Source organism: Malus sylvestris, chromosome 6, assembly GCF_916048215.2.
Source record: "Malus sylvestris chromosome 6, drMalSylv7.2, whole genome shotgun sequence".
Lineage (NCBI taxonomy): Eukaryota > Viridiplantae > Streptophyta > Magnoliopsida > Rosales > Rosaceae > Malus > Malus sylvestris.
The window spans coordinates 2,224,243-2,292,662 of record NC_062265.1 but is presented as its reverse complement, the minus strand read 5'-3'; the positions used below and the strand labels follow the sequence as shown (position 1 = coordinate 2,292,662).

The 68,420-nt window shown below is 38.6% G+C and overlaps 1 protein-coding gene and 1 pseudogene across 1 annotated transcript; one reads left to right on the top strand and one right to left on the bottom strand.

Moving 5' to 3' along the window:
• Positions 1 to 23,805: 23,805 nt before the first annotated feature.
• LOC126627103 (alcohol acyl transferase 1 allele RGa-like) lies at positions 23,806 to 27,468 on the bottom strand. The gene is made up of 2 exons (XM_050296534.1): positions 27,022 to 27,468; positions 23,806 to 25,217 (listed from the first exon to the last, which is right to left on the bottom strand). The coding sequence occupies exons 1-2, from the start codon at positions 27,466 to 27,468 to the stop codon at positions 24,279 to 24,281; spliced, it is 1,386 nt and encodes a 461-aa protein (XP_050152491.1). The 3' UTR covers positions 23,806 to 24,278.
• A 10,343-nt stretch (positions 27,469 to 37,811) lies between these two features.
• Positions 37,812 to 65,895, top strand: LOC126626784 (pectinesterase 2-like; annotated as a pseudogene).
• The last annotated feature ends 2,525 nt before the right edge of the window (positions 65,896 to 68,420 follow it).

Sequence of the window (68,420 nt, the reverse complement as noted above, 5' to 3'; positions counted from 1 at the left end):
TTTCCTTTTAGGGCATTGCAAAATTTCATGGGTATTTGAACAGCAAATAGCACAAATTGTTGCTTTAAATCCATAGTGTTTGTACCATACTTGACTAATCCCGAAACTACTGAGCACCGATCAACGTTATACAGTCAAGGACCCAAAAGAGTTTCCATCCAACCAGGAGGCCAATCATAGCGTGACACGTGTCGATATCAGAAGCCAATCATAGTACGACACATGTCAACATCAGAAGTCAATCACAACACGATACGTGTCAATGTCAAAACAAACCTAGAAACTCTCTTCTATAAAAGGAAATCATTCTCCCACAATATTTACTAATGTCATTTGTACTAAATTATTCACTTGTACTCACTAAAGGAGAACTTGAACCTATGTACTTGTGTAAACCCTTCACAATTATTGAGAACTTCTCTACTTCGTGGACGTAGCCAATCTGGGTGAACCACGTACATCTTGTGTTTGCTTCCCTGTCTCTATCCATTTACATACTTATCCACACTAGTGACTAGAGCAATCTAGCGAAGTTCACAAACTTAACATTTTCCGTTGTACTAAAATCCTCACTGATTATGTGCATCAACATTTGGCGCCGTCTGTGGGAACGACACTTATTCCCATTCTCTTCAGCTTTGTTAAGCTGGTTTCCACCATTCGTACACTCTCTTTTGACCAGGCATCCATCTCCAACATGGGGGGCGAAGGAAGCCACAACACGTAGAATGACACCCCTCTTGCACTTGGTGCGAGGCAACGAAAGAATGAAGGAAAGAAGGTTGCTCTTCAAGCTAAAGTCGATGAGCTAGAAGCTCAAAACAACAAGATAGCAATAAAGAATGAGGTCCTCCAGGAGTAGTATAAGAAGCTCTTTGAGATGCTTCACGAAATTAGGCGTATTTAAACATGCGAGCTCGTTACCCTTGTGGACATCAACCATTATCTGGGTGCCCCCTAACACAGAGGGTCACCTTCCTTAGACATGGGTAACCCTGATGAGGAGCGAGCTAATCATCAAAACATTGATCAACATGAGACTTCTCTCAACCCAGCTGCTTCGACCAGAAGCAGGAGAAGTGGAGGAAGACACTTCCTTACAGAAGGAGTGGAAAGATCAAAAGTCGTCTTTCGCGACTGTCGAGATTTCCTAAAGCAGCGTCGAAACAATCCCATTTATGTAAGCTTGAAGATCAATAACCCAAGGGTTTCTGAAAAACTCTGTCCCCTCCCATGTCCCAGGCCGGCTACCAATTTGGGGAAGGCACAACAAGTCCTAGAGAAACACGAAGGTATAGGGGACTCAAAGATGTTCCGATAGACATACCTTGAAAGTCAATACGGCGAGTCCAGGGAAAAACTCACATGCTCTTGATCAAACCTTCATACTTCTAAGAGGATATGGAGATTATGAAAGAAAGCTCTAGTGGTACATGACTTCACTCAGGACCCTCTTATCCTATTGTTTTTTAAGAAAGTAAACAAGTTAAAGGCCGAACGACAAGCTGAGATACCTGATTGGAACCAACCTAGGCCTGGCCCTCTTACAAGGAGGATCCTCGACACCCGCTCTAAGCAAAGACAAAGCAAAAGCTTGGCTTGCAACTCTATACTGGAAAGGACGACCCGATTGAACACCTTAACCTTTTTTAGTCCACCATGGTATACCGGATTCACACCGACGAAGAGCAATGTCTTCTCTTCCCCTTCACCCTCTATGGTGGAGCTCTAAACTGGTATTGTCGTCTTCCACCTGAGACGGTAGACTCATTTGAGAAATTGAGGAAACTGTTTGTTTCTCAACACATTTTCCAGACCGATTGTTTGTACTCTGCGGATGACTTGTACACTATTTGTCAGAAGCCAGACAAGCCATTACATATGTATGCTAGCTGCTTCAGCCATGAGTATTCCCGTTGTTCCAAGGTAGATGACAAAACTGCCCTCAAAGCCTTCACGGCAGGCTTACGAGACTGTTTCTTTAAGTATATGATTAATGCCAACAATTGGAAGACTTACTCTGAGGTGATGGCCCATGCTTATAACCATGCTTCTGTCGAGGCAATGACTTACCAAGGGAAACACCCCACAATCACCCTTTATCAACAAGTAGGGAGTGGAAGCCAGATCCAACCAAATGAGAAGACCTCAACATTCCAAACAGCAGCGGTGCCTCTCCCTGCCTTACTTAATTCTTTGTCAAGTCAATAGACATATCAATCTCAGGGCAAAAGGAAAAATTGCCATTCTCACCAGTCTCATTTTAGTAAAAGGAGTAAGGGACACTATCACGATAACCAAGGGTATCGCCACGATAATGCTCACCCCCAGGCAGTCAACATAATGGGCCAAACACGTGTCAGGACATGCCCTACCCCGAGGTATGAGACATACACACCTTTAAACGCCACATGCGTGGCCATTTACCCCAGCATAACACACCTGATACCGAAGCCAATGCTGAGGAAGTCGGGTTACAAGCCAACGAAGAACACGGGCATGTTTTATTGCTACCACGAGTATAACGGCCATGATGGCAAGAAGTGTATCACGTGATCATATTGAAGCTTTGGCGCGTGAAGGAAAAATTGATCAATTCCTCTTTCACCCTCTAAGGGGTAACCGTAACCAACGCCAGGAGAATGTGATATATTCCATAAGTGGTGGCACACCCATATCTAAATCTTCCAATAGGGCCATGAAAAATAATGAACGAGCTTTAAGGTCTGGCCACCAAGTGTTTCACGTGGAAGACATCAGGGGAGGCAAGTATCAAAAGCCTAACTGGGATCCAATATGTTTCTACCTTGAGGAAGAAAGAGGTATCATCTACCCTTACAACGACTCACTGATCGTGGAAGCTCACATAGCCAACTTTGAAGTACGACGAATCCTGGTAGACACTGGGACTTCGATCAATATCATGTTTGCTGAAGTTTTCAAAACACTTAATGTAGCTGAACACTTGCTCGATAACTCGATTTCTCCTTTAATAAGCTTCTTCGGTGATATCGTGCAACCTTTGGGGAGCATACGCTTACCTTTCACCATTAGTACAGGCCCTTACACAGCGGCATACAATGTCATCTTGGGATGCACATGCATCAATGATCTCAAGGTCATGGTATCCACACATATGTTGTTGATGAAATTGCCAACCCCCTATGGCAATGGTTACATCATAAGAGATTAACTTAGTGCACGATCATGTTACAACACTTTGGTCAAGCAACAACACCTATCTATGCCCAAGGAAACCTTTTTTTATACATGACCAAGTCATAAAGACTAGCCTAGACGAAGCCAACTTGGATCTTCACGGTGGCAACAGTCAACCCGACGATCCTCGAGATGACTCTTTCACCCAGCAAGCATAACCCGCTGAAGAGTTGGAGAAGGTCTCTATCTCAAAAGATTATCTGGATTGCATTGTGAAGACTGGCATCACCTTATCACCACCCATTCGGTTGGCATTGATATCTTTTTTGCAAGAGAATACTGAGGTTTTTGCCTAGTCATACGAGGACATGCAAAGCATCTTTCCTGATATCATCTGTCATCACTTAAGTATTGACCCTAAGACCAAGCCAATGAGACAGAAGCGAAGATTTTATGATGCTAAACGGTACGAGGCAATGAAGGCAAAAGTTTAAAAACTCAAAGGCATAGGCTTCGTCCGCGAAGTCAATTATCCAACTTGGGTAGCACATGTTGTCCTTGTTAAGAAGAATCTAACCAAGGAAAGTCTCTTGCTCCAAAAGGTCTTGTGGAGAATGTGTGTCGATTACACCGACCTAAACAAAAGATGCCCGAAGGATAGCTTTCTTCTTCCTCTAATAGACAGGCTTATAGACTCTATGGCAGGGTGTAAACTCCTGAGCTTCATGGATGTTTACTTAGGATACAACCAAATCCTCATGAACCCTCGGACGAAGAACACACAGCCTTCACTACTGACAAGGGACTATATTGCTATAAAGTCATACCCTTTGGCCTAAAGAATGCAGGAGCGACTTATCAGAGACTGGTCAATTCAATGTTCGCCGAACAGATTGGGAAGAGCATGGAAGTTTACGTTGATGATATGCTAGTCAAAAGCAAACATGCTGACCAACACATCACCAACCTATCTGAAACTTTCACCATTCTGAAGAGGTATTGAATGAGGTTGAACCCCAACAAATGTGCCTTCGGCGTAGGCTCTGGCAAATTCTTAGGCTTCATGATAAGCCAACGAGGCATTGAGGCTAATCCCGAGAAGATCAAAGCAATCATCGACATGAAGGAACCGGTAACTCCAAAAGACATCCAGAGCCTTACTGGCAAAGTAGCAGCCTTAACTAGGTTCATCTCTAAAGCCATAGACAGATGTGCTCCATTCTTCAAATCACTTAAGGGAAGTAAGAAGTACATTACATGGACTGATGAATGTGTTGAGGCATTCAAGAACCTTAAAAACTACATGAGTAAAGCCCTTCTGCTCTCCAAACCTGAGGTTGGTGACATTTTCATTATCTATCTGTCGGTATCGGCTTCAGTAGTAAGTTCCATTCTCATTCGAAATGATGGTAATGTCGAACGGCCTATCTACTACGCTAGCAAGGCCTTATAAGATGCAGAGACACAATACTCTAACATTGAGAAATTGGCTCTAGCATTGGTTATGTCTGCTCGAAAACTTCGCCTTTACTTCCAAGCACACTTGATCATCGTGTTTACCAATCATTCTCTTCGACAGATACTCTAAAGTCCTGACACTTCCGGGCAAATGATTAAATGGGCGATAACATTGGGTGAGTTTGACATCTCCTACCAACCAAAACCAACTGAGAAGGGCCAAGCAGTGGCAGACTTCATCGCTGACTTCACATATCCTATTGACATAGTTTCTACGCCTAAAGAAATGGTTTCATTACCTTCGGAAGCTTAGAAAATAGAACCAACAGCCCCAACATGGAGTCTATATGTTGATGGCTCGTCTAACCAACAGGGTTGTGGAGCAGGACTAGTACTTACGACCCTTGACAAAGTGGCGATGGAGTATTGTTTCAAATTCAAGGCGTCGAACAATGAGGCCGAATATGAAGCCCTCCTAGTAGGCTTACATTTGACCAAACATCTTGGGGTTAAACGAATTGATATCTTCAGTGACTCCCAATTAGTGGTTAACCAGGTCACCAACAACTTTGACGCTAAGGACAGCTCAATGGCAGCATATCTAGCACAAACACAATTGTTGCTTAAGCACTTCCACTACCAAATCATCCAAATTCCTCGAGCGGCAAACAATCATGCAGATGCTTTGACTCGCCTTGCCTTAGGGGTAGAAGACAAGATTGGGAGAAAAATTCAGGTCGAATTGTTGGCAGCACCAAGTATCATGGATGCGGAAGTGTGCAACTTACAACAGGGGGATAATTGGATTACCCCGATTTATAGATTCTTTGCTTATGACACATTTCCAAATGACAAAGTCCAAGCTAAGCAGATTTGATACAAGGTTACCTGTTACTTGATCATTAATGACCAACTCTACAAACGAGGTTTTCACCTACCATACCTTAGATGCCTTACGCTTGCAGAGGTGAAAACTATCATTCGGGAAATACATGAAGGAGTCTGCGGAGATCATGCTGGATCTCGATCCCTATCATATAAGGCTTTTCACCAATGATATTACTGGCTAACACTCCACCAAGATGCCATCAGAATATCCCGCTCATGTGATAAGTGTCAACGCTACGCAATTATTCCTCACTTCTTTCCCGAACCGCTCTCTCCTATGATCAGCCCTTGGCTTTTTGCCCAATGGGGACTTGATTTGATCGGCCCAATGCCTGCAGGAAATGACAAGGTTCGTTATGCAATCGTTGCAGTTGACTACTTCACAAAGTGGGCTGGAGTAGAACCCTTGGCAACCATTACTGAGGCAAAAATAGAAGACTTTGTATGGAAGAACATCCTTTACAGATTCGGCATTCCCAATGCGATAGTCATTGAAAACGGGCGACAGTTTGACAACAAGAAGTTCAGGATGTTATGCTTTAAGTTCAACATCAACATAAGTTTTGCCTCCCCAGCTCATCCCCAGTCTAATGGACAAGTTGAAGCCATCAACAAAATAATCAAGCGAACTTTGAAAACCAGCTTGGACAAGGCTAAAGGTTGTTGGCCAGAATTTGTACCCCAAGTTCTTTGGTCATACCGCACTTCGTATCAGACATCAACAGGAGAAATCTCATTATCACTTGCCTTTGGTATAGAGGCAATTGTCCCAGTTGAGCTTGAGTAAACAACGTTCCAAGTCCAGAACTACGTGCAAAGCGAAAATGACAAACAACTTACCTTCAACTTAGATCTAGTTGAGGAACACATAAACCAGGCTCACTTGATGAATGTAGCCTACAAGCAGCGCATCTCCAACTACTATGACTCAAGGGTCAAACCTCGTTCTTTTAAAGTGGGGGACTGGGTATTGAAGAAAAGATTACTCTGCGACAGAGTCCCGAGTGAAGGAACACTTAGTCCAACCTGGGATAGACCATTTGAAGTTGTTGGCATCAGTCGCACTGGCTCCTACAAGCTTAGAAGCTCCGATGGCAAGACCCTTGGCCATCCATAGAACACTGATCACTTGAAGTACTATTATAAGTAAACTTACATTGTACAAGTGTTAAGCTTCAGCCATTCGGCATCCAATGTAACGAAGACTATTTGGCATGAATTCAATAAAGAGGTTATTTAGATAACTCGGTCCTAATCCTCTTACATTCCTAGCAATGAAACACTCTTACATTCCTAGCAATGAAACACTCAGGTTCAAAGCTTCAACATGAATGCTTCCAACATGAAACAAAGTCTAAGTATATGTCAACAAGATTATACAAATAAATGAACAGCTTCACAGTATATTCGTTCAATTATACATTCCAACACATTCATACATAAGCCAACTGTGCTTCGAAATGGTTCAACATACTTTGTGTCATTCGACACTTGCTACAATGTGCCTCGACACCTTGCCCTTATTCTCACCAACCAGGTGATTAAATGTGAAGAAGGAACTCATCTTCATGCCACCAACCAGGTGATGAAATGTACAACCCGTACTCTCTTTTATGCCACCAACCAGATGATGAAATGTAAACTCGTACTCTAATATCATTTGGCAACTTACCACTCATGCCACCAACCAGGTGATGAAATGTACAACCCTACTCTCCTTCATGCCACCAACCAGGTGATGAAATGTACAACCCGTACTCTAATATCATTTGGCAACTTTCCATTCATGCCACCAACCAGGTGAAGAAGGATCTCATCCTCGTGCTACCAACCAGGTGATGAAATGTGATGAAAGGTGATGAAGGAACCCACTTTTGTACCACCAACCAAGTGATGAAAGCAACTCACCATTCATTCCACCTACCAGAAGATGAGTGGTACAACTTGTACATGTAAACTCCTAGCATTCACAAATAATAAAAAACCCTCAAGCTAGACAACTCAACTAGGGAAGCACTTATGCCTAACAAAAGTTATAGTCGCCAACAAAGTCTTATTGCAAGCCAACAACAACTTCAGTGCATGGCATACGAAGATCAAGCTATTCAGCCCTCTTGCATCTGCTTCAGACATTTTTCCTCTGTAAGAATGCAAACACTACAACTCGTAGAAAGCTTCACATATTCTTGATCAAGACAGTGTGAAGCAAAACCAATTTATGGTGCCAACAAGAGCTTCATCAAAGGAATTCAACCACAATTCTCAAAAGCTTCACACATTCTTGATCAAGACAGTGTGAAGCAAAACCAATTTATCATGCCAACAAAAGCTTCATCAATAAAGGACAACTACAACTCGTAGAAAGCTTCACACACTCTTGATCAAGACTATTCGAAGCAAATTCAATTTATATGGTTCATCCAAACCTTCGACTACTACAAGGTGTGGCTTGCATCATAATCTCTTGCTCAACAGTGTGGAAGCAAAATTTGTATATGTTGTCTCTCCCACATTTTCAAATTTCTAATTTTCCCAAAAAAATAAAATAGAAAATGGGAAATTCAACAAATTTCTAGTTTCCCCCCCCCAAAAAAAAAGAAATTGGGAAATTGGGAAATTCAACAAAGCTTCATCAATGGTGGACAACTACAAATTCTCAAAAGCTTCACATTATCTTGATCAAGATAGTGTGAAGCAAAATCAATTCATGGTACCCAACAAAGCTTCACCACAAAAGCTTCACCAACAAAAGCTTCATCAATGGAGGACAACTACAAATTCTCAAAAGCTTCACACTATCTTAATCAAGATAGTGTGAAGCAAAATCAATTCATGGTACCCAACAAAAGCTTCAACTCCAAAACTTCACCTACAAAGCTTCAACTCCAAAGCTTCACATACAAAAGCTTCAACACAAAAACGTCACCTACAAAGCTTCAACACAAAAACTTCACCTACAAAGCTTCAACTCCAAAGTATCACCTACAAAGCTTCAACACAAAAGCTTCACCCACAAAAGTTTCACCTACAAAAGTTTCACCCACCACAAAAGCTTCACCCACCACAAAAGCTTCACCTACAAAGCTTCAATACAAAAGCTTCACCTACAAAAGCTTCACCCACAAAAACTTCACCTACAAAGCTTCAACACAAAAGCTTCACACATTCTTGATCAAGATAGTGTGAAGTAAAATCAATTCATGATACCCAACAAAGCTTCAACATCAAAGCTTCACCCACAAAACTTCAATATCAAAGCTTCACTTACAAAGCTTAAAAAAATATATATTTTTTCGGAAATTAAAAAATTGGAAAATTCGGAAATTCGAAAATTTAGAAATTCGAAAGAAAAAAAATCGAAAAAAACAAAAATTTGCCTAAGCCTCATCTTCTTTGGGCCTAACAACTTTCATAACAAATATATATGAAGGAGGAGTTTTGGGCTACCACTTAGAAAGGAAATGCCTCATTCGCCAACTCCCTCGACCAGAGACTTGGGGGACTTCTACCATATGCTACTACACTTTGATACTCAGAAGTCTCACGACCACTTAATGACTTGGATTTTTCAAGTCTCCAACCGAGAAGTTTTCCTCACTCGGGAAATCAAGGGAGCACTACCTCAACATACATGCTTCACTCATAAAGCTTCAACATACAAGCTTCAACAAAAGAAAAATTCAAAGAACTTAGTGAAGAAGGCTTTGGTGTATTTAACACAATACGTTAAAATGAAGCAAAGCTTATTTATTGATATCTTCGATAAGTTACAAATATGTACATATACATTAATCAAAATAAACAACAAGAGGGAGCCTTCACAAAGGTTGCTCAGGAGTCGGCATAGCTCTAGAAAGAGTAGGCACCGGAGGGTGATCATTCGGAGCCTCAGTATTGGGCAGAACCCCAGAATGAGGAGGCACCTAAGATTGATCATTTAGAGCTTCATTACATGGTACAGCCCCAGAAGACGAAGGTAATAAATGCCTTTGGAACAAACCCATAAACCTCTCATGATCAAGTAAAATCTGACCATTAGGCTCCTGCAGCTGGTCAAACTTCCTCTTCATGTTTGTAGCATAGTCATGTGCGAGCATATGCAACTGTTTATTCTCATGCATGAGCCCTCTAATATTCTGTTTGAGACTTATCACTTCAGCCGCCAATTATTCAACTTGGCGGGTTCGAGCAAATAGGCGTTGGGTCATATTAGACACAGAACCTGCACACTGAACACTGAAAGCTAGAGAATCCTTAACAGCTAACTCATCATACCGTTTGGAAAGTAGTCTGTTATCTTTGGGAGTGAGAAGGTTCCTGGCCACCACTACAGCGGTTATATCATTCTTCATCACAGAGTCCCCAACAGTAAGAAGACCAATAGAGGATAATAAGGATGGGCCCCATATGTTGTCTTGAGGAGACATAGCTGCATCTTCACCAAAGTTCAAGTCAAAACGAAGGTCGGATGGACAAGACATTTTCATAAATGATGAAGGAGAAATGAGGTCCAATAAATCTCTGAAGTACAAAAATAAGGGGAAAATTCCTACAAGCAATAACTCTTTGAATGTACTTCTTGCACACAATTGGTGCTATTATAAAAGAAATGGCAACATGGCCGTTGGTTCAAAAATCGAAGAGGCATCGCTCTCCATACGCAACATCAGCTCATCGGGTACCACAGATAACTTTGCCAAAGATCTATGACAAAGTTTAAACACATAAATTTTGAAGGTCCAGCTACCCTACTATTACCCACAAGGGTAAAGGAAAAGCACCACTGCTTGATAACTGGAAAGTCACTGTGTGTGTCAACCCTTGTGCTCCGTGCCAAGGCAGACTGGCAAAAATGCCTAACCTTTACTCATATTCAAGAAAACACTCCCAACAAGATTGCTTGCTCAAACATTGAAGAGGTACCGCTCTCCGAATCTCGAGAGCCAGACTTCTAACATGATTACTTGCTTAAAAATCGAAGAGGCACTGCCCTCTGAATCTCTAGAGCTAGACTCCCAACTGGATTACTTGCTCAAAAATCGAAGAAGAACCATTCTCTGAATCTCGAGAGCCAGTCTCTTAACAGGATTGCTTTCTCAAAAATTGAAGATGCATCGTTCTCCGAATCTTGAGAGCTAGATCCCCAAAGGATTACTTGTTCGAAACCAAAGAGGCACGGCTCTCCAAACTTCGAGAGCCAGATTTTCTTGGATAAAGCTTGTCTACAATCTTCACATGCAACATCAGCTTTCCAGATATCACAGATCACTTTTTCAAAGTGCTCTGACAAAATTAAAACACGTGAATCTTGCAGCTCCCACTACATTGCTATGACCGAGAAGGGTAAAGGAACAGTGTTACCACTCGCTTTTGGGGCAATTCCTATATATGTCGACCTTTATCCTCCACAGCCAAGCAGACTTGCAAATAAAAAAAATGCTTAACTTTTCTTCACATTCGAGAAGACACTCTCAATAGAGTATTTCGAAATACTCAGCTTTTTTTCCCCCCGATAATAACTCTGCAAACAAGCCACATCAGAGCAAGAGTATCTCATATCATCAGGGTTAAAAGTAAGAGTATCCCATATTATGTTTTTTCCCTGTCTTTTCCTTTGGCATTGTTCTTGCCTGCAAGACAAGGAGAAAGAGAGCAATCAGTCAGCACTTGGAATCAAACTTCTAGTCAAGAACTGACTGCCTGGAACCCCTTGCCTGATTACTTACCTGACATTGCTCTCGAGTACTCAACTTCAATATCTTATGCTTCCAGAGAAGATACCACATCTGCCTGAGGAACATATAGGGCAAGTGAGAAGGATATAAGGAAGCATGTGGAGATAAGCGTAACAAAACACGTGCCGATACATCCACTACTTTGTCCATAGCAAAAGTATCTCATATCATCAAGGTCAAACGTACTCTAGATTTGATGGACTTGTTTTGACCCTCAAATTCTTGAGTCGGCCCTATACTCCAGAGGAAACCAGAAAACCCTCCAGCCCAATTCAAGAATAAGCATGTGGAAAGTTACTTCTTCAAAAGCAAAAGTATCTCATATCATCTCTTCTCCTTTTTCTTCTCTTTATCCTTCTTGCTGCCTGCAAGATAGAGAGAATGAGAACAATCAGTCGGAAGTCGAAATCAAACTTTTGAGCTAGGATTGATTGCTTGGAACTCTGATTACTTACATTGTCTGTCACCTCTTTCGGCAAATCTCCTAGCTCGGTGACTTGGGGGACTTCTACTACATGGTTTGTATCGTACTTGACCAAGCCTGAAACTACAATTAAGCTTCAAGTCAAATTGATACATTACCTTGTGCATCTCTACTGGTTAAAGATACCACCCCTGGATGGAGGAAAAGTACTTCCATAGTAGATGTCACATCTACCTATGAGACAGATAAGGCAAGTGAAGATGATACCACACTTCGGTACTTAGAAGTTTCGTGATTACTCAGCGGCTTGGACTTGCAAATCTCCAACCGATGAGCTTCCCTCACTTGGGAACTTAAGGGAGCACTGTTTGTACCATACTTGACCAATGCCGATACTACTGAGCACCGGCCAACGTTATACCGTCAAGGACCCAGAAAAGTTTCCCTCAAACCAGGAGGCCAATCATAGCGCGACACATGTCGACATCAGAAGCCAATCATAGCGCGACACGTGTCAACATCATAAGCCAATCACAACACGACACGTGTCAATGTCAAACAAAGCTAGAAACTATTTTCTATAAAAGGAGATCATTCTCCCACAATATTTCCTAATGTCATTTGTACTACATCATTCACTTGTACTCACTAAAGGAGAGCTTGAACCTATGTACTAGTGTAAACCCTTCACAATTAATGAGAACTCCTCTACTCCGTAGACGTAGCCAATCTGGTTGAACCACGTACATCTTGTTTTTGCTTCCCTATCTCTATCCATTTACATACTTATCCACACTAGTGACCGGAGCAATTTAGCGAATGTCACAAACTTAACATTTTCTGTTGTACCAAAGTCCTCACTGATTTTGTGCATCAACACATAGAAACCTTGTTTTGCGAAAGAAACCCATAAAGGTGGTCCTCCTGGTAGTGGTAGTTCCCAGCCCGTCGTTGAATTGCTCCCAAAATCGACAAATTGTAACAAGGTGTTTTCTTATGGGAATCCAAACCAATTTGTTGTTGCTAAAGAATCCCATAAAGGTTGTGGTCCTGCTAGTGATGGCAATTCCCACGCCATTGTTGCACTCTTCTCAAAATTAACAAATTGTAACTTACAAAATAAAATTAGCAATTAAATATATATATATATATATATATTAAGGCTTATTATATTAACATCCCACAAATTGTTGAATAAATCTCATATACTTAATACACCTCCACATTTGCTTTTTTAATGAATAATTATCTTAATACACCCCACATACTTCCTTATAATACCCTCACACCTTACATTCTCAGTATACACCTTACATTTTCTACATGCACCCGATATTTTCTATACACCCCACATTTCTCAAATCTTATAAAGCTTTTAATTTGGACAAAAAAATGCCGACTGGAATTTTGACAACAGATGCTGCTTGGGATTTAAAGTATATGTGAGTTGTTTTCAATTCCACCATTAAAACTCATGTCATCTGTTTTTAATATTTGGTGGTAATTTTAGGTGTTTAATTCTTCATGTAATCTCTATGATCCCTAAAAGATGAATATGAACATAGAAACTTGAATAACACAGTAAAAGTAAGATTAAATAATTATCGATATCGTCAAAATCACTAAACAATAAAAAATATGAAGTCTTACCTCATTTGAAGCTTTCAAAAAATCGATTTCGTGTTTCATTCGTCAAAAATAATTTTTCTCAATCAACATGTTTGTAGTTTCATTAGTTAGGGTTTTCTTCAACAATGGAGGGTTAGAGGGATTTTGATAATTGAAGAAGATAAATAATATGTTAAAAATGATTTAGGGTGTGTTTAGATTTTTTTTTTTTAACCTTATAAGGTCAAAATTGCCATTGCATAGTAGGTTTAATAAATCATTTAACATTAAATTTTAACGTGAGGTGTATTCAACATTTTGTGGGGTGCTAATATAAAAAGCCTACACACACACACACAATAATAATTAACTAAGAATGTGGTAAGCACACATTATTAAAACAATCTTCGGCAACGGCGCCAATTTCTTGATGGGGATTTTACCACTTATAAAAGTATGGATAAAAACACATAAAAATAGTACAAGGTTATTGTAGTATAGCAGCTCAAGTAAGGTCGCTCTCAAGAGGAATTGAATGAATAATTTATGTTAAAACCAAATCTTAATTAATTATTTGAAGACAAAGTTTGGAAGAGGTTGATTTTATTGCCTAAAATATTAAAAACGAATTTAATTAAACACAATTAAATAAATTGGCAAAGTAAATAAAACAAAAGAAAATAGTTTTGAAAATAAATTTGAGCACTAGGATTCTGCCGTTACCTTAACAATCATACGTAGTTCTTCCAATTACTTATGAATTACCCATGCATATTTTGAAGGTTAGGTTTTCCTAAAGTATGTCCTACTTAGAACCTCCAACATAGAACGTATATCTAACATGCAACCCGCCTGTGGCGTCCAGATCAAATGTGAACATGGAAGACTCATTAAGTTTTGTGAAATCCCTTTGAAAAACCATATAACCTTAAGACGTGTCGTCAATCCTAAGAAGTTACACATATTAATCACAAGAAGCCAGCGCCAATTTTAGGGACAACCCTCCCCCAAAATTGAATCAAATTACTTTTCTAAATACCCTAATGGTGGTCAATCATCAAGACAATTAGATAGTTTAAACCGGTGATTAATAATTCAAAACATGCATGCATAATATCATAAGTAAATTGAAAAGAAACTACATATTCTTGCTAAGACTCGTGGCCTCGCCCTAATAAATAAAACTAGTTACTAACAACCATAAAACAAAATATTATTAAAAACATGAATAAAAAACACTTTGAAAACAAACTTGAATTGTCAAAAGCTCTCTAAGTAGTGCGTGCCTAAATTTTATGCTTTCTCCTCCCACTTCTTCAACCATAATGGCTAAATATCTTTATTTATACTACTACAAAAATAAAACCCTAAAAAGTCTTAGAATAAAACTAGGAAGCATAATAAAATAATAAAATGGAAAATAAAAGGTTTCCTATTTGAATTAAAATTCAGACTTCTCAGAAAATCAGTATTTTGACCAACCAACCGAGTGGAACGCTGGAGCTCTTGAGCCAACAAGTGCGGGAGCTTGAGGATAGTGGTAGGCAGATTGTGGGGCAACATGGTCCTAGGCGAAGCCTTGAGGGGAAGGTGCAGGTGTGGTGGGTGAAGCCCTAGTTTCGTACTATTAAGGTGAACTGTGATGGAGTTTGGTGTAAGCAAACGAGTGTGGAGGGTTGTGGGTGGGTAGCGAGGGACTTTGCTGGGATCTTTAGAGCTACTGGTGGTTTGGGAGATATAAGATGTGGTTTTAGTTTGATGGCGGAAGCGGAAGCATTGCGATTGGCATTGATGGCTTGTGTGGAATTTGGGTTCGAGTTTGTTCAATTCAAGACGGATTCGAAGGTCTTGGTGGATATGATTAATGGGGTCTTGGTTCCAGAGGCAGATTTGGAAGGTATCCTTGGGATATGAACCATATTCTACAACAATTATGTTTAGTAGAGTTTCTGTTTACTCCTTGGCCTGTAATGGGGTTGCGCATCAAGTGGCTTCTTATGTCACGCGTGTGGGGGGTTTCATATGTGGGATCATTTTGAGCCAGAGTGGTTGTTTAACACTCTGGATTCTGATGTAAATGTTTCAATTCATCTTTAATAATACTTGAATTTCGACAAAAAAAAAAGGAAAAAAAGATGGAGACCTCCCCTACAAATCCTCAGAAGGAATCTTCCTCAAAATATGTCATCTTGACCTCCAAAATACCCAAAACATCCAAAAACGCTAATCTGAGAAAGCTAGTCACTGGGCATTCTTTTCATTGCGACAGTCAAACGGCTTGGTAGAAAAATCTAAAATTTTGATACAATCATCTTGAAAGACTCACGAATATCCTTCAATTAGAATCACTCTAAAATTCATCCATTTGATCACTTTTTGCTCCAGAGGAATTTGAATGTCCTACATTAAAAATATAATCCAAAGTATTAAAATTCTACCAAAATAATCAATAAACTATAACTAAGAATAGGGTAAAATATATAGTATCATATCGACTCATCACAACTCTTCAGAGGGTACTGCTAGTCCTTTTCATGTAGAAGCATTGGTCACATTACGAAGTGTTTAACTAGTCCTCCTATTGAGCTTTCATATTTTCATTCAGAAAGGGATGCTTTTACAAGTGGTGTTTGTTGTTGAAAAAATTAACGACATTGATGCTACTTCTTCTACAACAATGCACATAAGATCAATACAAATTAATGATAATTTTCATTGCCACCATTGATTAAATGAAATCAACAATATATTAAATACTTATCTTTTAAGGTGTAAAAATCGCTCTTTGTCGACGTTTAATTCGAACAACAATGTAAGTTGAGGCAATTTAGACACTATCTTTAAGAGTAGATTTCGTCTCTCAAAAATAATGTCTCAATGTAGCAGATTATAATGCCCTATTCTGTAAGATACTACCTTTGACCTTTGTTTGTACACTTGCAATACTCGAGTCTGACTAACAGTACTATTCTTTCATTTGGTAAATAGAAATTAGGGCAATTAGCAAGAATAATCACGTTTTGATACTTGGTTGCAAAATGATCATTTTTTAACAACGGTGACACATTGATTAGATATCGACGACGCAATGATGATATAACGATACCTGATCTTTCTACAACCAAATGTCAAAAATGGATTATTCTTGCTAATTACCCTAAAAATTAAATGATATACTAGCCAATGACGGGTCAAGACAGAAGAGGACATGTTGGTTTTGTCTCTTGCTGCCATCGGTGGGATGGGTATTTCCCGATTCTTTTTTTCCTTCGATTTCTTCCAAGGGAAAAAAAGAAATAAAGAGAATTGAAGTGGCGGCTAATTGCGTTGCTTTGATTGGCTATGGCTTTGGCCTGAGAGTTTGGCAGCTGAGAGAGGAGAAGTTGGGCTTGGCTTCAAAACTGTGCCCCTTATTTAAAGGGGTAGGTTGTTTTGATTGCATGTTGCCTGGAACTGGAGAGTCAGTGTATTTTGACAAAGTCCCCCTGTAGGATTTATACACCCAATTTAGGGTGTGTTATTTATATATGGTATTTATCCCACATTGACCATTTCCCTTTCTCTCTTCCCTCCTAGCCACTATATAATGAGGGCTTTGGGAGAAAGCACACCAACAAAGACAATTCTCTTAGCTCTAAAGAGGAGAGATAATGCTCTTCACTCTCAGTAACCTTTTTCTCTCTTAGTTTAGCCTCTAGGGTATCACACTGATCCTAGGATTAGGAGGCTACTAAGAACTATGGTGGTTTGATCCATGTGCATTGGCATAAGGTACGTAGGCAATCTAACTAGGCTAGATGCAACCGAATCCTCCCTAGGATCCCTCTTAAGTGTGTAAATACTCAAGGTAGATTCAGCATCATGCAGAAGTTGAGGAAATCGACTCGTCGGCATTGATTCCAAGGAACAACGCTTATTCTCAATAATGTAAGAACTTGCATAAGTAGTAAGTCTCACTAAAAAAACCATAAGGCTATGGCAAAAACTTGAGTAGGGACAAAATCCATAGTCTAAGGAAAAATGTATAAGAAATGCAAAGTCAAAAGAAAAGTCTACAAGATGTCATCAGGGATATGACCAGCCCAAGGTGGGTGCCTCGTTAAAACCTAGTTAGGTAGCAAAAACCCATTGGGAAAATGCTCCTAATCGTAGGGAAAAAGGGTATATTAAGATCAAGCAAGTATCTACAGGATACTCCCCCTGAGTTTGACATAATTCCAAAGAGAAATGGCAAAGTTACAACTCAGAAAGTTTATGCATACCAATTCCATGAACAAGCTTCTGAAACGTCGCCTTCGGCAGTGATTTGGTGAAGAGGTCGGCCAAATTGTCTTGTGAACGGATTTGCGTGACTTCAATCTTCTGATGCTCTTGTTGTTGAAGTGTAAAGAAAAACTTCGGCGCAATGTGCTTGGTGTTCCCTCCTTTGATGTAACCCTTCTTAAGATGTTCGATGCAAGTTGCGTTGTCCTAAAAAATCATCGTTGGGGCATTAACGGCAGGATGAAGATCGCAGGAGCTTCAAATATGGCCTACTACTGCTCTCAACCAAAAACATTCCCAAGTTGCTTCATGTAAGGTGAGAATTTCAGCATGGTTAGATGAAGTGGCAACTAAGGTCTATTTAGTTGACCTCCAAGAGATTGTGGTGCCTCCAATGGTAAAGACATAACCCGTTTGAAAACGTGCCTTGTGTGGATTGGATAAGTATCCAGCGTCGGCATAACCAACAAGGCGAGAATCAACCCGATGAGTATAGGGTGCGACATCACTCAAGGATTCATAGGGATAGAACAAGCCCAAATCCGTAGTACCCTTAAGGTAACGGAAGATGTTTTTCACGCCAGTCCAATGTTTACGTGTTGGTGCATTACTGTATCTTGCCAAAAGATTAACAGCGAAGGAGATGTCGGGTCTAGTGCATTGAGCTAAGTACAATAAAGCGCCTATCGCACTTAGATAAGGAACTTCATGCTCCAAAATCTCTTCATCATCCTCCTTCGGACGGAAGGGATCTTGTTTTGCATCTATCGTACGAACAACCATAGGAGTACTCAAAGACTTCGCTTTATCCTCATTAAAACGGCGCAACACCTTGTGGGTGTAGTTCGATTAATGTACTAGGATTCTATCCGAACAATGCTCTATCTAGAGACCGAGACAGTATCGAGTCTTACCTAGTTCTTTCATCTCAAATTCCGACTTCAGGTGCAAAGCAGTTCTCCCGAGCTCTTCAGAAGTTTCGATGAGATTCATGTCATCAACATATACTGCAACAATCGTAAATCCGGAATGTGACTTCTTAATGAACACGCAAGGGCATAGTTCGCTGTTCACATATCCCTGACTAGTCAAATACTCACTCAGATGGTTATACCACATTCTTCCGGATTGTTTCAAACTGTAGAGTGAACGCCTCAGTCGAATTGAGAACGTGTTCCAAGGTTTGGAAATATTTGAACCAGTCAATGTAAGTCCTTCGGGAACTTTTATATAAATTTTCGTATCAAGATCCCCATAGAGATACACGGTTACTACGTCCATCAGCTGCATATCCAATTTTTTGGAAACTACCAAACTGATAAGGTAGCGAAAAGTAATCACATCCATAACGGGTGACTAAGTTTCGTCATAGTCAATCCCGAGGCGTTGCGAGAAATCTTGTGCTACAAGACGAGCTTTGTAACGCACAATCTCGTTCTTCTTATTATGCTTCCGAATGAAAACCCACTGTAGCCAATGGGCTTCACATGTGGAGGAGTAGGAACTACAGGTCCAAACACTTTACATTTCGCAAGTGAATCGAGTTCGACTTGGATTGCTTGTTTCCAGTTTGACTAATCAGCTCTACGTCGAAATTCATCAACGGAACGCGGTTCAATGTCATTGCTCAACATAATCTCAGTAGCTACTGCAAATGCTAATGCATCATCGACAATCATCTCATCTCTATGCCACACATCATCTAAGCTAGCATAATAGACTGAAATCTCATGATTCTCGGGATGAGGATTCGTCTCTTCAAGGACGCTTCCGTAATCTAGAATTTCCTCATGAGTTGGGTAGAATGAGTAAGCGATAGTCGGATTCACGGTAGGCTTTTGAGGACCTTGTGCCGTGGTTTTCCTCTTCCAGAGGTGTGAATCCTTTGAACCAAGAGGTCTGCCACGCTTTTATGTAGGGGCAAATGATTGGCTAGCGCTAATGTACGTGGATCACCAGAATTTACGTCCCGGGCTTCCAGAAGGGCAGTCCGTCGTACATTTGGTACATCCATCTTTGCAGGCGTATTTGCAGCTGGAATATGTGATATTGTCATGCGCGCTAGATCGGTGAAAGCATCTGGCATGCTTTGAGCTATGCTCTGGAGATCTAATATGCACTGCACTTCAGCTTCGGACTGAGCGGTGCGGGGATTTAAATGAGACAAAGTGGGAGTCGTCCATGATAATTCGCGTCGTTCATTAGGAACGTTGACTTTTTTATCTCCCCCTAACGACGGGAAGACTATCTCATAGAAGTGACAATCCGCGAAACGAGCGGTAAACAGATCGCCCGTCAAGGGTTTTAAGTAAAGAATAATCAAAGGAGAATCATATCCGACATAGATTTTCATCCTTCGTTGAGGCCCCAATTTTGTAAGTAAGGGTGGCAAGATGGGCACATATACCGCACAACTAAAGACGCACAGATGCGATATGTTGGGTTCGCATCCGGTGACCAACTAAATGGCACTAAATGGTTGTGTCACAACAAGCCTCAGGCAGACCGACTTTGCTGTGTGCAATATTGTATGGCCCAAAGCAGCAATCGGGAGCTTGGTACGTATAACCAACGATCGAGCAATCATTTGTAAGCGCTTAATGAAAGCTTTTGTTAGGCCGTTCTGGGTGTGAACATAGGGTACATGATGTTCAACTTCAACCCCAACCGACATGCAATAGTCATCAAAAGTTTTAGATGTGAATTCTCCAGCATTATCCAATCGAATAGATTTGATCGAATAATCAGGGTGGTGAGCCCTGAGCTTGATAACCTGAGCCAACAGTTTGGAGAATGCAGCGTTCCTTTGTGGACAACAAGCACACGTGTGACCAACGTGTGGAAGCGTCAACCAAAACCATAAAATATCTAAATGGTCCGCAGGGAGGTTGAATTGGTCCATAAATGGGAGGATTCGAATGAATCTTGTCATAAGAAGGCTTAGTAATAAGTTTTCCCATAGAACATGTTTGACATGCGATTTCATGGATCAAACCTAAGCTTCGGGTTAGTGGATGCCCATGTGAAGATTTAAGGATACGGCGCATCGCTATTCATCCAAGATGTCCCAAACGATCATGCCAAAGTGTAATTTCGTGCTCAGTCCCTGTGGTAGGGCCGACCACATAATGGCATTCTATGGGACGTATGGTCGTAGTATACAGACCACTCGGGATACGCTCCATCTTCTCGAGAATACGCTTCTGGCCATATACGTAGGAAGTTATGCACAGAAATTCAACTCCGTTTTCTACGTGGGTTTCAGCGTGGTAATTGTTATCTCTAATGTCCTTGAAACTGAGTAACGTTCTTCCGGAACGTGGAGAATAGAGTGCCTCAGCAATGGTCAAGATTGTACCATTGGACAACATTATACGTGCCTTATCGTATCCTTATATCAAGTTGGATGGGCCTGAAATGGTTGTTAAAGGTGCATTCTTAGGTATAAAGTTAGTGAAATATATGCGTTCATGCAAAATCGTGTTCGTGGTTGCACTATCTGCCAGACAACTAACTTTCCCATTAGTCATACCTAGAATGAAAAATTAATTTGAATCGGTCACATGCATAAAAGTTTATAAAAACAAATATCAATTCAAAATAATTTCATTTATTCAAGGATTAAAACTTAATATCCAAAACAAATCGCCAACGAATAATCCAAAAACATAAAGGAAAATTGTTCAAAATCAACCAAAAACAAGAGGGGTTCGGCCACTAGGTGGAATTCGGCCCCAATGGTCTTATTTTAACTAAGAAATATGTCCATGTCTAATATTCTAATCTTCCATAGGAGTGGTATCCTCCTGAAAGTCAGAAACCTCCATTTTTGTAGTCTCCGGTTTGTCCACTTGCATGAAGTTTGATTCAAACTTCTTACGACGAGAATGATATTCATCCACAACCTTCTTGGGAGCTCGGCAAACATGGAACCAATGGCCATTTGAACCACAGTGATAACACATATCTTCATCCATGGTTTTGGGTGCTTTGCCCTTATTCTTGAAGTTTGGGGCATTGAGAGCGAGGTTTAGGCGCTTCTGGGCTTTGTTTCCTCCTTTGGATGGGCCTTGGCTCTGTTGACCTTTGAGGGATGGCTTCTGGCCACCCCTACCACCCCTCTGTTGGCGTGTTGGGTGCTGATTAGTGCTATAATGTGCTTCAGGCACAACAATAGCCCTAGTAGGTCGAGCTTGATGATTCTTCATCAACAGCTAGTTCTGCTTTTCAGCAAGAAGTAAAACAGAGATCAAATCCAAGAACTTAGTGAACTTCTGAGCTCTATATTGTTGCTACAGGACAATATTAGAAGCAGAGAAGGTCGAGTAAGTCTTCTCCAAGAGATCCTCTTCAGTCAAAGTTTCATTGCAAAACTTGAGAAGTGATTGAATTCGACAAACTTTATAATTATATTCATTCACAAACTTAAAGTCTTGGAAGCGCAAGTGCTGCCAGTCGTGTCTTGCTTCAGGCAAGAATATGTCCTTTTAGTGATCGAAACGATCAGCCAAAGCGACCCATAATGCACGTGGATCCTCCTCAGCAAGGTACTCAGTTTGCAGACCGTTATGGATATGTCTTCGAATGAAGATTATAGCAGTGGCTTCTTCAGCTTCGCCAACAGGTTTATCTGTTGGTTCTTCAATAACAGGACGCAAGTTCTTTGCAGTGAGGTGAAGCTTCGCATCTTGAACCCACTTGAGGTAGTTCCTTCCAGAGACCTCCAAAGCAGTGAAGTCGAGTTTGTTCAAATTCGACATGTTCCTATCACAAAATAGATGGACTAGAGAATCTCCTGGAGAAAAATCAATCCATTCACATAAGAGTAGAACATACAAGTTCTAATAGACATGTATTGGTTGAATTTTGCATGAAAAACTTCGGGTTTTCATGGGTGATATGTTGAAGTGAAAACTTCAGGTTTTCAAACAAGGCATGTTTATAAGAAACTTCAGATTTCAAAGTAATTATGAACTTCAGGTTCATATATTCCTGCAGGCAAACACAAATATATATGCAAACAAATATGCAACAAGTTTATGCAAAAGTATTTTATAATTATAATTGAATTAATTATTTGGACTTCGGGCCAAATTAAAGTGTGGGTGGAAAAATATAAAACCCATTAGGTCTAAAATAATTTAGACAAATAAAATTCGGGGTCCAAAAGAAAACACTAAGCCATGGGTGGCTTAAAGAAATTGTTCCATGAGACCTAGGCCTAAAAAAAAGGTTGTGGGGTCTCAGATGAGCTGCAGGCTCACGGGGAGAAGGATTGGGCTGCTGCAGGCAGACCCAAAAAAATTTCTTTGTTTTTTTTTTCGCATGGGCTGGGCCGTGACATTCCAGAGCAGCAGCAAGCCCAAAAGGCGCTGATGCAGGCCGAATGATAGAACCGCTTAGGGCTCGGGTCGAGGAGAACCAGAACACCCTAGCGACGCTGAGTGTCGGAGCCCGACAGGGTGGACTTCGGCGTCGCTTCAGGCGACTGTCCTCTGAGGGTTTATGGCACGGCGGAGCATAGGGAACCAACTAGGAACGGAGATTGGAGAAATCTCGACGTGATATCGAAACCCTAGAATTTTGATTGTTATTTCAAAAGAAAAAAAATCAAATCGCAGACAAGAACTCGTTGAGGTCGACTGCAAGTCGTCGGGGGTAGTTGGGCATGGCTGCAGGCCATGTTGTTCGACGATTTCATAGGTGGCGACGCCTTCTGGGCGTCGGGTCTCGGTGTTAAGCCTGGAGTCGTAACTCCAAGATGGGTTCTCAGCTCGGGGAAAGCATGGAGGTGGCCCATCATGGGCACTGGTTTTCTGGGAAGAAAGAGGGTTGCATGCTCTCAATTTTGGGTGAAGGACTGCATCTACAGGACGGTGGTCATGGGTTTGAAAGAACCCTAGGTTCCCAAAAATTGTTTTATATATTTTTTTTCAATTCAACTAGATGCATATATAATTCAATGAATCACATATTTACTTTGATGCATATGCAAATAATAGTTTCAATGCATGTACAGATGTAAGATTCAATTCATGAAAAATATCAAATTCACATAATTGCAGCAATTTTGGTTATGAGGCATACACAATTTATGTAGAATCTAAAATACGTTAAACGTAAAGTTGGGTCATGCATCATGGTGAATGTTCATGCTATCAGGGCATGCAAAATATCGAGTTAGAAGCCGTTGTTTTGAAAGAACCTGATTGCGTGATGATATGGATGAACTGGTTTGATGCAAAAAAAAATTTCTCCAACTTTAGATTCCTAAACGCAGTGGTAGGAGCGTGCTGATAACGTGTTGTGGTTTATATTTATTTGACAAAGGGAGAGGGGCCAGCGGCACAGGAGAGAGGGAAGAGAGATCTGTGTTTGTAGAATTGTAGGGGAATGTGTGTTGTTATCCCTCCTACATTGTGCCTTTATTTATAGTAGTAAAGGGAGAGAAGATATACATTCTTTTCCAAGTAATACAAGTTGTAATAGGAAAGGATAATTAGAATCAAATCTAATCTACGATCTACACAATCATACTTAAACTAGGAATGTTCACAACAGGTTCAATTATATTATTCGTCAATCTTTGTTTACAGCAACCCCCTACCTACCAAGAGAAGCCTTGGCTCCCAATCTCCTTATTGATTTCTATTTGTGTATATTGTAGAAAAAAAATAAAAATAAAATAAAAAACTCAGAAAAATTAGCATAACCCAAATATGTAAAAATCCAGCAACACGTAATTAAGCATCAAGGCAAGTGTTTGAATCTTGTTTCGATATAACCTCCACAGGCTCCATAGTTATCCTTTTTAGCTCCTGCTCAAACTTCTCCATACACCAGAAAGGTAAGCACATTGGTACCAGAATTCCATAATCTTTTTCTTGATTACTGTCCCGAACATAAAAGCTGATCAAATTGACGGACTTGGCAGGTCCGGCAATTATAGGCTTTCCCCATCCGAAATCAACCTCTCCCACACCGGTGCGCGTGTTATCCGAAAGTATGAAGTTATTCCCTGCCAATGTAAGTGGAGGCCATCCTCTCAATGCCAAAAGATCTACCACTGATTTTATGTAGTCTTCATTCATCTTATTTTTTGCCTCCCTCACCAGCTGCACCGCGTATTCCAGTGGACTGTTACACAAGAGTTCGGCTGTTGAAACCACACTCGGGAATCCAATTGCATTGCCATAGAATCCCAAAGGAACATTGAGATTGTTGCGCTTTCCACGTGCATTGACGACTAGCGAAACTCGAACAGCCTCGTTCGGATTCATTGCAAGTGCAATTGTTCGACATTTCCATAAGCACCCTGTTATCAACTCAAATGTGGAGCAAGTGTTGCTAAGGTTTGGTGGAAGATGTTTCCTAGCAGACCTTATCCCCTTAGGACTGAAATAGAAACACCGCTGGATGAGGTCTGGCTGATCCATAGACGCAATGACAGAGCCTGCCTGAGATTCATTCTCGTCCTCGTACTCGTGATGCATATACGTAACCTGTGGCAGCTCTCGGGCATTCAAGATTTCTCGCTCCCAAATAGGTGGGATTGATGGTGCATGTGCACCTTGTGCAATCTCCCCAACCGCATTCAAGAACTGAGCAAGCCCAACTGCATCAAACATCGTGTGGTTCAAGCGCATTGCAAATATGAAACCTCCACATTTCAGACGGGTCACCTAAATTGATTACAGACAATTTTTTATCAATTGCACAGAAAAATTATGGCGTGGAACTAAAATCGATCCCTTCGCATTGTATAATTGATTTATGATATATATTCTTACAAAATAGCACATACATTGGACTTACAGACCCTTTAGGGAAATGATCCTCATTTTTTCAAAAAATGGAGATTAATTGTGGGACCCACTCCACATTGAACTTCAACAATTCAAATCGTTTATTTTGTAAGTCTCGATTTATAGATCATCTTTACAAAAATTCAACTCAATCCGAAACTATTTGCCTATTTAATTATCACGATTATTTTATTTAAAACAAAGTGTTCGTCAATTTATTTGAACTTAATTATATTTCTCAAATATTTCCGACTTGGCTAATGTATTGCAAGAATAATTTATGAGGTGTAACTTGAAAAATAAACAGTTCGGTTCGTTGAAGTCCGATGTAATGTGAATCCCATAACTAATCCCCATTAAAAAAATAAAATAAAATAAAAATATAATATAATATAATAAATAAACTGGATACCCCTTCTCTTAAAGGTCCCCTTAGAACTAATTATAGGGTACCTAGTAACTAATAATAAATAAATTTACTTATATAATTCGAATACACCATAAAAATAAAATAAAAAGATGACACCATAATCTCTACTAATTAATAAAACATCCATTGTCAACCAAAATCCTATGAAATTACCAGCTTAACCCTTTAATTAAAACATAACATGAATAAGAAATATGGGGCAGAAGTATAATTTCACACAACCAATTTTTTTTTTTCAAAACCTCACCAACATGTAATCCTAACATATCTCTAATTTAAAAAAAAATTAAAAAAAATAAAAAATAAAAAAATAAAAAACCCTTTCCACTCCCACATTTTCTATCACTCTCTTCCTCTCTCCTTCTATTTCAAAAAAAAAAAAATTATTCCCACACACTTTTTGTGTACCCATATGCTAGAATTGAATAAACAATTACTTTAATACTAAAAGATGGCACCATAAAAATAAAAATAAAAAGATGACACCATAATATTGAATAAACAATTACTTTAAAACCAAAAATTAATCCTAAAGAGAGCCAAAGTTCTATAAGCACTAAATGACAAAATAATACCTAAAAAAATAAAGAAATTGGCCAATTTCCAACTGTTTTGGAGTTTTGTTTTCTTTGTTTCCTATCATAATTATTTTAATTCTCATGTTAGATCTGGTTTTAGCCTATCCAAATTTATTAATATTTTTAACAATATAATTACATTTAGGAGTAGTGGAATAGATTGCTAAGATTAGTGTCTTAATTCAAAATTATTTTATTTTGTAGAGCTATTATGTATACCCTAACTAACTAATCTTATCAGTACATGCATGACGGAGTGTCTCTCTCTCTCTCTCTCTCTCTCTCTCTCTCTCTCTCTCTCTCTCTCTCATGTATACCCTAACTAACTAATCTTATCAGTACATGCATGACGGAGTCTCTCTCTCTCTCTATATATATATATAGGGGTGTAATATACATACATCTCATTTTACTTCACACACATCTTTTTAATTTTCAACCGTCGGAGCAGATGAATTGACGAATATCAACGGACAAAAATTATCAAGATGTGTGTGAGAAGTAAAATGGGATGTGTGGATAGCACACACACCCCTATATATATATATATATATATATGCTTGCATGCTCTTCTATTTAAGGTATCTAGAGGGAGTACTTAATTAAATTAAATCCAAACGTACACATTAATTGATTACATGCATGAATGAACTAATGAAGTCGACGTTGTCACCTGAACTATAAGCAAAGGCGTGCCAACAATGTCATTTGTGCCTGGAACATCATACAGGAAGTCCTCCAAGAGTGGACAAGGGGGTTGAAGGGTGTCTCCAAGCTGCTCGAGTGTGACATCAGCCTCGGCCTCTATGAACAAGACACCTTCTCCATTGCAGTCTACCATAAGCTTTTTGTTAGGCCCTTCCCTAACCCTACCAGCTAAAGGGTAGTAATACACTAATGATCTACTTAGGGCATTCCGAATTACCTGAACGGGGTCGATTTCTTTCGAAGAAGGGTTGCTGGTGTAAGACCATATAAATGGAGCTTGAATCCTAAGGGCTTCTTGGTTATCTATTTCTGAGAGTATCTTTTGCTCACAAGGTGTTGGACTTGCCGGTGTTACAAGTTCTGGCTCCAATCTTTTTACCTGAAACAGTAGGGAGATTGGTGACGACCCCATTAATTACAGGCTATTGGGTTAACTAAGTGAGAATATTAATCAAAACCAACTCCTGGATAAAATCAGTGTCTCACTGTCTCCCCTTATCGTTGTGCAATGTGATTAAAGAGTGAGGAGTTATGCATGGTATTTATAAGAGTCCGATTGCAGTCTTCGATTACGTAACTTGTCTCTAGTCAAAGAAGGATAGTATCATGTAGATTTGAATCAACGGCGGAGCTACCAACAGGCTGAAGTGGCTTTAGCATAGGGAGAGTCTTAGTTTTTTAAACTTTAAAATACTAGCCATTTGGGCAATTTTTTTATTTTTAATTATAGCCCACCCAATATATACAGAGAAGTGTTAACGAATAAAATATAATTATTAAAATTATTTTAATTAATTCAAAACCTATACGGTTCCTAGATTCTAGAGAGTAACTATTAACTTTTAATAGTTTCATTGTTTTATTCAATTCAAAAACATACGGTTTTAGGTCTCCAATTCAATTCAGAACTGTCAACAGAAATTTTACGCATAGCAAAACTTTTTTTTTAGTACATCGATATTTTTACACCAAGGGAATGGGAGTTCAGCTAAGCTACACAATGGGCAATCTATTTTGGTATCGAATTCACCATCCACGAGATTCAGACCTAAAACCTCTCACTTCCAAGAAAAGAGGAATACAACCAGATCATAGTACTCAGTGGCATAGCAAAACTATTTAAACTTAATGGATAAATGTTTGTGTCTGTTCATGGGAGGACTTCTTTGTGCCCTTACATACGATTAACAAATTTTTATCATCCAAATATCATATAAAGGGAACTGTTCATATTCTCTTTATCATCGTCTAAAGATCATATATGTAAAAAATTATTTAATTTGGAGATAGTTTATGTTGGCGTGAATTGACCATATGTAGTAATTAGCGGGATTTTCACCCGTTTGATTCCTTGTAATTAGTATAGGTTTTATTACTTGCCTTGTAAGTCAAATTTGTATTATATATATTTGCCTTCCTTTGTCAAAAGAATACAATTGAAGAATTAAACCCAAATTTAAGATGGTATCAGTGTAGGCTATTTTCTCGACATGTTCTGGGGCCGAGTTATTGGGCTCGAACATGGTTTTTGAAGAAAAATGTGCTAGCTGGCAACTAAATGACTAGGCCTTCGAAAAGATTGGCGTTGGCTCCAGAGACTGAATATAAACTGACCGAGCCCTCGAAAACATTAGCTTTAGTTCCGGTTTAATGACTTGACCAATTTCCTATGTGGGAATTGGTTTCCCTTGTGGCCCAATGTTGTATGGCCACTCATGAGGGAGGCTTATTGGAGAATAGGAACCTACATCGGTCATATGAGGAACCAAAAAAAAAAAAACGATACTATTAACATATGGAATTTTCAGCCCCTAATATTACCAAAGTCTTTTGTGATAAAACCCAAGACATTGTAATAGTGGTTAAGTTGGGGAAATATTAAGGAAATTGGGTAAATTTGCATGGGCCTATAAAGTTTAGCAGTTTAGTCATCCATACATGTTAAACCAATCAATGATTTTGGTAACAAATAGCATCCTCATGATGAACCATCCATTTATTTTATGCATATGAATGACTAGAAAATCTTTAATTTGCATACATATGATCATTACATGATGATAAAGAAAATTGAACTTTCCAATTATAATATTTGGATGGTGTAAGTTTGTTAATCGTAAGTGGGGACAAGCAAGTCTCTACACAAGCTTTATCCTTAATTATTCAATCTAGCAAACCTATATTATTGAAAAAATACATTACGTGTGTCCTAAAATCAGTTGTAGAACTATATTATTCAATCAACAAATCTATTTAAACAAATAATTCAGTGTAGTAATTTTTTTTTTAACAAACGATATTATATAAACTAAGGAGGCATGAGTTTAGTCTCACAATAGGCTAGCAATAATTTGGTTCAAATTCGTCTTTGGCGAGAATCGAACCTAAAACTCTCACTTACAAGTGAAGAAAAATATCACTAGACTATAATACTAAGTGACCAGTGTAGCAAAATTATTTAAATTAATAATTCAGTGTAGCAAAATTATATATATTACATGTATCGGGGACCACTTAGTACTACGGTCTAGTGATATTCTTGTTCACTTGTAAGTGAGGAGTCTTATTATGACTAGTTTATTGTAAGGCTAAATCTATATTCTCTTTATTAGTATAGATAATATTATCTGTTAAAAAAATATAGGGGAATAAGTAGGCAACCAATAAAGAAGTTTGTTGTAGAAGATCTGGGCCGGTTGCATGCATTAAGAAATTTAATAATAATTAAGACGTAGAAAAGAAATTCTATTTGTCGTCGTGAGGGTGGGGGCATTATATAGAATTACATTCTTGAACAATCACAATATTTTTAATCAATCACTTATATACGCACCAATTATCAGTTGGCTGGCTGGCTAGCTTGCTGGCTGGCTGGCTGGCTAGCTGTCGGATGTTGAATTGTCCTCCACCGCTGTATGTCGGGCAAATATCGGAGTTTTAGACTTCTACCTATTAAACAAAGTCCAAAACCACTGCAAGTTGCGACCCACCCAACGGCGGAGTGACTAACAATGCTGAGGCGGGCTTTAACGTAGGAAGAGTTATTTGAGCTTAAAAATATTAGTCGTTTGGACTATTTTTTTTTATTTTTAGTTGTAATAATCCATCCAATATATTAACGCACAAGTCTGTTAATGAATAAAAACCTAATTATTAACATTATTTTAATTAATTCAAAACTCTTACGGTTCCTAGATTCTAGAGAGGAATTATTAACTTTAAAAAATTTAATATTGTATTCAATTCAAATCATACGGTTTTAGGCTTTCTAGGAATAAGTAATTATTAGGTTTTTTCTTCTTCTTAACAAGCAATATTATTTACACTAAATGAGAAGAGATTGACTTAGTCTCATAATTATTAGTTTTATTGTTTTATTCATTTTAACAGCTACTTACACGTTTCCTAACTCGTTTGGTCGTTGTACATTTTAGCTTTGAAGGCACATTAGACAATTTTTCTAGAAGGCTATGTCTCCGCACTATTACAAAATTGGCTTAATGTGTCGGAGAGTGGTGGCAGTTTTATACGATTACTGTTAAATAAAATATTTCCGACAGCATGTTTAACTAGTGTCGGATAACAAAGTATTGTTGCCGCTTATATCCGATGTAATGACCCGTCCCTAAAGAGGATTACGAGAATGCCCTTCGAGGCAAATACGTTGACTTATGTTGACCACCTTGTCGTGTTATGTAAGATTCATTTTCTTGGCGTATTCGAGTAGTACTCGTCGACATGAGCCCGTGGGCACAAACGAAATGTAATTTGGAGTTGTAACGAAGATTCTACAAACCTTTAAATGGATTCACCAAGGGTGCTAGGGACATGATTATGATTTTTCAGGGTCTAATTCGCTGGAAAAATGATTGGTGCTGGTTTGGTTTCCACGGGAAGAAATGGAGCCAAGAGAGTGTGAGAGAATGAGAGATATGAGAGAGAAGAGAGTCACGGGAGAGAAAGAAGCAAAGGAGAGTTCCAGAAGATTAGGGACCAATCTGTGGGTCCCACATGGCACACTACTCCAGATACAACATGTGTTTCAAATGAAAAATTACTAAAATGCCCTTGACGTTTAAAAGTTCGTAGAATCTTCATTACAACTCCAAATTACATTTTGTTGGCGCCCACGCGCTCGTATCGACAAGTACTACTTGAATACGCCAAGAAAATGAACCTTACATGACACAACAAGGTGGTCAACATAAGTCAACGTATTTGCTTTGAAGGGCATTTTCGTAATCCCACGTATTAAAATTATAAAAATCATAATTTTTAGGAACATGTCATTACATCTGACATAAGACATGAGTGTCAGATATATCCGACATTACTTCACTACTTTCCGACAAGAATAATGAAGCGGGCCTTTAACTCCACCAGATTTCTTTTTTAAATAATTTTAACCAAATCTGGTGGATATAGCCTGTCACATCCCGGCACGGGTCCATCATCGTAGCACGATATTGTCCGCTTTGGGCTTACCATTCCCTCACGGTTTTGTTTTTGGGAACTCACGAGCAACTTCCCAGTGGGTCACCTATCATGGGAGTGTTCTGGTCACCTTCTCGCTTAACTTCGGAGTTCTAACGGAACTCGAAGCGAGTGAGCTCCCGAAATGCTTCGTGCTTGGTAGGGATGAGAATATACATTTAATGATCATTCCCTTAGGCGATGTGGGATGTTACAATCCATCTCCCTTAGGGGTCCGACATCTTCGTCGACACACTTCCGATCAGGGATTGGCTCTGATACTAATTGTCACATCTCGGCCCGGGTCCATCACCGTAGCACGATATTGTCCGCTTTGGGTTTACCATTCCCTTATAGTTTTGTTTTTGGGAACTCACGAGCAACTTCCCAGTGGGTCACCCATCATGGGAGTGCTCTGGTCACCTTCTCGCTTAACTTTGGAGTTCTGACGGAACCCGAAGCCAGTGAGCTCCCAAAAGGCCTCGTGCTTGGTAGAGATGAGAATATACATTTAAGGATCATTCCCTTGGACGATGTGGGATGTTACATAGCCGACATGAGTAAGTAATCTATCTGACAATATTATATTATTTTCAAAATTTTATACTAACTCTAGTGGATATATCCGACACAAACATTTTCAAAATTTTTATACTAACTCTGACGGTTATATTCGACACAAATATTTTTAAATTTTTTATGCTAACTCTATCGGATTATATTATACTATTTTCAAATTTTCAAATATTTATGTTTTGTTAATCACATTCAAAGGCAACAGCAGAAGCACACCCCCTTCGAACCCAAGACCGAGATGTCCTATGCACAAGCACTTCACTATCAGACTGGGAAGATGGTCAATTAAATATATTCGTAAACTAGTTAATATTTAATATAACATAAATATTTATTTATGTTTTTTTTTTTTGTCTAATAAATATTTATTTATGTTTTTTTTGTCTAATAAATATTTATTTATGTTAAATTAATATATTTTTTCGCTATAATTGGTAAGAAGATGTACAAAATGTTGTGGCCTATATTTAATAGATAGGTGCGGCAAAGAGAAGAAGAGAGAATGGAGAATAGGTTTGAGGAATTGTGTGTTAATTCCCCAGTCCTTGTGCCTTTATTTATAGTAATTAGGAGGAGAGAAACTTGCTCTCCAAGTAATACAAAGTATATTAGGAAAGATCTTCTAGATCCCAAAGGATTCCTATTTTATCTCTACTTAGGATTTACACAATCACATATTGATAAGAACATATGTCACAACACTCCCCCTTGAGTGTGCAAATACTCAAGTAGATGGCGCATCAGATCTTCAGGCAAATGTAGAAGTAGTGGATGAAATCGTCTCGTTTAGTCGGCACAAGTAGCGAATGCGAGTCTCAAAAGACGGAAGAATGCAGGAGTGGTAAAACTCACAAAACCTTACTATGGCAAAACCCAAGGTGGGAGAAAAGCCCACAGGCTAAGGAGAAAAGTGAGAAGTTGCATTAAGTCAAAACTATACGTCTTCTGGACGCAAGTAGAAGAGCTTACAAGGGTATGATCAACCCAGGATGGGTGCCTCGTTAAAACCTAGTTAGGTAGCAAAAACCCAGTGGGAAAAATGCTCCTAATCGTAGGGAAAAAGAGTACATTAAGATCAAGTGAGTATACTTCTAGATACTCCCCCTGAGTTTGACAAAACTTCCAAATGAAACTATAAGCATTGCAAATGAGAAAGTTACGCATACCAATTCATTGGACAAGCTTCTGGAAGGTAGACTTTGGTAGTGACTTTGTGTAGATGTTGGTAAGGTTGTCTGGGATTGGACTGCTTGACTTCAATCTTCTGATGCTCATGCTGATGTAGACACAATATGCTTGGTGTTGACTTTGTTGGATGTATCATGATCTGGTCGATACATATAGCGTTGTATTCATGGATCGTTGTTGGGACTCAACAATGGATGAAAATCGCAAGGATTTTGAATATGCTCAACAAGAATTCTCGACTACATCTTTCACGTGATGAGATATAATGAGTCTTGGAACGATTCAAAGTTTCGCAACAAAAAGGTCTATCTAGTTAACCTCCAAGATATTGCGGTGTTCCTTAATGGTAAAGACATAACCATGCGGGAACGTACCTTGTGCGGTCAGACAAATGGTCTGATTCAGCGAATCCCACAAGGTAGGCATCATTCCGAAGATCAAGGGGGTGTGATCTATTCTGAGATGCATAGGGAATAAGCCCAAATCCGTAGTAATAGAAAAAGGTTTTTAACACCAAATTTGGTGGTGGCGTGTTAGGCGCAGTGCTGCTTTATGCCAAAAGATTATCAGCACATAAGATGTCTGATCTAGTGCATTTGAGCTAAGTACAACAAACGCCAATGGTACTTAGATATGGCTGCCTCACGTTCCAATATGGAACCTTATGCTCCATACCCTCCGTAAAGGTCTCATTTGCATCTAGCATACAGATGATCAGGATTTACTCAGACGTAACACCTTCTGGGTCTAGTTTGAGTGGTGGACCAGAATACCATCAAAACTAGCTCGAAACTTCAGGTCGAGGTAATGTCAAGTTCTCCCAAGATCATTCATCTTATAGTCCGATATGCGAGTTAATTTTCTCAACTTTAGCAATTTCGGATTTTATACACGCAGGGGCATATATCCCTAACTGATCAAATATTCACTTAGACGGGTATACCACATCTGCCCGGATAGTTCTGCATCCGTAAAGTGAAGGCCGCTTGAGAATCAAGAGGATGTTCTTGTGGTCTAGAACTATTTGAATCAGTACATGTAAGTCCTTTGGAAACTCCATGTAGGTTCATATCACGATCCCAGAGATACTACAACCACGTTTGTAATGCTGCAATCAATCACATGGCGTACGAGAGAAACCTTGTGCCACAAGGCGTCATATTGCACTATTTCATTCATCTCATTCGTCATAGATTGATTCTTTTTAGTTGACCAATCAGTTCTACGTTGATATTAATCAACGAAACGCGGTTCGTTATCGTCGCTTTTCATTTATGTCGGTACCATATAAATGAAACATCATTTATGATAATCTCATTCCAATTCCATATCTCATCCAAACTAGTATACTGGACCAAGAATTTCAGGTCTCGGGAGTAATCCGGATTTAATCTCATGAGATGAAAAGGTCTGAGACAGCGATCGAGGGGCGGATTCATTCGTGCCACGTTCCTCCTCTTTTGGGGAGGTGAATCCTCGAACCGAGTGATCTACCATGCTTCTGGCATAAGATAGATTGATTGGCTAGCCGCCAATGTACGAGGGTCGGCCATAATTGTGGCTTTCCTACTTTCAGGACAAAGGTCCGAAGTACATTTGGTACACATCTTTGCAGGCACATTTGCAGCTGGTATATGTGATCTCGTCACTTTTTCTAGATCAGAGGAAATGTCTGGTTAAACTCTGACGATCTAGATTGGGATCGATATGAGACATAGTGGGGACGTCCACGATAATTCGCGTCGTTCTTTAGGAACGGTGACGTTCTTATCTCCCCCTAACGACGGGAAGACTGTCTCATAAAAGTGACAATCCGTAAAATGAGCAGTAAAGAGATCGCCTGTCAAAGGTTATTTAGTAACGAATATTAGAAGGAGAATCATAACCGACATAGATTTCCATCCTTCCCTGAGGACCCCTTTGTTTTTGTGTACGTAAGGGCGGCGCAAAATGGCACATAGACCGCACAACTAAAGACGCGCAGATGCGATATGTCGGGTTCGTATCTGGTAACCAACTGACACGCGCTTTATAAGGTTGGGTCGTGACGGGCCTCAGGCAGACCAACATGGTTGCTTGCAATATTGCATGGCCCCAAGCAGAGGTCGGGAACTGTGGTACGTATGACCAGTCGACCACGCAATCATTTGAAGGCGTTTAATGAATACTTCTGCTGGGTCGTTCTGGGTATGAACATGGGACTGGATGTTCAACTTTCAAAAAACCCAACCGACATGCAATATCCATCGAGATTTAAATTGTTTGATGTAAATGTCGATGTAAATTCTCCAACTTATCCAATCAAATAAATTTGATCAGATAATCAGGGTGGTGAGCCCTGAGCTTGTTAATCTGAGCTACCAGTGTGGATAATGCAACTTGTGGACAACAACCACACGTGTGACAAACGTGTAGAAGCATCAACCAATACTATAGAATATTTAAATGGTCCGTAGGGTGGTTGAATCTATCCACAAATGTCCCATTTGAATCCTTTGTAAAAAGATGGAGGGTGCTAAGGTATAATACGTGTCCAGGTATGATTTCTTTACTTCTGGTAAAAGGATGCCCAAAACGGCGCATCACGAATCATCCTAGATATCCCAAACGTACATCCATAGCGAAAATTCCTTAGGAATCGCGGGCTTCTGGCCGGCCACATAGTGGACTTGAATGGATGTAATCCATTCGTTAAGCGTTCCATCTTCTCTAGAATATGCATTTAACTATATTCGTAAGAAGTGCAAAATGGTAATATGCCAAGGAATTTTACTCCATTTTTCTACATTGGTTTCAATATGGTAATAATACTCTCGAATATCCTTAAAGCTCAAAAATGCGTTCGTCCGGAACGAAGTGAGTATAAGGCTTCCCTTTATGGTAAAGTTAATACCATTGGACAATATAGGGCAGTGCCATGCCCCACAATCAGGTTGGATAAGCCTGAAAGGTTGTCGGGGGATGATTAGGTATGAAGTTAGCATAGAACCAGACAGCTAACTTCCCCACAAAACATACCTAAGCATGAGTTAATTGTAGTCACATGTGGTAATCTTCGTTAATTAACTCTTTTATTCGAGAATAATGGTGACATCTAAACACTAATCTTAAATCCGAGAACAAAATAAATTATTCACAAAATAAACCAAAAAAAAAAAACAATGGGGTTCGGCCAATAAGCCTTCCATGTCAAATTTCACTCTTCCAAATGTATTAGGTGGAGCAAAATGAGTCTCACAAATGGACTACGAAAATTGTACCTATTCATGGACGTAACAGTTTCAATCATGTTTTGCTTCAGGCAAAAATTCATCTTTGCATGATTTGAAACAGTCCATAACGGATTTGAAGAGTCATGGAGTCCTCAGCAGGGAGGTACTTCCATTGGATATGCTTCAGGCATAATTCTTCGAATAAGGATCATGGCGGATGCTTATTCACGTCTTGTATCCACATAAAGTAGTTTACTATTCGAAACTTCCAAATCAGTGAAATCGAACTTGTTACAGTTCGACAATACGCTGAATGGAGGAAACAAGAATGTGATTGGTGTTTTAGGAAATAAAATTTCCATAAACAACAAATTTAGAACATTCAGGTTCTAAGACATGGTTTGGTTTAAACGGATTTAAGCATGGAGAACTTCGGGTCTCAACATGAGTGTTGCGCATTAAGAAACTTCAGGTTCATATGGCACTTTTCCGAAACTTCGGGTTCGGAAGTATGAATTTTAAGTTCATAATATCTGCAGGCAAACACAAATATATATGCAAGCAAATATGCAACAAGTATGTGCAAAAATATAACTTTAGGTTTACAATTATAATTGAATTAATTTATTTGGACTTCGGGCCAAATTAAAATGTGGGTGAAAAAATATAAAACCCATTGGGCCTAAAATAATTAGGCGAATAAAATTCGGGAGCCCAAAAAAAATAAGTCCACGGGGTCGCTTAATAAAATGGGTGCCGTGTGACCTAGGCCCAAAAGTGGGCTAGGGTCTCGGGTGGGGCTGCAGGCCCACGGGAAAAAAAAAGCTGGGCTGCTTTAGACAGCCAAAACAAAAAAAACTTTTGTTTTTCACAGGGCCGCTGCAGGCGAGCCATAAATTTTTTTTTTCTTTTATTTATTTCTACGGGCCGTGATAATGGGCTGCAATCTAGGAGCCCAGATTGCAAATTTTTCGAACAAAACACCAAAGCCCAAAGGGCTGGTGTTGGACTGAATGCAGCAAAAACCCTAATGGGTTCGGGTCTGAGGCAAAAAAACATCCCAGTCGGAGCTGGGTGTGTGTCGCCGGGGAAGAACACTGGTTTTGATCGACGGCGCCATGTCAGACAACGTTGCCACGGTCAAGGCAAGCATGTGGGTTGACAAAAACTCAAATAGGAACGGAGATTTGAAAAAAAATCTCGACATTCTTAAAAAAATCTCGACTTCGAGTCATCGACGACATGAACCAAAGATTCGAGACAATGGCTGCAAGCCATGTCGTGATCGAGAACAAGGACACCATCGATGGGTGTCGAGTTTGCTGAGTTTTTGAGGCTCGGAGCTTCTGGCTCCGTGGGTTTTCTGGGGAAGAGGAGAGCTGCAGACTCTCGGATTTGGGTATGGAATTGGATGCAGGCTGCAGGCCTGGCTGAGGGACGTTGTGGGCCATCGCAGTTTGCGGGCATGGTGGCTTGGTGCAAAGACACGGGTTCGAACAGAACCCTAGTTCCCAATTCCAATCTTTTTCCAATTCAATTATATTATATGCATGTATAATTCAATGAATCACATATTTACGTTGATGCATATGCAAATAATAGTTTCAATGCATGTACATATGTAAGATTCAATTCATGGCAAATATCAAATTCACATAATTGCAGCAATTTTGGTTATGAGGCATACACAATTTATGTAGAATCTAAAATAAGTTAAACGTAAAGTTGGGTCATGCGTCATGGTGAATGTTCATGCTATCAGGGCTTCAAAAATATCGAGTTAAAAGCCGTTGTTTTAGAAGAACTTGATTGCGTGATGATATGAATGAACTGGTTTGATGCAGAAAAATTATTTCTTCAATTTCGGCTTTCATCTTCAAGCTTGTATCACGTTCAACATAAGAAGAAAAATAAATTGAATCAATAAAAGAATATGAATTCAATAAAATTAAAATTTAATCAATTAAAAATAATTGAAACGTAATACTCCCCTGATTGAAGATGAATAAATTCCCTTTAAATTCTTCTAAGCACAGCGTGAAGAGCGTGCTGATAACGTGTTGTGGCCTATATTTAATAGATAGGTGCGGCAAAGAGAAGAAGAGAGAATGGAGAATAGGTTTGAGGAATTGTGTGTTAATTCCCCAGTCCTTGTGCCTTTATTTATAGTAATTAGGAGGAGAGAAACTTGCTCTCCAAGTAATACAAAGTTTATTAGGAAAGATCTTCTAGATCCCAAAGGATTCCTATTTTATCTCTACTTAGGATTTACACAATCACATATTGATAAGAACATATGTCACAACACAAAACTTAATTTAATGAATAATCACGATTAGATAAGCATAATTTTGATAACCTTTTGTTTTTTTAATTTCTTTTTACTATAGTTATATTTTTTTTCAAGAGCATGTTTAAATGGTCAGAAGTAATTGTTTATTCCCAAGGGCAACAAGTGGTCGTCGACAGTAATTTCTCTATTTTTTAGGGTGGTTAGTTGTTGTCAGATGTGATATGTATTTGAGAGGAACTAGAAGCCGTAAAAAAAACTACGTAATTTTAATAGATTAAGTAGTCACTAATGTAAATATTTTAAATTGAAGATCGACTTTGTTCATTGTATTCTTATAGAGTCGAGGAGTGTATCCATAAAAAATCATCAAAATTGGAGCTAAATTTACCGTTAAATCGTGATCTTTTTATATAACTGTCAAAATTTTGGGTCCCTTTTACCTAATCTCTGAATGTTTTTTTTTTTTTTTTTTTTTTTTTGCGATTTTTTACGCATGCTATCTTGGAGTATATATAGACATGTTTGATGGTTGGATCGTTGAAACTAATTTCGTAGAATGCATATCCCATCAAATTGATAGATTTAACAAATACTTAAGAGCTATTATATACTTCCAATAAGTACAATGTAAGATTTTGTGGTATTCACTAGTGCAATATTTTAAATTGAAGATCGAATTCATTCATTCTATTTTTACAGGGTTGAGGAGTGTAGCTGTTAAAAATCTCCAAAATCAGAGTTAAAATAACTGTTAAATTGTGATCTTTCGTTTATAACCGTTGAATTTTTTTGTTCCATTATCTAATATCTGAATGTTTGTTTTTTGCGATTTTTTATGTATGCAATCTCGGACTATATGCAGACATGTTTGACTGTTGGATCGTTGAAATTAGTTTCATAGAATGCATATCCCATCAAATTGATAGATTTAACAAATACTTCAGAGTTTATTTTATACTTACAATAAGTATAACATAAGATTTTGTGGTATCACTAGTGCAATATTTTAAATTGAAGAACAAATTCATTCATTATATTCTTACAAGTTCGAGGAGTGTAGCTGTAAAAAAATCATCAAAATTGGAGCTAAAATAACTGTTAAATTGTAACTTTTTGTTTATAACCGTCAAATTTTTTTGTTCCGTTACCTAATATCTGAATGTTTGTTTTTTGCGAATTTTTAGGTATTTGATCTCAGAGTGTGTACAACCAAGTTTGACGGTTAGATCGTTGAAAAAAGTTTCATAGAGTGCGTGTCACATCACAAGAATAGATTAAGCAAACACTTAAAAGTTAATGTTATGCTTCCATTAAGTATAAAATAAAATTTTGTGCTATCCACTAGTGTAAATATTTCAAATTGAAGATCGAATTCGTTTCTTATATTCTTATAGGATCGAGGAGTGTAGCTATAAAAAATCATCAAAATCAGAGCTGAAATAACTGTTAAATTGTGATTTTTTGTTTATAACCATCGAAAACTTTTGTTTTGTTACCTAATCTTTGAATGTCTTTCTTTTTGTTTTATTGCAAATTTTTACGCATGCTATCTAGGAATATATACAAACATGTTTGACAATTGGTTCACTGAAACTAGTTTCATATAATGCATTTCTCATCAAATTGATAGATTTAACAAATACTTAAGAGCAATTATATACTTCCAATAAGTACAACATAAGATTCTGTGGTATCCACTAGTGCAATATTTTAAATTGAAAATCGAATTCATTCATTGTATTTTTACAGGGGTCGAGGAGTGTAGCTGTTAAAAGTCATAAAATCGGAGTTAAAATAACCGTTAAATTGTGATTTTTTGTTTATAACCGTTGAATTTTTTTGTTCCATTACCTAATCTCTTAATATTTGTTTTTTGCGATTTTTACGTATGCAATCTCGGATTATATACAAACATGTTTGACAGTTGGATCGTTGAAATTAGTTTCATAGAATGCATATCCCATCAAATTGACTAAAAGAGTTTATTTTACACTTCCAATAAGTACAACATAAAATTTTGTGGTATCTCTAGTGCAATATTTTAAATTGAAGATCGAATTCATTCACTGTATTCTTACAAAGTCGAGAAGTGTAGCTGTAAAAAATCATCAAAATCAAAGCTAAAATAATCATTAAATTGTGATTTTTCGTTTATAACTGTCGAAATTTTTTGTCCCGTTACCTAATATTTGAATGTTTGTTTTTTGTGATTATTTACGTATTCGATCTCAGAGTGTGCACAAACAAGTTGATAGTTGGATCGTTGAAAAAAGATTCATAGAGTGTGTAGCGTCAAAAGGGTAGATTACATAAACAGTTAGAGTTAATGTTACAATTCCATTAAGTATAAAATAAAATTTTGTGCTATCCACTAGTGTAAATATTTCAAATTGAAGATAAAATTCGTTCATTACATTCTTATAGGTTGAGGAGTGTAACTGTAAAAAATCATCAATCAGAGCTAAAATAACCGTTAAATTGTGATTTTTCGCTTATAACCGTCAAAAACTTTTGTTTCGTTATCTCTGAATGTCTTTTTTTTTCTTTTTTTTTTTTTTGCAATTTTTTTACGTATGCTATCTAGGAGTATATACAAACATGTTTGACAGTTGGATCTCTGAAACTAGTTTCGTAGAATGCATATCCCATCAAATTGATAGATTTAACAAATACTTAAAAGTTTATTTTATACTTCTAATAAGTACAACATAATATTTTGTGGTATCCACTAGTGCAATATTTTAAATTGAAGATCGATTTCATTCATTGTATTCTTACAGGGCCGAGGAAGGTAGCTGTAAAAAATCATTAAAATTAGAGCTAAAATAATTGTTAAAATGTGATTTTTTTTATAACTGTCAATTTTTTTTATCAGGTTTCCTAATCTCTGAATGTTTGTTTGTTGGGATTTATTACGTATGTGATCTCAGAGTGTTTACAAATAAGTTTGACAGTTGGATCGTTGAAATAGGTTTCATAGAATGTGTATCGTGTAAAAACAGTAGATTAAACAAGCACTTAGAGTTAATGTTATACTTCCATTAAGTATAAACTAAGATTTTGTGGTATCCACTAGTGTAAATATTTTAAATTGAAGATCGAATTCATTCATTGCATTCTTATAGGGTCGTGGAGTGTAGCTGTAAAAAATCATCAAAATATGAGCTAAAATAACTATTAAATCGTGATTTTTCATTTATAATCGTCAAAATTTTTTGTTCCGCTACCTAATCTCTGATTTTTTTTTTTTTTTTTGCGATTTTGATGTATGCGATCTTGTAGTATAGACAAACAAGTTTGACTGTCAGATCGTTGAAACTAGTTTCGTAGAATGCATATCTCTGTTAAATTTGTGCCCACATTTTGAAGTGGGAAAAGTAATTTGTGCTAAATTTTTATGTATGTTTTTGAAGTATTGATTAGATAATATTTAGTTTGTGTGATGACATTTTCATTGTACAATTATCTTTTTGTTTCTTTAAAGTATATTTTACATGGGTTATTATCTATTATCTATTAAACCAAACAATTATTTATTTATTTTTTAAAAACGTATTATATTTAATATGTATTATATTAAACCAAACAATTATTATTTTATTTTTTAAATTGTGACAAAATTTTGGGAGGGAATTTTGGGCGGGATATTTCTCGCCATTCTTTACACAGGAAAGAGTGATGCTGGTTTTATCCGACAGCAAGAGGAAAGTGTATCGGATAATTTTTTTGTATTCTTTACACGAAAAAGATTGTTGTCGGTTTTAACCGACAATACTAGTAATTCTACATAATAAAACCCTTTTCCCTCTTCCTTGTGTCGCTGCCTTTCCCCAATTTCTTCTCTTTCATGTTGCATTCCTTCCCCCTTTCCTCAATTTCTTCTCTTTCATGTTGCATTCCTTCCCCCTTTCCTTCTCCTCTCATTCTTCTTTCCTTCTCCCTCTCTTCTCCCATTCTCCTTCTTGTTTCAATCACCATGGATGCACAATTCGAGGAGCAACATTTCGAAACCAGTACATTTTAAATTTTTTGTATTACGTTCAGTTTGTGTTTTAAATTTTGATTATGTTATTAAATTGAGTTTGTAGTTTGAATCTTGACTTGAGATACATTATGAAATATTATGCATAAATTGAAAATTGGTCTTTGTTTAGAGCTTTTATGTAGGTTTTGTTTTTCTAAATATGAATCACAAATGTTTTTTTTTTTTGTTATTGACAAGGAGCAATGCCTCAACAGAGAACTCGGAGCTGTGGAATCCCAAAATGGATAGGAAGACAAAAATGTTTATTTGATTCCACCGGAAAATGCATAAATTCGAATAGTGGCCATTTTTCGAAGTTTATTGCTTTTGAGGCCAACGATCCTCAAAATATTCCTTTGAGGAAGGATTGGTGCTTGATTAAGGAAGATGAAAAGGAAGTTGAATGTAGGTATATTTTTTTTCTTTTTCTTACAAATTGTATAATTAGTAAAAGATTATAAACATAATTAACGAACTTTTATATATGAATATATATTATGGCGGATAATTTTGTATATTGTGCAATGGTGGATTTAGAGTTAATTTGTTATGGCGGATAATTATGTATATTGTGTAATGGTGGATTTAGTGTTAATTTGTTATGGCTGATAATTATTAGTGTTTTCTATTATTATTAATATTATTTTAGTTATTAATTAATTAATTAATTATTAATTTATATGCATATGGTGTATACTTTTTTTTAATTTATTAATTGTGTTTCTGTCGGTTAGGGGCCACAAAAAATTGATTTATCTTATGCAAAATAATTGTTATTTTATTTAATGGTGTCTGTTATGAGTGACACAATATTTGTTTATTTTATTTATTCAAAATTGAAATATGTTTTTTTATATATTTTTTATTAATGATTGGTGTTGTCGGTTAGGGGTGACACAAACCATGCTTTATTCGACAGTCTATCTCAGTATTTAATGTCACCTGTATCCAACGGGAGTTTCAATGTCGCTTGTATCCGATGCTAAAGTTTTTTTATCCGACACTATTGTCCATTTTTTATTTTAAAGCACTTTGCATTTTCTTGATGGTTTAAGGGAACTAGCCGACAACAAAAGCCTTTTCGTGCTGCAAGCAATGCTGTCAGTTCTTTTATCCACCATTACATGAATTTCTATCGGATTTTTGCTAATATCCGACATAAATGGTCTTTTCTTGTCGTTTTTTAAAATGACACTACTAGGTAGTTTTGTAGTAGTGTCGGAGAATGCAAGTGTGAAAGCCAACTAGTTTTCTCATCAATTGGTAAGTTTTTTTACCATTTTATTCTTAATTCTTGATCATGTTTATTTGTTTATTGTTTAAATTTTAAGAATTCGTACTTGAAATTTTAATTTTTAATTATAATATTATTTTCCTGATAGATTTGTTAGATAGATAATTTGTCATATACAATTGCATTATTGTTGTCCAATTTGTTAGGTCCAACCGTCTGTCCAATGAAGAGGTTAAGAAATATCGATTCATTCTTTAGAAAAAGAGATAATGATGGTAAATTAGAGTGTGATACACTTTCTGCATTTAATGATAATGCACCAGTCACTAGAACAATTTGGGTCTTTTACGACTTGAAATATATGGCGTACAGTACTGGCATACCTTAAATGATATTATTAAAGTTCATGTTGTAATACTTGCACATAATCTAGCATTCACGGCATCACTTTTGTGCAAGTCGTTAAATAAAAATATTTACAGCGTAACCGTTGTTTGTCGTATTTGACAATTTATACGACACATTTTTCTTCTCTTTAAAGTAGGGGTGGGCACTTGGAACCGAAAACCAAAACCAAAACCGAAACACGAATCGAATCAAACCGCACCAAACGGTTTGGTTTTGCGATTTTGAAACGGTTTCGGTTTCAAAACCGAACCGCGACACACAAAACGGTTTGGTTTCGGTTTTGGGTTTTCAAAACCGCACCGAAACCGAAACCGCACCATATAATAAATAAATGTTATATAACTTATATTTTCAACTTTTCAACTAGGTTATAACTTATAGGTTTGGTGCTGTTTTTTTATGCAGTTTTGCTGCATTATTTTTTGGTGCAATTTTGTGCAGTTTTGGTGCAGTTTTGTGCGGTTTTAGTGCTGTTTTTTATGCAGTTTTGCTGCATTTTTTTTGTGCAGTTTTGGTGCGTTTTGATGCTGTTTTGGTGCTGTTTTTTATGCAGTTTTGCTGCATTTTTTTTTTTTGCAGTTTTGACTCTTTTTTGCTGCAATTTTACTGCATATTTATTAATTAATATATGAGGAAAATAAGACCGTCTTATGCATAAATAGGTGTATATTTTAAATTGTACATTTTTTTTTTCAAAAACCAAATCGAAACCGTTTGAAACCGCACCGCACCGAACCAAACGGTTTGGTTTCATTTCGGTTTTGGCTTCAAAACCGCACCGCACCGCAAAATGTTTCGGTTTCGGTTGTGGTTTCACTCAAAACCGCACCAAACCGCACCGCGCCCACCCCTACTTTAAAGGCATTACGTTAGGTCGTAAAGTGAATTTTTTATATATTTGGGTCCCTACCTTTTATGGCACGAATGATACGTCGTAAATAATAGTTTCTAGCTTTGCGCCTAAACTTTCCCACTCTGCACCTAACAAAAAATGCGCGGGAAATTATAGCGCCAGAATGAAATATCAAACAAGTGAAATTCTAGACCATTCCACTTCACTTTCCCTTTTCTTTCTCTCTACCTTTCAGATTGCTCGTTTCTTTCACACCATCGTGACCCAATAGGATACCCATATTTATTTACCCAAATAACAAACTCCTCTCTCCATCGCTTTGTCGCGGTCCATGGCCTCATCTTCGCGTCGCTTACTGTCCACCATCGAAAATTCAAGAACCCAGGAGATTCATACCGCCAGACACACGAGACCGTCGTTTTTCTCCCAATGTTCTAAGGTTTAAGCTTTTTTTTTTCAAATTTTTATTTTATTTTTATACCAATTTGGTTTTGAATTTACATGTACTTTTCTCCAGTAGCCCCTCCACCTGCACATTCGCACTCTGCAGCCTCCAATTTGAGTTTGATTTTTCTAAATCTATATGTATTTGTGCCTGGCTTTATTATTCTGTGATTGGGGATTCTTTAAATTGATTTATTATTACATATGGAGGATTTTTTTAATCAGTTTTCTATTTGCTTTTTATTTTTCAGTATTTTTCTTTTTGTTGTGAATTTGTAGGATGAAATTATTTTTCTGGGATGCTTATGTTTTTCTTGATGTTTAAAGGTAAAATCTTTCTGGCTTGTTGCTTATACAAGTTAAAAAGAAAAGAAGGTTTAGTAATTTTAGGCTTCGTAGATGCTTTGAAATTGAACCATACATAATTGTTTAAGCTACCACTTTATACTCTGCAGTCAATTCCAAGAGCTATCATTTATGTTTTCTGGAGAAGCGATTTTATTGTGTGAGGTTCTCTTTGAATCCAAAGCAGTGAGTGCTTTGTACTTGAGTAGTTTTAAAAATTAGAAAAATATTAATGCTCTCAATTGTAATGTTCATCTTTTAGTTGCTCTGCATTGTAATCTTACACGTCCTGGAGAAGACTTATCTCCTCATGTTGCCTATGTATACCAATACTTGTATCACTCATATGAAAATCAATGAATCGATCGGTTTTTACTAATGATGGAACTTGTGCTTATTGGTTACCTTTGGTTTTTGGGATCACTATCTAATCCATAGTTTGTAATACAATTCAATATTTTTTGTCTTTTTTGTGTTTTTGGGCTTCTACATTTGGATCTTTCTGAATGTTTGGTTAATTCATTTTTTTTATATTAATTTTCAATTACAAGTTGGTACTTGGTTGCTTGACTTCTAACCCTTTTTATAGATTTTCTAGTTTAAAGTTTCAATGTATATTTCATGTATGTTTGTACAAGAGTGAGTCCGGGTATATATGAGAAGAGAGAGGGAAAAGAGATGGGAAGGATGGCTGCAGCAAGCAGCTGACAAGAAAGAAGAAGGCATGTTGCCTACCTAAGACATTACCTCAATCAGTCTCCTCCCTTAAATTACGGGAAAGGTGATTTACATACCCTTACTCTAAAGATTACAATGAGTCTTACCCTAGAGATTTACCCTAGGGGTCACCTTGGTAGTAGACTCCATATGCAGCATCAGTCATATGCAGTATCACAACACTTTTATTAGCTCATGTGAGGAATTTAGTATTTTGGGTTTAGGAATGGTCTCTTCGTGTACGATTAGGTCCACTAATATGGAAAAAATGGTCCAAGGATCCAAATAGCCTGGGTAGCAAATAACTTTTGTGAATCCATTTATGTCCATTGCAGGTCGATCATGCTATTTGTTAGATCACCACCTATATTTCCAAGTGCAGTGACAAATATATACAGGTTAAGTGATTTAATAACTTAAATAAGTGTTAATATCCCACCTTTAAGTGTATTGTAGGAAATGTATCAGCACTTTTTTTTTCTTGTTATAATGTTTTTTTTGTAAGTTATAAACTTATAAATGCATTTGAACAACATTTGGGTTACCTAATATTTTTTTATTGAGTGAAACAATTTTTGATAGGTATGCTGGAATGGATTCCTTCCCAAATCTAGAGCTGTAAGTAATGGCGCCCAATGAATTATCAAATCTAAGGCACCAAGTATTTTTAAAAATTTAGATTAATATTAATCTAGACTATTCCAATTCAGTTTCCTCTAAAAGAGTTTTAATTATGGTGTTGGGGATTTGTTAATTTTGCTCTCTGTCTGTATGATTTGATTAGGATTGCAGAGTGACTTGGGTTTCTTTGTATGCATGTCCCGGACCTCAAGATCAAATCGGGTACTCAGCAAGGTTCTACTTTTGCAAAGGAGATTGAGATGTAATAGACTTACATTGATACTGCAATCCAAATAATTTGTTTTGAAAATCCAAATAATCTATGAGTATGTTGTTGTAGTAGTAGTACTAGTAGTAGAATAACACTGGGCATAGCCTAGTACTCTGTGAGTCTGTTGTAGTAGTAGTGTAGTACTTTGTTTAGTTTGTACTATTGGATAAAAATGATAATTTGATTAAGTTCCTTTGGTATGATTTATATTCACTTATTTATTCTATTTCTTTTTACTATTTTTCAGGTAGCATTCAAGTCTTTGGTGAATTTTTAAACGAAGAGGTTGCAAATGCAGCAGTAATGAGTGGAAAAGTTTATACTTAATTTTAGGATAAAAGACTGTTTGCTACCCTCATGTTTTGTGATTTTCAACATTTAGTACATCAAATTTTTTTCGTCTCAGATTCATACCTAAAGTGTAAATTTTGGGACAGTCTCATACATCCGTTAGTCAAATTGTTAAATCTGCCGTTAATTGTGACATGACACTCATGTGGACAATGACTGGGCGTCATGTGTCATCCACGTTTTTTTTCCCCTTATTTCTTCTTCCTTCTTCTTCTTCCTTCTTCTTCTTCTTCTTCCTTCTTCTTCTTTTTCTTGTTCTTCTTCCTCCAACTGCAACTTTTTTTTTCCTTCCTTCTTCTTCTTCCTTCCTCCTTCCTTCCCCTTCTTCCTTCTTCTTCCTTCTTCTTCTTCTTCTTCCGATTTGGGGAAGTTTTTTTTTTCCTTCTTCTTCCTCCTTCTTCATTCTCCTTCCTCCTTCTTCCTTCCTCTTCTTCTTCTTCTTCTTCCTCCGAATCTGCCCAAATTCAGTTTTTTTTTTCCTTCTTCCTCCTTCTTCCTCCTCCTTCTTCTTCTTCTTCCTCTGACTGCAACTTTTTTTTTTCTTCCTCCTTCTTCTCCTTCTTCCTTCCTCCTTCTTCCTTCTTCTTCCTCTCCTCTCCTTCTTCCTTCCTCTTTCTTCTTTCCCCTTCTTCCTTCTTCTTCTTCTTATTCCTCCGAATTTGGGGAAGATGAAGGATTTTTTTTTTTTTTTGAGGAAGATGAAGAAGAAGGAGAAGAAGGGGAAGAAGGAGGAAGAATGAAAAAAGAAAGTTGAAGAAGAAAGAGGAAGAAGAAGAGGAAGAAGAAGAAAGAAGAAAAAAAAAACTGAATCTGGGCAGATTCAGAGGAAGAAGAAGAAGAAGAGGAAGGAAGAAGGGGGAAGAAGAAGAAAAAAAAAAGAAAAAGAAAAAGAAAAACTTCCCCATATTTGGAGGAAGAAGAAGAAGAAGGAGAAGGAGAAGGAAGAAGAAGGAAGAAGGAGAAGAAGGGGAAGGAAGAAGGAGGAAGGAAGAATGAGAAGAATGGGAAAAAGGAAGAAGAAGAAAAAAAAGTTGCAGTCGGAGGAAGAATAAGAACAAGAAGGAAGAAGGAGGAAGAAGAAGAAGAAAGAAGAAAAAAAAAGAAAAAAAAAACTAAATCTGGGTAGATTCGGAGGAAGAAGAAGAAGAAGAGGAAGGAAGAAAAAGGAAGAAGGGGAAGAAGGGGAAGGAAGAAAGAGGAAGGAAGAAGAAGAAGGAGGAAGAAAAACAAAAAAACGTGGCGCCCAGTCATTGTCCACATGGGCGCCACGTCATAATTAACGGCAGATTTAACAGTTTGACTAACGGATGTATGAGACTGTCCCAAAATTTACACTTCAAGTATGAATCTGAGATGAAAAAAACTTGATGTACTAAATGTTGAAAACCACGAAACATGAGGGTAGTAAATAGTCTTTTACCCTTAATTTTATTATTAAAGTCTTTATCAATTTCTAAGTTAACATTTTGTTTTGACTAGCTCTTAACTTACGAACCGAATCCATCTCCTTTGACTAGCTAGAGTATCTTGGTTGGGCACTTTATCCGTTCCCAAGGCCTACTTTCCAAAGGCAAAGTTGAGATAGGTTGGGAACTCTCTCTTTCTCTCATTTTGTTTTAATTCCCAAGAAAGTTGATTGGATTGAAGAAAATAGAACAAAAAGAAGTGAAAAAAATTGAAATTTGTTGGTGCTTCTGTTGATGTTGAATTTGTAATATATTAAGACCCAAAAACTAGATAAATGGCTAACTTTGATGTAAATTGATAACAGCAAGCCACTAGGTCATAAACAGTGAGTCTTACCTTAGAGTTTTTGGGGATATCATAATTGATAACCATATCCACTGATCGAATATCTAATCTTCTACTTGTCGTATCAATTCTTCATGCGTGAAATGTTAGAGACTCATTAATTTATCTACTCGCAAGTATATGATTTTTATGCAGGTTATAGGAAATAGTAAAACTGTAAAGGCATAATTTGTGTATATTTTGGTCATTTGATACATGTATGAGTGTAAAACAATAAAACTGTGAAGGCATAATTTGGGATTTAGGTTTGTATGACAATGATTAGGTTTTCTTTCAGTGTCACTTTTCATACTTGAGATTAAATGTGTATTTCTACATATAGCAGTACAATAGATTTTCTTTTGCTCCATGTGCTTATGTCATGCATATAAAGATATTAATTGGTGTGGTTCAAGCATTATGAGCAGTATTTCACTCTCAAAGGACTTTGTTTGGAGGTGTTCAAGAAAAAGTGAAGTCTTTCAAGTGACAAATTTCTTTTTTATTAGAGGCCTATTTTGTAACATCCCACATCGCCCAGGGGAGTGGATCATGTAAGCCCTATATGTATATTCTCATCTCTACCTAGCATGAGGCCTTTTGGGAACTTACTAACTTCGAGTTTTGTCGGAACTTCGAAGTTAAGCGAGTTCACGCAAGAGCAATCCCATGATGGGTGATCCACTAGGAAGTTCTCGTGTGAGTTCCCAGAAACAAAACCGTGAGGGCATGGTCGAGGTCCAAAGCGGACAATATAGTGCTACAGTGGAGTCGAGCCTGAGATGTGGTGGGGGCTCGGGCCGGGATGTGACAATTTGGTATCAGAGCCAATCCTTGGACGGAAGTGTGCCGACGAGGACGTCCGGCCCCTAAGGGGGGATGGATTGTAACATCCCACATCGCCCAGGGGAGTGGATCTTGTAAGCCTTATATGTATATTCCCATCTTTACCTAGCACGAGGCCTTTTGGGAGCTCACTGGCTTTAGGTTCCGTCGAAACTCTGAAGTTAAGCAAATTTACACGAGAGAAATCCCATGATGGGTGACCCACTGGGAAGTTCTTGTGTGAGTTCCCAGAAACAAAACCATAAGGACGTGGTCGGGGCCCAACGTAGACAAGATCGTGCTACGATGGAGTCGAGCCAGGGATGTGGTGGGGGCCCGGGCCGAGATGTGACATATTTGGTATTTCATGTGTAGTTTGATATTGACCTTAGCTATGTTCAACTTGTAATACATTTTGACAATATGATTATTTATGAAATTATTGTATTATAGTAAATATGTAATTTTGTCGATTCTTTTATATATAAAAAATTAAATAAATATAAATTACTGTATGCAAAATCAGCAGTAATTGTTGATGCTAATCTTCGTTTACGATGTACAATGTATGCCGTAATTGCGTTCACAGTATTACGACACTCAACAAACATCTTATCAAATATAAATGACGGCAAACAGGTATGCCGTAATTGTTTTCGCAGTATTACGATACTTCATTAACGTCGTATCTAATACCAATTAAGGCACGCAAGGCATGCCTTAAAGAGCATTTACGACACTTCATTCACATTGTATCTAATAACTACTTGCACGCCTTAAAGAGCATTTACGGCGTGTTTTGCGTAAATTATTCACGGCTACTAGAGAACATCGTATTTGACAAAACATCTTTTACGACAGGGACTTTTACTGCTTGGGGGCTCAAGCCATGAATAACCGTTTACGGCGCCCTTTGTGCGCCGCAAAAGACCAGTTTTGTTGTAGTGAGTGTCAATTGAGCAGCTTCATGACCCTCATCAGACATGTATTATAATTGACCATGTAGAAAAAAGTTTTTGATGATGCTTCTTTGGAACGAGACCTGGGAAACAGATTCAAATACATGAGTACCCTGTTAATCAGTAGGTAAGGTTCGACATGCTTATATCAAAGTTGGGCCTTACCGACCAAATTTTTTTTAGTATCCTAGCTCTCACTTTGGGTCACAATATTGTCGATTTCAGTATTCTTGGTTTTCACAATTTCCATCGTTAGAATATTCTCCTTCCACATATAGAGTGTATTGCTTCACATGCTTCTTTTTAGGATTGGTCCAGCATGTCATCCAGCACTAGCTATTGATGGTTTTAACAATTGGAAAAGAATTAACGACAAAAATAATTGTATATTTCTTTCTCATATTGGAGGTCCATCTTTGTTACATAATAATTGTGTTTTGCGTGTAGAGGAATTGATGAACTCATCTCAACATGTTGACAAAATTATTATTGAGTGTGTTCGATGGCTTGCATTTCAAGCATGTCCTTTTAGGGGACGTGATGGATCCTTAGGTTCGAACTACATTGACATTAATGAATAAAACCCTAACCATTAAAGTATAAACACATTTATAAAAAAACATATTTATTTATTTATTTTATATCAATGGAAACAGGTAATAGTCTGATTGGAGCCTCCACATGAAGTATGAGTTCAATTTAATCAGTTGCAAATTTTTGATGGTACAAACATTGCTGAGAGAGCACTGAATTCCTAAAAGAGAACAAGGGATATATAAACTGGACATGTCCCTTGCAAATTTTTAGCAAACCTCTGAATTCTTATCGATTATTTAGCAAAAATTGTGGAGAGAGAACCACATAAACTGAACATGGCCCTGCAATCTGCGGAGGGCACTGGCCGACCCCCTCTCTCTCGATAATTCCCCGACCGTCTGATGGCCTTTTGACATATTACTTCTTGCCACCTGCACCTTATCTTCTACCTGCACCTTAGATCTCCTCGTATATGTACAGGTGGTTTTATTACTCATATATCTTATTTTCCACTTGGTAGTTAAATAGTCAACCAAACCTTAGTCCAATGGATGAAATTTTTCATTTGCAAACACAAAACAAGCCATTACTAATAAGTAAATATGTCGAAAATATGTGTTTCTTTTCCCTTGAGAATGTTTTGTGCATATTTCTATGTCACATGATTTGTTATACGAATCTTTTACTCATTTTGTTCACAACGTCACGTTTAGATAAGCATTGAAAATATATATTAGCAAAGTTTGCTACTGCATGATGTTGAGTCCCACATCGGCTATTGTTTGTACCCGATTTTACATCATTGATCCTAGCAATCGAGACCGTTGAATAAACAAAGTTTTAGATTGTCACATGAGTAAAATATCAAACTGACTTCCAATTATTGTTATGATTATCATAATCATAATAATTATCTTGATATTTTATTTATCTAGAGAAGGTGTTCAAATGCAATCACATTTGAGATGCCGAGGTCACCTAACTAGGCCTAAGATCATGCATGCCAACTTGCTGTTATTCATTATTTGTTATTATCTTTTGGATAAAGGATTGAAATGGGTGGTCACCAGGTGGAGCAAAATTTGGATGAAAATTATGCATGCCAGTTCTCTTTTAGTTGATTAATGGGATGTGATAAGACTTTTAAGAGTTAGCATTGTAATTAAATTGCAAGTGCTTGCGGCATACATGATTTACATACACGTGGAGGATTTGGCCGCCAAGCAGCACGGAGGATTTGAAATTAACGAGAGTTCTGCTGCACATGGTTTGCATCAGGCATTTCAAATATGCTACCTGACTAAAGGTTGGGTTGGTATTGCTGTGCTTTGAAAAAAAACTGTTTCTGCTGTATTGTGAGAATAAGCTCATTTTTGCTTCTTCACGTTTTCAGTTTTTTTTTTCACCAAAAACTAAGAAAATAAGCTGTTTTTAAGTGTTTACCAAACACTTTTTTGAGCTCAGCTGTTTTTTTATACCCACTTTTTATAAAGCACTTCAGTACCAAACCAGTACTAACACCAATTCAGGTTGTGATAATTATTAGCAAAGGATTGGTTTATCAAGAGCAAAATATGGTGGTGATGTTGTATGTTAGCGCGTGGAGGTTGTTTGATTTTCAGTTGGACTCTACGAAATTATTAGGCTGTGTCAAGCAGAAAATATGAATGCTATAAATACAAGATGCTCTACATCAGAGAAAGCTCTCTTCAAATCAAGACACAAATTGCCCTGCGCAAAGCTTCTCAACAACCTTGAGATTTTTTCCTCTCCCCTTTTCTTCTCGCCAAGACATCTTTGGTTTAGATAGACAACACTGTGAAGGCAACCAGCGACATTTTTAGTTTGGATAGACAACACTGGAGCCATAAAATCAACCGACTGAGGAACACCTTCAGTTTAGATAAACAGCACTGCTTCGAGACTAACTGGTTATTTATCCAAATTTCGGTCAACAAGGATTTTCGAGTCCTTGAAAAAAAAAAACAGCAACACAGATTGAAGAAAAAAAAAACAGCAGCTGCACAAATTGAACACAGATCACACAGCAGCTGCAGAGATATATTTAGCAACTAATGTATTTAGCAAATATATGACAGAACCACAGAATTTGTGCACAACTTGCAACCCTAGTGATCCAATGACAGCACATTTATGAAATTCGAATTACTTTATCTAGTGTTCATATCCATTTGCCCCTGAAAAGTTAAAAGAAATGAGTGAATACCTTGAACTAACAATCTGACCTTGACCCCCAAAGCTACCCTTTTCTTCCAATTATCTTCAAGCGAACTCAACAATCAACATGTGAAAAGACTAGAAATAATAAATTTCGACACCAATTCGTTTTACTCTACTAAATAATCAATAAGACATGCTGGTCATACAATATGCATGATTTAATTGAGAAGAAAGAACAAAGTTTATGGGTCTATCAACGCGTATGACAACAAATCTATAGGAGCATTAGATATCGTGGTTTCCTTGTGGCATATCCAACAACTGTCTAGTTTTTCTAAAGAACCCAGATTTCAACCTCACACAACCTATCCCCACTCAGATTGACTCAATTCACCATAGAGAATGTGGTGGTCGAATTTTTCTCTTTCAATGACAAAAGTAAACCACCAAAGAAAGTCACTCTATCTTGAATTTCAAGGAAACCCCTAATCTTAATTATTCGAGAAAAACCCCAAAAGATAATTTTACAATCCCCAATACCATAGACCGACGATTTTACCACTCAATCGAGTATCAATTAAGGCAATTCATCAAACAGGTTGTGTGCATAAGAAAGGAGGTGATCTTAACTTGGACCAGGAACAGTACTGGATAAAGCCAGAGGAGGCAGAAGGCTCGCGAACCTAAGAGGGGGCGATGAACTGTTTGCCGACACAAATGACGCATATGAACTCCTTCGGTAGCTATCTGCTGAAACTTTATATAGTTTTGGCAGATACCTGTTGAAATGGTGCATAATTTTGGTAGGCTTATTTTTAGCAATATTGCTTCGTACTCTTGATCAAGTCTGACTCTATTTTCTATAGGTTAGTGGGGATGCAAGTTTTTGTTCACCGAAACCCTAAACTTCAAGACATGACATTTTATAATTTGCAATCTCATACAAGTTGTTTTCTCATAGTATGTCTAATCACTTGTAAAATGATAACTTTTTCATTCACTTAAAACATAAGGGTTAGAGGGTACGGCTTTATAGCTCAAGACATGACATTTGAAAACACGACCGGACCCGAGAAACATCAAGCCATCGCAATGCGCTATGGCACCAACCAATTGGTGTTTTACCGTTGTAGCTTCAAAGGCTACCAAGATACATTCTACGCGAAACGCCAGTCACAGTTCTATCGTGACTCTGAGATAAATTATTTTCGGCAACGCCGCGGTTGTGCTCCAAAACTGCAACACATATGTGGGAAGACCTATGAAAAATCAAGTGAATGTGGTGATGGTTTGCAATCTAGGGAGCAGTCTGATCAGTCGACTGGCATTGTTATTCACAATTGCCATGTCACTGCCGCTGAAGATTTAATACATGTGCAACGCCCTTTCCGAACATATTTGGGCTGGCCGTTGTGGGTGTACCCAAGGACGGTGATCATGAAAAGGACTTTGAACGGATTGGTGGATCCTACTGGTCGGATGTTGTGTAATGGAAGTGTTGGCATGTCCACACTTTACTATAGGGAGTACATGAACTTTGGAGGTGGTGCCGATACTTGCGGAAGGGTCAAGTGACTCGGTTATCACGTAATAAAGAGTACACCGTGTTCGCGTCAGGAATTTTCGTTGGGGATGTTTCCTAGCCGATGAGCACACAGCTCCCCTGGAGGTTGGCGCCGGTTGAGGACTGCTGTCGGGCTTCTACTTCACTATCGGGCGTTGTCGGGCAAGTCTCGTCGGGCAAGGCTCATCGGGCAAGGCTGAAAGAGAAGGACAACGATAACTTTGAGAGGTGCCTTTGTGGGGCCTTAGGTGTAGGCCTTGAGGCTCACAATCAAGGTTAACATTTAGATGCTCAGGCGTGTCACTGCCATCTTTAGCATGGCAGATGTAAAATGGATGTCGTGCTTTAGTGTATATATGTATGTATCCAAGAAACCGTGTTCGTTATAACAGGTGCCTTTGTGGGGCCTTAGGTGTAGGCCTTGAGGCTTCTCATAAATAACTAAACCAGTGCTTGAACACATCATATTTGTTCTCGTGATTGCAGGAGTTTTCTAACTATTATACTTCTGATCACCCGAGTCCAAGAAGTAGAATGAACCCAAATAGGTGCCTTTGTGAGGCCTTAGGTGTAGGCCTTGAGGCTTCCCATCAGAGTTCATTCTTATACTTAGACTCTTTAGATCGCTGAACGGAGTGAATCCAAATGGATGCCTTTGTGGGGCCTTAGGTGTAGGCCTTGAGGCTTTCCATTAGAATCCATTCCATGCTCAAGCGTTCTATGGTAATCATGATATAATAGAAAGAAAACTAGAGGGTAGGTTGATTACTTGCGCCCCAAGTAACTTCGGACTTCTTGTTTATCAAGGACTGTCGTGGATGAGTTAAGTCCACATAAGGTTCTTTTTTATGCCTTGAGGCCAAGGACTTTTTAACTGATCAGATTTACATGCCCGAAGGCTTAGGACTTGGATCTGGTTTGAACACTGACGATATATTCAAATCGGATTCAAGTACTGAAAAAAGCATTTTAATAGTCATATTGCTAGAAATAACTTGCATATAACTGGAAGTATACAACATATTGAAAAGACAAAAAAAACAAAGCAAAGAAGGTCGGGCAAGGTTAAACCTTATCGGGTAAGGTTGCTCGTCTTGCAGGTTCCTATCTTTGTAGTTTTGTCAAAGGTCTGAAAGCTTAGAGGGATAGAGAGAGAGATTACAAAAGATGAATCGATACTACAGCAAGGTTGAACAAGGTAGCAGAGCTATTACAAAGGGCTGAAGAGAGGGTTATCCCGAGAGGGATGAAGGTTTGTCCCGAAAGGGATGAAGGCTGACTACAGCTTTGTTTTGAAGGCAAATCTGGCTTTGAGCAGAGTTTGTGCTTGCATTTGTTTGTTTGATTGAGTGTCCTTATTCCTGGTTTTTCTTTCTTCTTATATAGACAACTCGGCTTGGTCTTCTGTAGCAGCAGCCTTGCCCGAATGCGGTTTGAAGGTGATGACTCATCGGCTTTTTTACATGGACTGCCATCATAAAGTACTTTATGGGCTATGTAGCTGATCAGTCTATACCACTTGGCCTTTGGGTAGGTAAGCAAGTGGTCTTCATGAGCTGCACCAAGTCAGAAAAGGCCATTTTCTGCCTTCTGGGCTTCGACTGGGCTTCGGCTATCTTCCCTTTCGGGCCTCCTTTTGGGCCAACTCCTTTCTTGAGCCCAAAGTTAACTTTTTAATCCAAACAGTGCCCCCTTCAATCAATGCTAAGGTTGGAATCCCAGGCGCCATCATTGATTGAATATCCGCATGCGTGCATCTCAATCTTTTGGAACTTCGTGTTTTCTAGACAGGATGAAGGCAATCCCGTGCCCCTTGCTCTTCTCACGACCTTTGAACTATCCCCTGGGGCTCTATAAATTCTGGCTCGAAATCTCTTCTATCAAGCCACCAAATTTTCTTCAGCCTTTTCCTCCATCATCTTCGAGTGTTCAGAAACTGAGCAATGGGTTCTTTAGGTTTTGAGTGGGATTTCCTAAAACTCCCTTTTCGTGAGAAAAAGGGCTTTCCTCAAAAGACTGCTGTCTCCAACACCCTTGGTCGAACACCTCACTATCTCTAACACCCTTGGTCAGACGGTTTCCTCTCGCAGACTCGTCTTCCCGCTTGTTGCGGTGATAAATCGGGCTAGACCATCACATATGACGATGGTCCTGCTTGAGGATCCTCTACCAGGCCCATGTTGGCCGCCCAACCCGATCATCTAATCGGGTTCCATCCATGAAGACATCGGAAAATCAGCTGAAAATCCCATTGCATCCAGAAAGAGAATTGACTGTAATGCGTTGGCTTAGAACCTTTTGTAAATTTTATCAATTTTTCGAAATGAAATATATATTATCTCAGCAACTCTTGTCTTTCCATCTTCTTGAATGATTGATAAATATACACTGTATATTGATATCCCGAAGCTTGCTTTACCTTGCATCTTCTTCGATATAACAGTATCTGACATCCCACAACGTAGGACAATATTTCTTTAAGAATCTAACATTAATGGGATGTTTATGCCTGTTTCCCTCAAGGTCCGCCAAATAGTATCCCCCTCTATCCAAAACGCGACTAATAATGAAAAGACCTTCCCATGTCGGGCTCCATTTCCCAAAGCCCTTGAGCTGAGCTCCTAGAGGGAGGACTGTCTTCCATACTAAGTCTCCCTCCTTGAAGGATTTCATTTTCACTTTTTTGTTATAGGCTCGGGCAACGGCTCGTTTCCCTTCTTGAATCTGGTTCAAAGCTTCAATTCGGGCGGCATCCAAGTCTTCAATTCCTTGACACATGGCTTCGACATACTTTTCACTATGCAATCCAAATTGATTTTGAATTCTTAAAGAACTCACATTGATTTCCACGGGGAGCACTGCATCTTGCCTGAAAGTTAAAGCATAAGGAGTTGTCCCTGTTCCTGCTATTTTAGAAGTTATGTATGCCCACAAAGTGTTCCCCAGATTTTCATGCCATTTTTCTGGGCTATCAATCATAATTATCTTGATAATGTTGACCAGGATCTTGTTGCTGGCTTCTGCCTGGCCATTTGATTGCGGGTAGTATGGACTGGACTGGATCATCTTTATTTTGTACTTACTTGCAAACTCCTCAACTTCTTTTGAAATAAAAGATGGTCCACGATCTGTCACAATAGTTTCGGGCACCCCATATATGTGCAAGATCTTGGTCTCGATAAAATTCTTGACTGTGGCTGAAGTTATGGATTTTACTGCTAATGCTTCCACCCACTTGGTAAAGTAATTCGTTGCTACAATTATGAAGGTATGCCCTTTGCTAGAAGCTGGATAGATTTGCCCGATGAAGTCCATTGCCCATCCTCTGAATGGCCAAGGCTTGACCACTGGATTTAAAGGCACTGAGGGCACATGCTGGAGAGGTCCGTACCTCTGACATTCTTCACACCCTCGGGCATAAGACTTACAATCTTTTTCCATGTCGGGCCAGAAATAACCATACCTCCTAAGCAACCATCTCATCTTCGTTCCAGCCTGATGTGCTCCACATACTTCTTCATGTACTTCGGCCATTACCCTCATGGATTCTTCCTGGCCCAAGCATTTTAACAGTAACCCATCTGGAGTTTTCCTTAGCAAGTTCTTCGCCCATAAGACATACTTGGTTGCTTGCTGTCTATCCTTCTTGCTTGTAGGCGAGGAAGGATCCTTCAAATGATGAATAATAGGTGACCTCCAATCTTCTATCTCGGCCTCTAGCACTATTATATCTAGACTAAATCCCCTTTCTAAGATGGAAGGGAGGTTTCTTCTTTGGATCTCGACATCTACCCCATATTTCCTCTCCTGTATTTGCACTCCTGAGGCTAGTTGTGCCATCTCGTTGGCCGCTAAATTGGATTCCCTGGGAACATGATTGACCGATATCTCAGAATCCCAGAAATTCAATAATTGCGTAGCTGCCAAGTAATACCCCGCCATGGTAATATGTCTGCACTTGAACTCCCCATTTAACTGGTTTATTACCAACTTTGAATCCCCAAAGACCTCTACCTCATCTGCCCCCAGATCCATCAAGATTTCCAGACCAATAATTAAGGCCTCATACTCTGCCTGATTATTAATATTCCCTTGGTAGTCCAAGAGAAATGAATAATAATGATAAACTCCCTGAGGGTTTACAATTACAATTCCTGCTCCTGAAGCCTTCTGAGTGTGGGATCCATCGAAATACAACTTCCAAGGAGTGATCCAGAGACCAGCCACTATTCTTATCTCTTGCTGGACCCAGTCTTCTTTGCCCGAAATATCTTTTCTCGGCGGGATCCAAATGCTAGTAACCTCTAAGCTTCCCGGGATATTGATCACCTCACTTGAAGATTCTTGATGCTCGGTCAGGAAGTCGGCAATTGCTTGACCTTTGACTGCCCTTTGGAGTACGTACTGAAAACTGAATTCCAATAAAGCTAGAATCCATTTCCCAATCCTTCCTGTGAGCATTGGCTTTGACAACATGTACTTTATCACATATGTCTTGGCGATGATGTGCACGTGACAAGGTAACATGTAATGCCTTAATTTACTAGCAGTGAAATATAAAGCCAAGCATAATCTCTCTATCGGGGAATACCTTGTTTCTACCTCGGTCAGAATTCTATTGAGGTAGTACACTGCCTGCTCCTTCCCGCCTTCATTATTTTGGGCTAGCAAGCTCCCGATTGACTTTTCAGAGGCAGAAATATACAGCTTCAAGGGTTTTCCCCTTTGAGGTGGCACCAATACTGGTAGAGAAGTTAAATAGGCCTTGATGCTGTCAAAGGCCTGTTGGTGCGGTGGTCCCCATTCAAATTTCTCTTTATCTTTCAACCTTAGTAAAAGAGTCAGCGGCTGGATCTTGCCTGCTAAATTAGCAATGAATCTCCTCAAAAAGTTAATTTTGCCCAGTAACCTCTGGAGTTGCACCTTGTTGGTAGGTGAAGGTGACTCCATTATTGCCCGAGATTTGTTCTTATCCACTTCTACACCTCTTTGATGCACCAGGAATCCCAAGAAGTTGCCCGCTCTTACTCCAAACGCACACTTCTTTGGATTCATCTTCAATTTGTGGATCCTCATCCTTGCTAATGTCCGTCTGAGATCTTCCAGATGCTGTTCTTCTGTCTTGGACTTTACCACTATGTCATCGATGTATACCTCCATGCTCTAGCCAATTAGATCATGAAAGATGGCATTCATTACCCTCTGGTAAGTTACACCAGCGTTTTTGAGCCCGAATGGCATGACCAGATATTCATATGCCCCCACATGACCGGGACACCTAAAAGCTGTTTTATGTATATCTTCTGGAGCCATCTTTATCTGATTATACCCAGCATTCCCATCCATAAAAGATAGGACTTTATGTTTTGCTACTTCATCTATGGATAAATCGGCCATGGGCATGGGATACTCATCCTTTGGTGTAGTTCCGTTAATATTTCTATAATCCACACAACATCGTACCGCTTTTGTTACAGCTTTTAAAACGGGTACGATGTTGGCCAACCACTTCACATATTTGGCTAGTCTGATAAAGCCAGCTTTCACTAGCCTTTCAATCTATTCTTTGACCTTTTCTTCTATCTCCTTTGACATTCTCCGTGGTGCTTGCTTGACAGGTTTATATCCCTCTTTGATGGGCATTCTATGTTCCACCAAGGTTGGATCTAACCCAGGCATCTCGGTATAATGCCAAGCAAAGCAGTCTTTGAATTCTCGCAACAGACAAACAATCCTTGCCCGATCATCAACCCCCAATAAACCACTGATCTGTATTGGTCTTGGATCCTCCTCTGTTCCTAAATTAATAACTTCTAGAGGATCCTGGACTTCTGGTGGTGGCTTATCCGGTTCTGTACATAAAAATTCGACTAGCTCCGAGCTCTCGGGCAAGTCGTCTGGCCCGTCTAGATCATATATGCACTCGGCCATTTGAATGGCCCTACCCAATTCTTCTCTGCAAGATTCCTCCTTGCTTTCATGCTGGCTGGTTGAAGTTCCCCCCTGCCATTCCTGTTCTTCCCTGTCTAAGAGTTCCCTTTCTTGCCTTCTTCCCTTCCCATACACCAACAGTCTTTTAATCAGGGATCTGACTGCCATTACCTGATCTCTCTTTTTTTTGTTCAGTCATTGATGGTGTAGGGGATTTGGGAGGATACAAGGTCTATCCCACTCCTCTCTAGTAAGGAGCATTCCTTGTTCCAAAAGCTTTTGGGCCGTCACCTTGGTAGGGCGGCCGTTCTCGTCAGCTCCTGAACACTTCAAGATTCCTACATTGGGGTTGTAGAAACTTGCTTCCGCAACATTGGCTGTGGGGAGAAATGGCCGTGATTCAGCCTCTACCATCTCCCAAAAGCCTGGTCATTCTATGGTTGCTTCATGATAAACAGCCACTTGTTGATGAAGAGTAGAGGGTATGGCCAAACCTTGGTGGATCCAATCTCTTCCGAGTAAGGCCCCATAAGTGGAAGTGCAGTCCACCACAAAGAATGCCAACATTATCTTTTTAGATCCCAGATCCACTTCTAAAGGCAATATCCCATGAGTCTTAGTGATAGCGCCTGAGAAGCTAGAGACTGTGAGGTCTGTGGGAATAAGATCCTCCGTGCCTCTTCCCATCTTCTTCATCTGCTTGGCCGGTAACACATTAACAGCTGCTCCTCCATCAATTAGAATTCTTTTAAAGGGCACACCTTCTAGGTGAGCTGTAACGTATATGGGTTTCAGATGATTGGCCAACGAGCTGTTCGAGCGGCTAAACACCATCTCGTCTGTGTAAATCCTTAGAGGACCGCCTTTGGATGCTTCTGAAGATTCAGCCTTGCCCGAGCTCTCTTCTTCAACTACCTCTACATTGACATGTGCCATCATTGGCTTAGTTGTCAAGTAATCACCCTCCATAGTAGCGGGTTGATCAGGTCTGGCACCAAACGTGGCGGACAACACATATGTCATGTTGATATGGAAATTACTAGGCTCGGGCGGATCTTCTTTATTGCCCCCAATCTGGTCCATAAATTCATCCAACCAGGCCATCGCATCAGCTGGAAGTAATGGTTCTGGTGCCCCCTCCTGTTGCTGTTGGTTCAAGTCCGCATACAGTGTTTGTTTTGGAACTTCACCAAAAGGATCCACCAAGGGCAGAAAAGGAAGTCTCTTTTCAGATGAAATAGTTTCAAAGCAAATATGCTCAGGGGTTGGCACCACGAGATCCCCCTCGCCTTCTGTCTTGTTGTTGGCCTTTTCCACCTCTTTCTTACTTCTCCAACGGAGCTGACTATTTCCTCCAAATGCTGTTTCTCCAACTTGTGATTTTTGGAGGATTCAGATGTTGTGGGGGTCTTCAAGGCATGCATGTATGCTTTGTGCTGCCTTTGAACCCTTCTAACCATGGAGGCTCCCATTGGTTTGGTAGGCTGTCCGTTCTTCCTGACTACGTACCATTTCCGCCCGAGGTGGGCAGAATGCTCTTTTCTAACAGGATTGGTCGCCATCAATCCTTTTGATTTCCCTCCCCATCTGGCCATATTGAGGATGATCTGTACCCCTTTGTATTTTGGCCTCCATATCTTCTGCTTCTTCAGAAACTTCATGGTTCCGAAATACTTCTGATAAAGCTTTGGGTTGGGAATCACCTCCTAGTCGTTGAAAAACGCTTCGAGAAGTGTCCTTTTTTGTTGCCTGCTTAATCTTTTCGCGGGCTTCTCTACTGACGTCTTCTTCCTTTCTCCTGATTAGTTCACGGTCAATGAGGACTCCAGCCGGGGGAATTTCGAGCTCACACTCGCATTGGCACTTACTGCACATAACCATCCCCTTGATTATGGCTGTTTTTGGATATTCGGGTGTTTTAATCACCCCTCTTGTAGGTTTTTCAACCAATCTCTTCTCTTCTGGTTCCCTTGTAATTCTTTCTTTTCCCTTCTCAGCCCATGTCATATTGATCATATTTACAGGGACTTCTGAAAAGGGAACTGCATGTTTGTCTACCACCAACTCTTCAGGCGGGCTGGTTTTGAGTTTCTTTCCCTCCGGAGGAACCAGGTCTGTTTCTTTTCTGAAGCCTGTGGAAGCTTTCTCCAACCTTTGCAACATTTGTAGTAACGTAGTTTGTAAACCTTCTGGCATTTTGACATATATCTTCTGATTAGAGGGATCCCACCGGGCGTGCCAAAACTATGTTCGCGTCAGGAATTTCCGTTGGGGATGTTTCCTGGCCGACGAGCACACAGCTCCCCTGGAGGTTAGCGCCGGTTGAGGACTGCTGTCGTGCTTCTGCTTCACTATCGGGCGTTGTCGGGCAAGTCTCGTCGGGCAAGGCTCGTCGGGCAAGGCTGAAAGAGAATGACAGCGTTAACTTTGAGAAGTGCCTTTGTGGGGCCTTAGGTGTAGGCCTTGAGGCTCACAATCAAGGTTAACATTTAGATGCTCAAGCGTGCCACTGCCATCTTTAGCATGGCAGATGTAAAATGGATGTCGTGCTTTAGTGTATATATGTATGTATCCAAGAAACCGTGTTCGTTATAACATGTGCCTTTGTGGGGCCTTAGGTGTAGGCCTTGAGGCTTCCCATAAATAACTAAACCAGTGCTCGAACACATCATATTTGTTCTCGTGATTGCAGGAGTTTTCTAACTATTATACTTCTGATCACCTGAGTCCAAGAAGTAGAATGAACCCAAATAGGTGCCTTTGTGGGGCCTTAGGTGTAGGCCTTGAGGCTTCCCATCAGAGTTCATTCTTATACTTAGACTCTTTAGATCGCTGAACGGAGTGAATTCAAATGGATGCCTTTGTGGGGCCTTAGGTGTAGGCCTTGAGGCTTTCCATTAGAATTCATTCCATGCTCAAGCGTTCTATGGTAATCATGATATAATAGAAAGAAAACTAGAGGGTAGGTTGATTACTTGCGCCCCAAGTAACTTCGGACTTCTTATTTATCAAGGACTGTCGTGGATGGGTTAAGTCCACATAAAGTTCTTTTTTATGCCTTGAGGCCAATGACTTTTTAACTGATCAGATTTACATGCCCGAAAGCTTAGGACTTGGATCTGATTTGAACACTGACAATATATTCAAATTGAATTCAAGTACTGAAAAAGCCTTTTAATAGTTATATTGCTAGAAATAACTTGCATATAACTGGAAGTATACAACATATTGAAAAGACAAAAAAAACAAAGCAAAGAAGGTCGGGCAAGGTTAAACCTTATCGGGTAAGGTTGCTCGTCTTGCAGGTTCCTATCTTTGTAGTTTTGTCAAAGGTCTGAAAGCTTAGAGGGATAGAGAGAGAGAGATTACAAAAGATGAATCGATACTACAGCAAGGTTGAACAAGGTAGCAGAGTTATTACAAAGGGCTGAAGAGAGGGTTATCCCGAGAGGGATGAAGGTTTGTCCCGAAAGGGATGAAAGCTGACTACAGCTTTGTTTTGAAGGCAAATCTGGCTTTGAGCAGAGTTTGTGCTTGCATTTGTTTGTTTGATTGAGTGTCCTTATTCCTGGTTTTTCTTTCTTCTTATATAGACAACTCGGCTTGGTCTTCTGTAGCAGCAGCCTTGCCCGAATACGGTTTGAGGGTGATGACTCATCGGCTTTTTTACATGGACTGCCATCATAAAGTACTTTATGGGCTGTGTAGCTGATCAGTCTATACCACTTGGCCTTTGGGTAGGTAAGCAAGTGGTCTTCATGAGCTGCACCAAGTCAGAAAATGCCCTTTTCTGCCTTCTGGGCTTCGACTGGGCTTCGGCTATCTTCCCTTTCGGGCCTCTTTTTGGGCCAACTCCTTTCTTGAGCCCAAAGTTAACTTTTTAATCCAAACACACCGGATGCCAACAAATTTATTGTTAGGAACTTCATAAGTGGAGATTCATGGATTTTAAGAATAGGAGTACCCTTTAAACAGTGGTTTAGAGTTACCAAAATTAGTTTTGTAGTCCAGAAACTGTATACATATGCAATTGAATTATAAATAGAAAATATTTTGATTGCAGACTCTCAGGGCTAGTTTGGTATTGCTGTGCTTTGAAAAAAAGCTGCCGTGAGAATAAGCGGCTGTGCTGTGAGAATAAGCGGCTGTGAAATAAATCAGCAGAGTGTTTGGTAAACTTTTTTGTAAAAATGCTTTTGGAAAAAAAAACAGTCTGATAGTGGGTCTTTTCATTAAAGGAGCACTGTAGCTCCGTGTGCTTTGAAAAAAAAGCCAGTTTTCCAAAGCTACAAATAGCAGCTTCAGCTTTTTCCTTTGATTTCAGCTTATTCTCACAGCAGCTTCCAAAATAAGCCTTTTTTTTTTTTCAGTTTACCAAACACCTAAAACCCTCACAGCTTTTTTTCATGGGTGCTTTTTTTTTTAAGCACCTCACTCTCAAACCATCCCTCACTACCCTAGCTGAAACTCAGCAACACTGAAACAATTTGAATATTTTTTTTTTTGAAAGAGCAATTTGAATAAGTTTGACAATTGTATTTGATATGTATTAGTACGGTATTATTATTCAATTGGGTCAACAGATACATAAGGCCTCTTTTAAGCAACCTGGCATATTCTACCCACCAAAATGGTTATCTAAAGTCATCTCCAATCGAATGAGCTATGTTTAGTCTCGTTCAAAGTTATAGTCTTGCAAGAAATTATTTTTAAATAAACAGTGTCATGCTATATTTATATATGGAGCTTTATATATAGAGATAAAAACTTTTACTATATTTCAAAGAACTCATTAGTTTTTAAACATGTCAATGAGAGATAAAAATATAAAAACAACTAAAGTCCAACCAAAAAATATGAAAACAATGTTTTAAAATACAAGTCATACCCCTAAGGCTTTAGGACTGTTAATAGAACACAACCCTCACAATTTCAACAAAATTAATATATGTCATAAGCTCAACCCATCATTGACTATTTCTGCAAAATCAGGTTTGAAACTATATGCAGAATCAGTTTGTATCCTTTATTACTAGAATCAGTTTAACACGTCATCGACCATTTTTGCAGAATTAGTTAAATCCGTAATCGACCATTTTTGGAGAATCAGTTAAACCTATCCTCGGTCATTTTTGCAAAATTATTTCAACCCGCTTTTGACCATTTTTGCAGAATCAGTTCAATTCGTCCTCAACCATTTTTATAGAATCAGTTCAACCAACCTTCGACCATTTTTGCAAAATCAATTCATACTGTAATCAACCATTTTTGCAAAATCAATTTAACCCGTCTTCGACCATTTTTACAAAATCAGTTTAAAATATACGTAAAATCAGTTTTGTAAACTTTTTAGTAGAACCAAATTTTATTTCACGAATTTATAGTAATTAACTAATGCCCGAGTTGCCTTCTAGCAAACTAAAAATTAATCATTGTCTCAGCTTTAGCTCCCAAATCTAAACCATCAATGCAACTAATTATAATTAGCCTTTAGCACCACCAGAATGCAATGGACATTCATTTATCAAATTTTCATAATAAGACAATTCAAAAGTTGGCATCTAAGGGCCAGATCTGTTTTTTTAAATAAAAAATAAAAAAATTATCATCAACTTTATAAGTTACAAATTCAACGGCAAAATCGATCTCCCATTCGGATTCCTAAAATCGGATTCCTCATAGAAATAAGTTACCTTTTATTCCTTTTATCCTTAAAAAAAAAAAAAAAAAAAAAAAAAACCCTAAATGCCGACCAATCCCCACCGATTTCCCATAAGAATTTGTCAAAGTTTCAATTTTTGAACCAAGAAAAGCTAAACATTAATAGAACAGGCATCAACAACCAAATAATTTCAACCCAATCAAAAGCCCTAAAAAGTTAGAGCCCAAATTACCTTATTATGCATCAAAATCACACCCAGGCTCTAATTAGTCATTATCGGCAAAGGACAATATCCAACGTAGTACTCAGCATCGACGAAGTACGAAACAATAGCGTGATTCTCATGAATGAGCCTCGGAGATCGTCTGACTTTAGATTTATCCTAAACTTTCTTGATATCTCATCAATTGATGCACAAATAATTTGAAGCTTTGTTAATGTGTTCTCTTAATGCAGTTTCCTTGCTTGCAAGCTCCCCTACCAAATGCCCAGCCTTTATCCCCATCAGGCTTAATGCGCACGTCCAGCCTTGGTACTCCCTCATCAGCAGGGATGCCCCTCCAGCCATCATCACATCCATCAACGGTTCCAAATATAAAGGGTATTTTTGTAACTTAAACTCTAGATAAAAAAAAGGCTAATGATGCCATCTTCCCCATGTATTTTGAGTGCCATTGAAAAAATATTGAAAAATTTAAAGGATAACTTAAGTTCTCATCCCTCATTTCTCCTTCTCATTAATTAAAAGGAAAACTAATGAAAAGGGCTTTAAAAGTTTGAGTTTTAATGATAAGGACAAAATAAAGAGTAAAGTGAATAGTACTATGATTGACTTTTTAGTGTAAAAATGTGGTTTTTCGTTAAAGTGAACAGTACCGGGTACTTTTTATTAAAGTTCCCATAA

Coding starts and splice junctions, on each gene's coding strand:
- LOC126627103 (XM_050296534.1), bottom strand. CDS start 27,468: ATGGGGTCGTCACCAATCTCCCTACTGTTTCAGGTAAAAAGATTGGAG. Junction 25,218..27,021: donor CGCCTTTGCTTATAGTTCAG/GTGACAACGTCG, acceptor TAATCAATTTAG/GTGACCCGTCTGAAATGTGG.